This window comes from Aedes aegypti, chromosome 3 (assembly GCF_002204515.2).
Source record: "Aedes aegypti strain LVP_AGWG chromosome 3, AaegL5.0 Primary Assembly, whole genome shotgun sequence".
In the NCBI taxonomy this organism is placed as follows: domain Eukaryota; kingdom Metazoa; phylum Arthropoda; class Insecta; order Diptera; family Culicidae; genus Aedes; species Aedes aegypti.
Window position 1 is genome coordinate 224,094,879 of NC_035109.1, and position 72,089 is coordinate 224,166,967.

Below are 72,089 nucleotides of genomic sequence, written 5' to 3' on the forward strand. Positions count from 1 at the left end.
AGATCGAAAAATAAACGACAAGAAAAGAAGACCGTGGATAAGTCCATTGGATGAACTATCCAGCTTTTCAAAAGCGGTAATGGCCGCCAAAAGTTAGCTCACTTTCTGGTAGGGATCCAACACAATGACGTTTGGTTTTGGTTCGGTCAATTATTGACTTGTCCACCGGGTTGATGAATTCACTCGGTCCAAGAATTTTGACACTTTAGCGGGTCACGCTTCTCAATAGTTGTGTACATACATGTTACATGTCACCAACACTACCTAATAATTGCTGGTGGAAAATATAAATAAAGATCAGCTGTTCCCAGCAAAATCAAACAGTAGTATTTTCCACCAGCAAATTTGCGCATTTGTTCGTGACACCGCTCGGCAAGAGTTCAATGCTCCCCACGTGTTTCGGTCAAGTGTCGAAATTAACGGACTGAGTAAATTTGGTGCACCGGTGGATAAGTCCATACCAAGTGACCCATTGTCAAACGTCAGATCACTGGATCCCTTTTTTTATAAAAATGGGCTAATTTTTGGTGATATTAGCGCTCGTATAAAGCTGAATAGTTCATCCAATAAGCTTATCTGATCGAAACTTAGATATCTGGGGGTGAGAATGGGAAAAAAGTGTTCAAATCCGCAAAAGAAAATGTACTGCGAGTCAAAAGCTGGATATAATCTCAGATTGATTTCAAGCTTATCCAGCTATTTAAAAGCGCTAATGGCTGCCGCAAATAAGCTCGCTTTCTAGTAGGAATCGGTCGACTTGACGTTTGGCTTGAGTCGTTTTATATTGAGCGGACCCAAGCCAAAACTCAAATCGACCAATCCCTTCCAGAAAGCAAGCCTGTTGGCGGCAGCCATTAGCGCTCGTAAAAAGCTGGATAGCTACAGTAAATTATCCATAAATTAATAATCCTCGTAAATATTTAAGGGATGATTCAAATATTACGTAACAAAGAAATGTGCCAATTTAAATTCTTCTTCCTCCCTGGAGTAACAGATTTTGTATGGAAGATTTCAGTTTATTGTATAGACTGTTACACTACAAAAGACCCCTCCCTCGTCCTGCTGTGTTTGAACGATCCCTAACAAACTAGCCTTGGTTTGAATTACCAAGTGGTCAAAAAATAATTTCGTAATCAAAGGATCGGTTATTATAAGCACCTTTACAGCATGCGGACCCAGTGTTGCTCAGACTCATTTCCCCGAAAATAACATTTTCCGAACTACGAAGCCACGAACTACTACAACCATGCTCTATCCTCCTAAGATAGAAAAGCAGATGGTTAAGCTTGAGTACTGCACATAAAATCGATCAATTTTGATCCCAGAGAGCCACAATTCAAGTTTCGGTGAAATGAAATGAGAGAGTGAGTGAGTGCGAATCATTTCACCGAAACTTGAATTGCGGCCCACCGAGATCGAAACTGTCGGATCCCATGTGCAACACTCAAACCCAACCACCTCTCCCTCCATCTCAGGAATACAACGCTCAGTTATAACAGTTCATGGCTTCACAATTCGATTTTCGGGGAAATGAGTCTGGTCAACACTGTGCGGACCACATCACACCACTATCCAAAACTCGCTCGTGGGCCATACAAAATCTTCCCGATGGCCGTACAAATCCTTTCAGAGAATCGTAATTTGGTGATCACTCGTTTATAATGATATTACAAATGCCAAACAAAAATTGTAAATCTTTTTTTATGTCCATCAGCATAATTCTAGTTTACGTCCTATTTTGAGCACACTCCATGATTTCATTGAGTTTGACAGTACCACGGACCAAAATTTTTCGGTACACTGACGTTGTACTGCAGCTGTCATGATGCTCCCGGGTTGTTTAAAACAGTTACCAAACTTTTTGGACAGGTATGTGGGATTCAGTCAGTGAACGACATGAACCTTTGATGTCCTGTCCTTCGATTGAGGTGCAAATCAAGGAATTTTGTTAATCCAGCAAAAAGTTATAAGCGTTTGAAATATTTCATGCCAACGTAACGCTCTTGGTTTCTAAATTCCAATTTCACTCCTGTATAGAGAAGAAAGACGTAGTTTTACGTCAAAAATGAAGCGTCATTCCTCATGTTACAAGAAAGCCATAAAATAAATCTTTCAGTTTGCATCAGTCTACCGTTTCATTCAGAGAAATGTTGCACGTATTCAACAATATCTTTGGCACCAGGAACTTCCTAGTTGATAAGAATATGATCTGCACGAGGGTGTGTATATTAAACAACTCAATCGAAAGATACTTAATCTGCGACATTGATATTCGCGTTCTTAGTCGAACCAGATAGGCCCATATCTCCATGGGCCTTAAGATAAGATACTGGATTAAAGCTATAAAAGACGTATTAAAATTCAGCTGCAGGTAGTCAAATTTTGTTACATTGAATCAAGTCGTGGTCCCCAGAGTTGCGTGCGAAAATTGAACGGCAATGAAAAGTTTGATATTATTGTTGGCAAGTGCGGTGGCATTGATAAATGCATCCAATCCTATTTGGACTCCAGAACGATGTCCGGTGAATGAAAATCCGAATTTCCCAACCCATTTTGCACATGAACAGGATTGTTGTTTGTTCTACAAATGCAGTGCGGGTTGGGCATTTTTGATGTCATGTCCGACGAACCAGCACTTCTACCCTCCGCTGCAGCGATGTGAATTTCCTGGAACAGCTAAGTGTACGTTACCTCTGTCGTCTTGTACTGCGGGTGCTGCAACGACTACGACTACGATTGCACCAACTCCAGCACCTGTTACAGTAACTCCGGCACCTGCTACAACAACCACTCCGGCACCCGTTATTACAACACCATCTACGACTACATCTGCACCAACTCCTACGCCTGTTGCGGTTACAAGTACAACTATTATCCCATCGGCACCCACCCCTAGCCCAACAGTACCATCAGCACCAACTCCATCGGCAACTCAAGCACCAACAACTGTGACCCCGGCAATTACCACAACCCCAACCACAACCACTATTGCTCCTACAACTACTGTAACCGTAACCACAGCAGCTCCACCAATTACGACTGTTCCAACTGCTCCAGTTGAGACGACAACAGTTTCCATCCCAGAGGCACCAACTCCAGCACCGGTTGCACCGACTCCAGCACCGGTTGCGCCGACTCCAGGTACAACTGGAACTGTTGCAGACACAACCGTCGCAGGACCCGAAGTGCCGACCGCTGAAACTGTAGGACCACCAACGGCTGAAACAGTAATGGAATCATTCACGAAAAGCATTGATCCAGACTTCTAGGCCGATGCCACGTTTCAACCAATCATCCAATGCCTAATATGAACAGTATTTACAGCAAAAAAAAAATAAATCGCAATTGACGTTTTTGAAGACCGAAAAATATATTCATTAGCGTCAATAATCCGCATTGACATTGAAGCTCAATTAAACTCAATGATATATCTAGTATGGACTGTACAATAAAACCCATGGAGCTCTATTGGGATTACCAATTAAACCGATAAGATAAAGTATAAGGTGTCCACTTAATTTATAGCCCCCCAAATTCTGTTTAAGTCGTAAAATTGCCATAGCTTGTGTACATATGGAATAAAACAATACGTTTGTATCAATGTAGTTCGATCATTCCATCTTCGAATTGTTTTCAATATTCAAATGGTTATCTCTATGGTACATATTTCTTTTGGTTTGAAAATGGTAACAGATTACATATTTTCCAAATGCGAAACTCTAAGATGCCGGTAGTCTACGTACCGTTTAAGTTCATATTATGGGCAGGGAACTTACTTTCTGGTGTTGCGTCTCAACTGGAACAGCGCCTGCTCCTCAGCTTGGAGTTCAACGAGCACATGTACTGCACAGATGATTAGGGAGCCCAATTAACATATTTTCATTGCAATAAAGCGTCGAGAATGAATCTCTGCTGCTTAAGGGTCCATTACCAGCCATGAAAGCCGCCTAGGATAGGATTGAGGATCGATTTGCACTACTGTTCAATCTTTACAATATCTTAGGTTCTTGAATTCAACGTTGCATGTTTTGATTTGAAAATTAAAAGAAAAGTCAAAATAAACGTTTCCGCCCGCCCCATATTTGAACCTCCATCTTTGGAGTGCAAGTCGTACATCTTACCTTGACACTGACCGACATCTGCAAGAGGGGACGAATTGATGTTACGGTCAACTCTCCCTAACTCGATATTGAAGGAACCATCGAATTAGGGATGTATCGAGTTTAAGAACACAAAACCTCGCGAAGACGGTCTTCTTTTTCTGTGATTGCTGAGTTTTTTTCTTATTATTTTGTGTTTATACCAATTATGCGCAAGCCGTTCAAACTCTCACATGAACCTCTCAGCAAAAAATGATTGAGTTTGCATCACATCGAATCATAAATAGCCGTTTGAGTGAAATTTCATGCCAGCAAACGTAGCAGACATTAGAAATAATTAATCTTCTGCTTAGATTTATCAGCAACTTTGGAAAAAAACTGCTCCGCTGACTGAGGTTTTTAATAACAGTTCACTTTGAACACAATACTTTTCACTTTTTCAGCCACGAAAACGGTGGGCTGCATTTGACGTTTCGTGAGAGGGGAATCTGGGCTGCATATGACGTTGATATTTTTCCTCTTCGCGAGTCTCTCTCAGCACAAAACCAGTGCAACTGCTTTCCAAGGGACCATCGAGTTAGCCATGAAACCCAACTTTTACTGTGATCCTTTAACTCGATATCGAGATAAGGAATATTGAGTAAGAGAGAGTTAACTGTAATATGTTTCTACAACCAGCTGTCAATGCTTTTTGTATACAAGAGATCTGCTGTTCCAAATCAACGACTTCTCATTTTAAAGGTTATTGCTAAAGACAATAGAGCTAATCCAAAGTAAGAACTCTTCAATTCATAATGATTGATGTTTTGAATTAATTCAAGAGTTCAACCGAACCGATTTTGTATAGTGCTCACGAGAAATTTGTAAAAGTACCGTAATTTCGGGTGAAATTGATCATTTTTCGCAGTTCTTCTATTCTGTTTTCTATAATGTTAACAATGCCAAACAACTAAATGCAGGAAAACAAGTACGAAGGTGAGCCTCATCGACTTATGTACTGAAATTTTCTAACAAATGTCATTTTAGTGTTATCAAATACCTCTAAAATAAAAAATCAGAGGAACTCATTTCGGGGTGAAATTGATCACTTGTCAATACCATTATTGTTAGTTTCCAAAGTAACTCTATATGATAAATTTGAGCTCCCTGAATCCGAATATGCTTGTGAAATTCTTAACAATGTAATATTTATATAAATAACGAATAGTTAAATTTCAAGAATAACGCGGAAAACGCCTAAATGTATGCAATTTCCTAAGGAATTCAATGATATCTAACAGAAATCCAATTATTTCAACCATATGAGCAAATTGGTACGAGTTTTGGTGATGAAATCTGGTTTGGGGATATATCTCAAGCATCCTCACAAACTTTCAGGTTTATACCATGTTCAAATCCTTGCCTATTAATAGAAGTTCATAGGTGTTTGTCAATACTGCACCGTGCATGATTTTGGAATTTTACGTTATTTTCATAGTAATAAACATTGTTTAACACAAAAAACTTCACAACACACAATTCGACAATATTAACGACAAGCAACGTTCATTTACTGCAACTTACATCGATATTTGTGCTCCATTACGAATAAATAGAATCGTGTGATACGATGATCAATTTCACCCTACTGATCAATTACACCCGATTTTACGGTAACAGAGATGTAAACGGAATAGAATTCAGCATGAGTTATCAGTTGTCTACAAAGCTGACTAGAGCCGGTCATAATCGATTTTATCATTCAACTTACTAGGATGTATTCTTGTCATCATTCAGAATCGCAATTAATAGTGCAACGTTACGCGTGGTTTCAGTACACTTTATTCGCCAGCGTTCCTTCCCAATTCTCACAATCCGACGGTGACTGTTGAAAAAACTGTTGGTGCTGTAGGAACCGATTGAGTTGTGCCATCCGTTGGTGCCGTTGGAACGACGATGCACAGCTTGAGATTATTGTTCCATTGTTGGCCTTCGTCCTTATTGCAGACAAGTCTCATCAGAAGCCCGTGCAAGTGTTCGACTTGAGGCTTGTCACCCTGCTCTATATCGTAAGTTTTGAGCTCTTGATCTGGCTCAATTTTGTTTTCAGCTCCAACAAAAAACAAAACCACTGGAAAAACCAAGATCGTCGATAACCTCACCATTCTTCACCTGTTGTTGTCACTACTGGTTGTTGGAAATGGAATGAAAAATTGTGCGTGAACTTGGTCGATTAGGCTTTTGGAAGTAGAGCGGACAGATAACTGATCATAAATTTATAAAGTTTTATTATCACGCATAAAAATTCCAAATTGTATGATCTCCTCGATGGAAAAAAACGCTACAATGTTTTTGGGACGACGCGGAAAAGTCTTATCGAGATAAGTAAATTAATTGTTTTACGACCAGATTAAATGAAAATCTATCTGGAAGTGCAGGAAATAATAAGATTGAGGTTGTTGCAGGAAATAATAAGATTGAGGTGTTCTCTTTTCAATAGTTTATTACGTAATAGTCATTGTCAGTCATTAGTCTAAGTCGATGCCTACTTCAATTTAGATTTATTCACCAAAGCCTACTACAGTAAGCTACATTGTTTAAAAATAACTTTCAAGCACAATAAGGAACACCGATAACTGTAGAAAACCTTATCGAGATATAACAGCGGGTATTGTCTTCTAATATTAGTAACGGACTTATCGTTTGAGGTCAGAATACATCAAATCATATTTTCTATTATCTACTTGAATATTTGAAAAATAAATGCAACATTTTTCTATGGAGTGTTCATTGAAAACAGTATTCTTCTTCTTGCCATTACATCCTCACTGGGACAAAGCCTGCTTCTTATAGCTTAGTGTTCAGTGAGCACTTCTACACGGGTAGAAATTATAATCCAAAATCATGATTATGCACCCGGATATCATGATTCCAGTGTGTTTTAATCTTATGAAAATACACAATGATTTGGACTCACGATATCATGAGTCAGATTGTCGTAATGCGACACAAGGTGCAGCTGAGTGCTCGAAATCATGCATCGAATGCTCGAAAATCATGATTCGCGCATCCATTTCGGATCTATTTATATTTCTGTCAGTCAACCTGATAAAATGAAAACAAAAAAAAAACAAAATTTTGAAAGAGCAAGATTTGTACCAAAAATCCTACTGATTGAGAGCCACGCAGTTTACCACAGTACCAATCTATCATGATGGTTGATGGGTGATCGATGCGAGTGACTTGAAGCAAAGTGTACCGCTTTGTGTTGTCGCTCTGGATGTTGCGTTTATGAAGAATCATGATTATGACTCCAGGAACCATGATTTGTCGTCCTGATATCATGGCCCAACCAATTTATGAATTTCATGACTTGTAAATCATGGTGTGGGAATCAGATTTTTTTCCGTGTATAGTTGTTAACAGAGAGCTTCCTTTGCCAAAGCTGCCATTTTTCGCATTCGTATATCGTGTGGCAAAGTACGATGATACTCAATGCCCAGGGGAGTCGAGGATATTTCTATTACGAAAAGATCCTGGACCGACCGGGAATTGAACCTAGACACCTTCAGCATGGCTTTGCTTTGCAGCCGCGGACTCTAACCACTAGACTAAGGAAGTCCGAAAGGTGCCCGGAGTGTAGCAAACAATGCAATTTTTAATGTTTTATTTTTAACTACTACCCGGAATGCAATTTACCGGAAGACCATTTACCGGAATGAACCATTTACTGGAAAAACATTACCCAAAAGGACCATTTACCGGACATTTATTTTTCTGCAATGTCGACTGAACTTACCAAGTAACCACTAAGCCGTATGAATCGGCACTAGACTGACCTAGCTCAGTATGGGAGAAACATAAAGTTGTATAATTCTACGGAGCACCCTTCAGGATTATTCCTTAGGGTTATTGGAAGACTTCCTGAAAATTTCAGCTCATTTGGTCGTTCCATGAGCTGGCGCAATTGAATTGAAGTTAATATCCAACATTATGGGAATCGGCAGGAAAATTATTGTTCGCGTTCAGAACAAAGTTGGTGTTATAAGTATCTGAAGTAGATTTGCAATACTGCACGGGGAAAAATGCGGCACTCTAAACAAGGTAAAAGAGTCATGATTTCGGGAGGAACGTGAATTTTTATGTTATGAAAATACACCATGACTTAAAGTCATGAAATCATGAATCATTTTACTGTAACGCCAGCAGTATGTTACTTTTTTAAATTTGTAGCGAAGAAAAGTGTCAATTTTAATCATGAAATCATGTTGGAACCATGAATAAAATTCATGAAAACATAAGCATAATTTATGGATCTTGTTACCTGCCATTTATGATTCTTATTTTTGATCTAAAATCATGAATATAGGTCATGGAAACATAAGCACTATTCATGAATTTAGATACCTGTCATTTACTTACTTACTTACTTACTTATTTGGCTCTACATCAATTATCTTGATACAGCCTCGCCAACAATATTTCGCCAATTAACTCGATTCATGACCACTTCTCTCCATCCTCGACTGTGACCCACGCTCTCCATGTCCTGGTGCACCTGGTCAATCCACCCAACTCGCTGTGCCCCACGCCTTCTTGTTCCGACCGGATTCGTAGCGAACACCATCTTTACAGGGTTATTGTCCGGCATTTTTGCAACATGCCCTGCCCAGCGTATCCTTCCAGCTTTAGCTACCTTCACGATAGTGGGTTCGCCGTATAGCTGAGCGAGCTCGTGGTTCATCCTTCGCCGTCACACGCCGTTCTCCTGCACGCCGCCGAAGATCGTCCTTAACACTCGGCGTTCGAAAATCCCAAGAGCTTGCAAGTCCTCCTCGAGCATAGTTCACGCCTCATGCCCATAGAGGACTACCGGTCTTATGAGCGTTTTGTACATCGTGCATTTGGTGCGGGGGTGAATCTTTTTTGACCGCAGTTTCTTCTGGAGTCCATAGTAAGCACGACTTCCGCTAATAATGTGTCTTCGTATTTCCCGACTAACATTGTTGTCAGCCGTCAACAAGGATCCGAGGTAGACGAACTCGTCCACCACCTCGAAGGTATCCCCGTCTATCATAACACTGCTTCCTAAGCGGGCCCTATCGCGCTCAGTTCCGCCAACCAGCATGTATTTTGTTTTCGACGCATTCACCATTACCCGACCAGATGGAAGAACCAAGATTAACCCTGATATGATTTTTTTTATAACACCAGTTGTTATAAAACATGCACCGTTAGTAGTTAAAATAACAAAAATTCTAACAAAATTTGCACCAAATTAAACTTAAATATAGCAAACCCTGTTATAATTATAACAACATTATTACAGAATGTGTTGCAAGGATGTTACAAAATAACAAAATTATTGCTAACTATGTTACTGTTTATGACACCGGATTTTATTTACAACAAATTTATAAAGGCGATGTCAAAAATATAACAAATGTTGTTATAAATGTGTTACTAAAAATATAACAAGTTGAGAACAAAGCCATCTTGATAACAAAATTAGGGGGAGATCCCCCAGTACCGGACACTTAAGCCCTTTAAATTCATAATTCGTAAAATATTGGTTTTATGTGCTCGTGTTACTCATTTATGATAAATATTATCTTTTTTATAGTGTACAAAAATAAATTTGAAAATATAAATATGAATTTTGACATTGCATTTTGATTATGTATTTTAGTACCAAATTGATCGATCTTGAAAGGTGGCACCCAATACCGGACACGATCTGGAAATGCCTCGAATTCTGTAAATTTGAACATCATTGAATGTGTTTACTATATGAATAGTATATAATTGCCAATTCAATGCATTTGCAACATTTACAAGAACAATTTGAGTATTTCTTAGTTAGCAAGATGTACATAAAAAACCTCTTTCTTATATGATGAAAAATAGCACATTTTACGATGTTGAATGTTCATTTTCCTAATTTTTATTGCATCTTTGATACCATGATCGACGGAATCTATGAAAAATGAATGTATTTTGAGACACTGGTGCAATAATTACAAAGATATCATATAACAAATCAGGCTGTCCGAAACTGGGGGACAGGAGGTGCTTAACCAAAATTGTAATTTGTCCATATTTAGTCCAATTATGGTACAAAATACAGTCATACTATCAAAATAGGATTATGTTCGAATATGCTTGCGTGATCCAAAGTATTTTTTCATATTCAAAATAATTACTAAATAGGCTCAAAATTAAGGCAACACGTAAATTTTTTTGAAATTTTCAAACTTATTTCAAGGATGTGTTGTTCTACGCAAACATTAGTCTCCATAATAGCTTCCTTTACTACTAATACACCATCTTGATTGGACCATGATTTCTCAATGTTTCGACTTTGTCCGGTATTGGGTGCTATCCGGTACTGGGGGATCTGCCCCTATATCAATTTCTGTTATTTATAACTGCTGCTGTTAGGAATGTGTTATAACCTTGTTATGTGGTTCTGGTCGGGTAACCCGACTCTTGTTGCTTCACGTTTTAGGCGGGTGAACAAATTTGCCACCGTTTCAAATTTTCTCCCAATAATTCTGGTATTCACGACATTTTTGGAGGATTTGCCGTACAGTAAAGATCTGGTTCGTTGTCGATCGGCCACCAACAAAGCCGGCTTGGTAACTTCCCACGAACTCGTTTACTACAGGTGACATACGACGGAAGATGATATGGGATAATACTTTGTAGGCCCGAAAGTTCTCACAATCTAACTTGTCGCCTTTCTTGTAGATGGGGCATATTACCCCTTCCTTCCGTTTCAGGACAATTATCCACATATTAGTGAGTACCGTAAAACGGGGTAACTTTGATAATGCGGGTAACTTTGATAGTGCGTAACCCACCGCATACTAAATGAAATATCATAATTTATGTTAATCAGTTAAGCATAACGAATGCAAAACTAAAGAATATTAGTATGACACGTCATGTAAGAGCGGTTTTCATTTGAATCAAGAACATTTTAGGCTTTTTATACGAATTTAAAAAAAAATCAACATTTTAGCATTTTAAAAACGCTTACAAACAATCTGTTCTACGATCACTATTTGATGTAGTTTTGAATAGTTGGCCACTTATCTTTGATAGCCTAGTTATCATAGAACTTGAATACGGTCTCAAATCTCTTAGCGAAAAGCAAATTCACAAACTGGGACCATTTTTGTAATCTAAGTCAGAAATTTCCATATAACGTTATACGCCTAGAGGTATGCAATGCCCTACAAATGTTCGTTATTCATTCAATTTTGTTCGAATCATACTCCATTATCAAAGTTACCCCAAAACAGAAAACCAACTTTCGATTATATGAAAAATTATATATCCATTCAAAATGAATCTTTTGCCAATTTATTGACTGTAATCGATAGCTAGGATGCCAGTACTTGTTTTAAAAATAAAAATTGTAAATCTTTGAAACAGCATGCAAAAATATTCCAGTTTTCTTCGAAAAAACTATCAAAGTTACCCCGTTTTACGGTATTCGTATCGAACAAAAACGTCATATCAAAACCCGCACAACCTTCGTCTCGTTAAATATCGTTAGCGCAATCAAAAAGATTGTCAAAACATTCGGCGTATGCTGCCGTATTCAAACATATTGGTGGTATTTTTTTGAATCCCGCGTACGCTTTTAATCCTGCACTCACCGATGAACTAAGAGTTTGGGTAGCTAAACTGACATTTATTTCCGCATAGGGAGCTAATCCAACATGTTTTACAGTTAGTCTTGGAACTAATCTGAAAAAGCATTTGATGTCCTCATTGAATATCAATAATGTGTTGGAAGCAACATATTCTTCCTTCAAAACGGCGATGTGCTTCAATGAGTTATTTCGAGCCATGGGGGTGGTCACTCTACACAGTGTGCCTCACGCACATTGGGCACACATCAGTACGCTTAGCGGCACAATTTTATCGTAATGCCACCTGCTATAAAACTGAACTGAAAATTTCAAGAACAGCTGGTCATGGTTTTCAGGTGTTTTGTTTACTGTCACCTTGATATTTTTTCGCATGGAACTGGTAAACATTTTTCAACTCAATTAATATTTGTTTATTTGACATTTCAGGTTAACAAAGCTAAGTTGTTCAAGGAAAAACATGATAACTCTATTGGCTCCCTTTCTTATTTGTTCAATAAAGCAAAAACTAAACTCCACGACAAAAGTTAGGATGGGTTCGGAAATTCATTTGGGTCCTTGATTCCATGAATGATTTAAAAAGATGACGTTTTCTTCTCACGCGAATTAATCACTAGTTGGAGAACAAAAATGAAATGCCTTTTTCATTACAGAAGGTTAGAAGTGGCATCCGACGCTGTTACCGTAGAATGGCGGTGGTGGTTGTGTAGTTCAGCGTTAACAAAAAGAAACCTATCTTAGCCGATTGGTGGCGATCGTGGTACTAATCCAAGGCAAAAGCTTTATATGTTTTTTCGTGCAAAAGAAAAGATATTCTAAATTATAATTGTATAGCAATACGCAAACTTCATAACTGCGACATAATTGTATAATGAGCCTTTACATGCTATAAAACGTTTGACTTTTATTGTGCGCGCTGTTTTCAAGTTGCCCGCGAGAGAGGGCGAGACAGCACCAACACACCTGTGTGCAAAAAAAAAAAAAAAACAAAAGAATTTATGGCCAGCATTGCCAACCTTCCAGATTTGTCTGGAATATTCCAGATTTTTGAGGCCGCATTTTAAAAAAATCTGGAAGATCCAGATAAAATTAAAAATGAATTTGTAAGGTTTTGTAAATAATTTGTAGGGTTCCCAATATACGACAAAAGCGATCCAGACTTTTCCAGACAAATTTTCAAAATCTTCCAGATTTTTGAAAAATTGACTTGGCATCCCTGTTTATGGCACGCACAGAGGCTCATATCGCTAGCTCAGTTAGAAGCTGGATAAAACCAAATATGTAATCATGCAAAGCAAGAACCAACTTGAAAATGGTGCATGTGATTTTTACTGATTTTCCTAATTAATCAAATTACGGACCAGCCTAGGGATACAAATTCGAAACTATAACGTTTGGAAAACTACTTATAATGATTGGTAATACATTTAAAGGGCATTGCACAGTAATAAGGTTGACTTATTTGTAAAATTAAATTCCAGAAGAAAATTTGTTGAACGAGTGGCATGAGCCTCTGTACGTGCCATAAATTCTTTTGTTCTTTTGACTTTTACTGTGTGCCGTGTGTTGGTGCTGTCTAGCTCTCTTTCGCGGGCAACTTGAAAACAGCGCGCACAGTAAACGTCAAACGTTATATAGCATGCATAGGCTCATACTAGAAGAAAATTTAGATGTCACTGTTTGCCAAAATCGTTGTTCCGTAATTTCAGTTCATTGGTTTTTATAGCATTATAGGAATTATAGCAAGCTTGGAACGCTTGGCACACCTTGGCACTCTGAAGGCACAGCCAAAAAAATTGTGCTAGCCGAAGTGTGTAGAGTGGCCACCCCCTTTTAATCTGTTTCGAGCAAATTTTGCTAAATGAGGCTAACATTTCTTCTTTTGGAACATAAACCATGGGCGTACTCCGTAAAATTTTAAATGAGAACGGTTCGTAGAATTTTGATCACATACTAATAACTTGGGATACAGTTCAGCTTCGACAACTAATTTCAATCCTTTCTCCACAATATTACGAAGACGATCAGTATTAAGCGAGCTGGTATTGAAAAAGTAACCAATGGCTCACTTAAACCCCGATTTGATGGACCTCACCAGAGGTCACCACTGTGTCCGTCCTTTGGTTCAAGTTCGTTGATTCACTTTCAACTTTTGTGGAGAATTCCATAAAATAATCGGGTTGGGTCTTGGAAATGTACGTCAACCGTTGAGATACACTCATTTCGTCTATGAATACGGTGACGAACTTCTCGTCTTCTGGGAGATCAGCAACCTTGAATTTCAGTAACTTTAAGATAGTCTCAGAATACCCTTCCTTGATCTCCAGTTTGGACAACCACCGATCGATTGTGCCAACGGAGGGCAAAGTAAAAAACTGCCGCATCTGTCGATATGCTTTACTGGAACAATAATGTAGTATGATTGTCATATTACGCATTTTGGCCGAGTATCTTGTCCCTCGCTGCTTACGGGTACTATTGTTTTGTAGTTCTAACAATATAAGATCTACCAAATTCGATGAGTGGGATTTCAATGCGGCTTTCAATTCATCTCGTTTTTTCGTGAAAGTACGTACTGCGACCTTCAGCACAGCTATTTTCTTTTGTTTCATTCGCATTTTCCTTTTTAAGTTCACAGTTTTCTTTCTCTACTAGCACAAGCCGTTCCATACACAGAGTGATCTTCTCAATATCTGCGGAATAGTCATGGTCATGCTTAACGGTAGCACTCATGCTTGTTCCAGATTGCAGGGTTCCCAGTGCTCTGGAAATATGTGGGAGCGGGATGTCTATTGAGCTCGCCCCAATTTCCACTTCGCCAGCAAACTTAATTTCGTTAACATCCATTGGAAGAATCTCGTCAGTTGCATTCGAGGGTACGGGAATAATTTCCCGCGTAACTTCTGGAACACAAGGAAATAGCGATGGTCGAGCATTAAGATACAATCTGAGATTGAGAAAATGAAAATTATACAATTCCACAGATGAATTACCATTTGCTTACCCTTGCAACTTGTTACGTGGATTGAAAAAGCCTCACTCCTTGAAGTGCAGCGAACAAACAACACAAGCACCGAAAGTTATATAATTTCGACTAATTTCAAGGCACCGATATCCAATACACATGTTTTTGTTTATCACCAGTTTGTTTACTCTTGTGGACTTCAGTATTTCTAGACCAGGGCTGCCCAACGTACGGCCATACTTTGTGCGGCCCGCGAAGGGTTCGAAGATTCTTCTCGTATTTGGCCCGTTGTTTATCCTACCAACCCGAGGTTAGAACATACCAAAACTATTGAATTTCCAATTTAGTTTCAACCTAATATTTTATTAAAATTGTTTTGTTTCCATGAAATTTTCTTAGCTACTTAATTTTATGAATGATTCAAACTCTTCATCTGAAATTCTGTGTGTTTCAACATCATCATTTCCTTCGGCATTCCAAAATTGCAATCTGAACAAAACTTATGGACAAAAGACTAAGTTTTCGTACATAATTTCACTAAATAATAGGCTAATATTATCAAAGAAACCTGGAAATAAATTTTACCAGAGTTTTTTTTATAAAACTTGGGCATTATTCGCACAGAACCCAAAATTTTTGGGATTGATTCTTCAAAATATTATAGAGTTTATGAAGAAACTCTCACAATATCCAGCATAATGATAAGTAATTATCTTTTTTTCGATTTCTTCAAATGAAATTTGCTTCATTCACTGATTTTTGTCAGATTTGGTGAAATTCATTTATTTACTTTTGTCAGACTTTATGCGAATAGGTATTTGTTTTTTTTTTTTTTTTAATGTGGCCCGCAACACGAAATTGTTTCTGTGATTTGGCCCGCGGTCCAAAAAGGTTGGACAGGCCTGTTCTACACCAAGAGTTGAAGAGGACCGTTTTACAAAAATCACCAAATACAAAAAACCTTGCGAGTTTTGATGACCCAAAGTTGAACACTATTTATTGCATTCGATCGCTAAAAATAATTTTACTAGTACTAGTTAAGATATCACTAAAAACGCGCGAAAAAACTGTTTTCAAAAAAAAATCAGAAGAGAACATCATGTTCCCTAATACCCCCTTGCCACACCCGCTTCTTCCACTATTTGAACTGCAAACATTGTCGAAAAAAATGGAATAATTTCACGGCCTTATACGTGAAATTATTCTATTTGGATTTTTTATTTCGATTAATTTAATCATTCTCACGAGTAATAGCAAAAACCGGTTCGGTTACAAAATGGGTCTTCCGCCTATTTCACATGGTAGTCCAGATTTGTCGGTAGGAGGTGAGGTTAGCACGCCACAAAATTTACAGTGTAATAGTATACTTTTATGCCACCGTGGCGCTAGTGTGATGTCTTCGAGGAAACAGAGAAGTGGGGTGTATTGAGATTAATAGTATTAAAAGCAGGTGAAATCAACTCACCTGTAAAAAATCTGAACTGCTGTTAACCAAATGTTAATAAATGCTTAATTTTGTTTTACTAAATTAGGATGATAGTGTGATTGTTTAACACAGAACACTTAGATTCAACGGGGCCCAGATAGCCGTAGCGGTAAACGCGCAGCTATTCAGCATGACCATGCTGAGGGTCGTGGATTCGAATCCCGCTGGTCGAGGATCTTTTCGTAAAGGAAATTTTCTCGATTCCCAGGGCATAGAGTATCTTCGTACCTGCCACACGATATACACATGCAAAAATGGTCAATCGGCAAAGAAAGCTCTCAGTTAATAACTGTGGAAGTGCTCATGAGAACACTAATCTGAGAAGCAGGCTTTGTCCCAGTGGGGACGTAACGCCAGAAAGAAGAAGAAGAAGACCTAAATTCAAGAAATGAATGTAATGTTTGGAATGATACTAATAAAAAAATAAAAAATACCTAATTTAAATCCTTAAGTATTCGCTGAGCGATGAGTGGTTTAGTTTTTTTCTTTCACTTATAAGCGGTTTCTTCACCACCGCTTAGGTCTTAAACCTGGTTTAATCGTATGGGTAAACGTGGTTTACGGCTTAAGCGAAGGTGAAGAAATCGGCCCTTAGACCTATACGGGTTAAAACATAACCATAGATCCGAGAAAAATCCGAAAACTGAGATATTCGAAAAAAAAAAATTATTGTGGCTGATATTACATCCGTGACACCAGAACATGCTAGGCCTTCCTGCGCCTCCTCCAGAAATAATCCTAGCTACGCCAATGCACAAAAATGTGTAAAATAGACAAATTGAAGTTGAAATTGCGAGAAGAAACTATATGCTCTGGTGGGGATCGAATCTGATACTTGGTAAAGCGTGGTGGGAACCCCTGCTTCAAGGGAAATCAATGCAACAGGGGTTATCAACACACTTTTTCAAGGTCGTTCACTATAATTTTCTCCCGGACAATCTTCCCTATTATATTTGGTGACAAAGCGGACAATACAATCACAAAATGGCGGAAACAAGACTTTCTTTGAAAAGAGTAAACTATGAACAAAAATTAGGGTTTAGCAGGCCTTACATTTTATTAAAAGAAATTAAATGTTAAATTTTTCGTGCACTATTTTTTCATAATTTTTATTTTCGGAACTTTTACAGATTTATGAGCTCACCGTTGCGGCCGTTTGATGCGTTGGTCGACATGCTGGAATCCAAAGGGGGGGGGGGTGAATCTTCTCGCACTAGCTGGATCGTCTGCTTCACTCTTCTTTTTCTTCTTCTTCTACTTCATCTTCTCATTCTTTTCCCACTCTTAACAAGGGAATCACTTCACAGACGGTTTGGCCAGTGTAGCGAAGGCCACAGTTCCGAGTCCGGGGAGTGGTACCGATCGCGCGCGCACTCTACGCCGTGGTCTTCATCAAGCGAGCTTGCACCATTTTGAGCAGGACAGTATCAGTCTTTTCGTAATACCACTTAACAATATTCCTGTCCGCTCGACCACTATTGTTCACTGCAGTTTATGTCCATTGTCAATGTCTTTCACCACTTGCTCGCTTGATTTTCTGTCGTACGTTTTTTTTATCACTGTGATTCTAACGCGATTGGGATTTACTTTTCTAATTATAGGTGCACATTCCTCAACCGTTCGTGGTGATTTTCACTAATGATCCGTACTAATAAGCTTCTAAGGTGTTTTAATTTTAATGGTATTTTAGCTGATTTTAATTTCACCTTTTAGTCCGTAAGTTTTACTATAGATTTAGGATTTAGTTTTAGATTTTATCCACTGACTTTCACTTACGCGGAACTACTACGGTTAGTTTAAATGACGAACTGAACCGTGAACCGTCTCTATCTTCACTCCTTCGGACTTTGTTCAATATAAGAGAGCGCACCCTATTTCGAGTACGCTATTTATAGTCCATGACGATCTTGCATTTCATGGTCAAGGTCTAGACGATCATGATGACGATGACATACGTGGACACGAAGAAGGACGAACGATGACAGTTGATCGGCAAAAGCTTACACTCTAAATGGGGCTTGGTTGATATCCTATACTAAAATACACACTTACTCCGACAAAAGTGGCTGCATGCTTTGCCTTAACAAAATTCAAATTCCCTGCTACTTGCTTCCGCATAATTCAATAATCAACTATATTTTGGGTTTGAAAAGATGAATGTAAATAAATATTCTGAATTAATAAATAAATATGTTCGTGTAAATAAACAATCTGAGTAAATAAATAATCTGTGTAAATAAATAATCTATGTAAATAATAATGTAAATTTATAATCTAAATAATGTAAATAATCTAATTCATGAATGAATAAATAAATAAATAAATAAATAAATAAAAAGGTAAATAAATAAATAAATAAGTAAATAAATAAATAAATAAATAAATCTGAACTACGATCGGAGTAAGGTAACAAACAAAACAAATATTTTTCTGAAAGACATCAACCAAGAGACTACTAAATACAAAATAAACGTCACTCAAACACTAATTGAAGCGGAGACAGACATTTATTTCACATTTAGACATTTAATTTTTTTAAGACAGCACAAAACATATATTACATCATATTGTTGCTAAACCTCTAACTTGCCTTCTCACCAAGTATTTTATTGTGACCCGAAATCAACGGTCACAATCTTCCCGGAGTCGGGGTAAAAAAAAAACAAAGTGTTTTTTTTTCTCAACCTGGGCTGCCAACCTTCGATGCGACTACTGCTCCATTAGTTCCTGTTACAATTCGTTGAATGATTTTTCATGGAAACCAGAGGAGCTCTTTCCAACTAATTGTAAGAATCTAATGGAGTGAGCCTGTCCATCAGATGCGACTACTGCTCCACCAGTTTCAGTTACAATTCGTTGGATGATTTTTCGTAGTAACCAGAGGAGCTCTTTCCAACGAATTGTAAGAATCTAGTGAAGTGAGCCTGTCCACCTTCTGTTTCGAGCAGTTTCCAGGGAACGGTCAAAGTCGGTGGGATAGTGGATTGCCAAATTTTTCATTGCTAGGATCGTGGAGTTTGTTCATGATGCGTCAGAATAAACTACATGTATAGGCCATCATTTCAGTTGTTGAGTTCAATTACAGGTTAGAAATTCTCCCCTCAACCGTTTTTGGGGTTGATTTTAAATTATCATCTTAGAGACCAAACTTTCTGCACCGTCTCTTTCAACTACAACTGTCACAAAATTCGCCTTGGACAACAGAACACTCATTATACTACCACATTCAACCTTTTTCAATCATTCTAACTCATTCATAAACCCCCAAATCATTCACACTCACATTCATTCACTCCATTTTACACAAACATTCTTCTTATCAATGCTAGATTTACGAGCTAAAGTTCATTAATGGTAGGGCGCCCTATAACTAATTTTGTCATATTATCACTCTCCTAGGATAGAGTGACTATGACTTTTAGTTAAAATTGATTGAATAACATCCACTCATTTCGTTATTTCATTGAACTCGCTTGCTTTTGCAAGAGAAAAATTAGAAATCCCGTTGAATGGTGCTATTCTAATTTCCGTGTATCCATTCGGAACTCCGACATGGATGTGGCTGCGTGCTTTAATTTTGCACACCCCTTAGGCAGTTGTTTTGGTTTTTTTTTATAACTGTCAATGAACTCAACGACTACGATGACGGCTCAAAATAAACAAGAAGCTGATAACGAGACAGTGATTCTGCTTGGTTTGCAACTATTTTGGGTAAGTATATTACTAATAATTTTGTTGTTTCATTATAATTTCAGGTGTTCTAGGTGGAAATACGAAGGACAATTCACAGGCTAGCGGATTTTGGATGATTTGCTGGACGACAGACGGGAGACAGACATACAAATGGGAATTGTTTATGTACTGGAAATGCCGATTACAAAGTGATAAATAAAGCGACTAAACATGAATGAAGCGATTTTACTAGCGAAGCACCGAAAGATTCTATTGGTGGTGAAACTGTGAATGGCTATGGTTGTTTACCCTGGCTTAAGATGTGCAGCTGGCCAAACACCGAGGTTCTTCCCACTCATATCCTCCAGCTCATATGACGACGAACCAATTTTCGCTTTGACACGACAAGGAAGAAACTGTGGGCCGTATTTTGCGTTGTAGTTTTCGGCTGCATTGGAAAGCTTCATGTTTTTTCGATATACGAGTTGACCCTCAACAAATGATTTTGAGAATCGGCGATGACGCAAGTTGTAGTGTTCGCGTGATGTTTGATGAGCCTTTTCAAGGTTCTGGCTAACTATTTCGTATATTCGAGTGAACATTTTCTTTCTTCGCTCCTTTTGCTCTTCGGCTGTTAAATTTTCTTCGTGACGTGCTAGTTTGTGATCCGCTCCTGATTCTGATAGCTCATGCCCATGAGTTATAAAATATGGTGTGAAACCGGTTGAGGCATGCAGGCTTGTATTGAGAAGCACTTCTATCTCTGCAGTTCGAGTGTCCCAGAGCCTTTGGTCCTCCTTTACGTACGTTCGAATGGCAGCATTAATCGTACGGTTGACCCTTTCCACAGGATTGGCCTGGGAATGGTATCTAGAATTGAGCCAATGTGTTTTCTGAAACTTGTTCAGCATTTCCTTAAATTCTTTGGATGTGAAACAGCTACCATTATCGGTAATGATCACTTCGGGTGCTGAGTTTCGGAGGAACCATTGCTCTTTCAGGATGGAACAGAGACTCGAACTGCTAATGCTGCGTACTGGTTGAAGTAAACCCCACTTGGAGAAGTAGTCAGCTACAACCAGTAGGAATTGGTTTCCTCTGCGACTACGCGGGAGTGGTCCAACGTAGTTGGCAGAAATAATTTGCCATGGACGAGTAGCGATTCTCATATTGCCCATTTCAGGAACTACTGGTCGCGAGGCCGGCTTGACTTCCTTACACGTAGTACATTGCTGAACGTAGTGTCGGATTTCTCCAGCCATTTTCGGCCAGTAGTACCGCTGTCGAATTCGCGAAAGTGTCCTCTCGTAGCCAGGATGAAGGCAGGAATCATGGCATTCATGGAGAATATCGGCGATCTCCGATTTTTGAGGGACAGCTTTCCACTCATAACGCGAGTCCACTGGGGAATCAGAGGCGGAAATGAACTTGAAAAGACGATCATTTTCCACCCTGAAGTCTACGTACTCATCTGGCTGACTCAATACCTTGCTGACCATAGTGGAATACCAGGAATCTGATGAGTCTACGGCTGCTACCACACTCCTGGATAGAGCGTCGGCGACAACATTATCTTTGCCCTTTCGATGAATCACGGTCATATCGAATTGTTGCAAATTTAATGACCATCGACTGCATCTAGATCCTACTTTCCACTTGGTCTTCAAGATATGAGTCAGCGCAGAAGAGTCAGTAACCAGGGTGAAATGGTAACCTTCTATATACCCCCGCTCTCCTTCCTCATGCTGCTGCGTCAAGATTCCCGCTACAGCCACGTCACTTGCATCGGTTTGAATTTGAAATTCCCTCGTAAAGTCAGGGCTTCCCAGTATGGGAGAAGAGATTAAAAGCTCTTTGATCCTGCAGAAGGATTCTTCTGCAGAATCATTCCAGTGAATCATCTTGGATTGGGTTTTTAGGAGATCGCTCAACGGAGCAGTCACTCCGCTAAAGTCTGCTATGAATCTCCGGTAATAGTTCACCATTCCTAGGAATCTCCGGAGTTTCGTTATTGTTGTTGGCCGCTCGTATTCTACGATTGGGCGTATTTTATCGGGATTTTAATTTCACCTTTTAGTCCGTAAGTTTTACTATAGATTTAGGATTTAGTTTTAGATTTTATCCACTGACTTTCACTTACGCGGAACTACTACGGTTAGTTTAAATGACGAACTAAACCGTGAACCGTCTCTATCTTCACTCCTCCGGACTTTGTTCAATATAAGAGAGCGCACCCTATTTCGAGTACGCTATTTATAGTCCATGACGATCTTGCATTTCATGGTCAAGGTCTAGACAATCATGATGACGATGCACTCTAAATGGGGCTTGGTTGATATCCTATACTAAATTACACACTTACTCCGACAAAAGTGGCTGCATGCTTTGCCTTAACAAAATTCAAATTCCCTGCTACTTGTTTCCGCATAATTCAATAATCAACTATATTTTGGGTTTGAAAAGATGAATGTAAATAAATATTCTGAATTAATAAATAAATATGTTCGTGTAAATAAACAATCTGAGTAAATAAATAATCTGTGTAAATAAATAATCTGTGTAAATAATAATGTAAATTTATAATCTAAATAATGTAAATAATCTAATTCATGAATGAATAAATAAATAAACAAATAAATAAATAGGTAAATAAATAAATAAATAAGTAAATAAATAAGTAAATAAATAAATAAACAAATAAATCTGAACTACGATCGGAGTAAGGTAACAAACAAAACAAATATTTTTCTGAAAGACATCAACCAAGAGACTACTAAATACAAAATAAACGTCACTCAAACACTAATTGAAGCGGAGACAGACATTTATTTCACATTTAGACATTTAATTTTTTTAAGACAGCACAAAACATATATTACATCATATTGTTGCTAACCCTCTAACTTGCCTTCTCACCAAGTATTTTATTGTGACCCGAAATCAACGGTCACAAATCCACGACTATTCGCTAGACGAGCATTTTCGCAGCACCGCAGCTTGTAGGTTGAACCGGTCATCTAGCGAATAGGGAGTTGTGGGATCGATGCTCGCCAGATCAAGTGGTTTCTTTTCGCAACTTTAACTTGTACATTTCACACATGTTCTGTGTGTACATCTTCTTCTTCTTCTTGGCATTAACGTCCTTACTGGGACAGAGCCTGCTTCTCAGCTTAGTGTTATTATGAGCACTTCCACAGTTATTAACTGAGAGCTTTCTTTGCCAAAGTTGCCATTTTTGCATTAGCATATCGTGTGGCTGGTACGATTATACTCTATGCCCAGGGAAGTGAAGGAAATTTCCATTACGAAAAGATCCTGGACCGACCGGGAATTGAACCCAGACACCTTCAGCATGACTTTTCTTTGTAGCCGCGGACTCTAACCACTCGGCTAAGGAAGGCCTCTGTGTGTACATGTAAACGTCAAAACATTAGAACATTTTATTTTAATACTTTGATTTTAGACATATATTTTACCGAGCAATCGGTTCAAATTCGACCGAGCAACAATGCATTGCAATGCAATATTTTGCAAGGAGGTATTTTTTGCGTAAGTCTCACTTTTGCCATATGTGAGATTTCTCATTCAAACGGTTTAGCAGTGACGTAAAATCAAACGGCGGTGATATCGAACGATGCATTGACAGTTTACATTTCAATTACAACCATCTTTTATCGGGACATACCTGCCCTGTCGCGATTAATTTTCTATAAAAGCGATTGGCCTTCAATGGTGGCGGTAAGTAGCAAATCAGACAGCCAATTGAATAAGTGATATAAAAGATATTAGATCGACTGGAACCTGTGATACGCGATCGGATAGAGAGGCAGCGGAAGAAGACATGGTTTTACGTAAAGTGTGGAGTGCGGTTGCCTTCATAATATGTTTCCAAAGTGCAATTGATGCAGCTGGGATATGTGGAAATGCCACAATTCGGAAGCATTGGTCCGATTGTAATAAGTTTGTAGAATGCGGCGAATCCAGTACAGTGATTTTTGAGTGTCCTGAACGCAGTTTCTTCAACTCGGAAACGTTGGTGTGCGACTTTGCTATGTATGCAGAATGTGTCGTGGACCTAGAGGCTGAAGTGCAGTTTTTTGGACAGCAGAGAATGTTGGAATCCGCACCAGGAGTTTTAGTTACTATCGATACATGTAACCAGAATCCTTTGGGAGCAAAACTACCGCATCCAGACTTTTGCAATATGTTCTATCACTGTTCTCCTTCCGGTCCAATTCTGTTCGAGTGCCCAGCAAACCTCTTGTTCTGCCCGAAGCGAAATGTTTGCAATTGGCCCCAGTTTGTTGAATGTGGCATCACAGAAGGGGAAGTGAATGGGGAATGTCCGGAAAATTGCTTCCCAGATAAACGCTGCCCGCTGAATTGCTATCCTGATTTGAATACAACTGTGCTGCCACATCCGAGCATGTGCACTGCATATCTGCGTTGCATAGATGGTTGTGCTTGTTTCCAAAACTGCGCGGCTGGCCTCTACTGGAGTACGAATCTGGGGCGCTGTGTAGAACGCGTTCGATCTGAGTGTGTGGAAATCGAGAGACCAAGCTGTCCAGAATGCATAATGCACGAAAACTGCCCTCCGGTAGATGATCCCAACAATCCCATTCGCTTCCCGTATCCTGGAAGATGTGATGCTTACATGAAGTGTCACCAAGGTCAAGCTTGCAAAGTGGAATGCCCGGAAGGCCTTGAGTTTGATCCGGAAACGGAAGTTTGCGATATCCCGTGGGGGTGCGTTCCAGGCACAACTGCTGTAACCACTGATGTAAGTTCTTGTTTAATTAACCCTCTAATACCCAAATTTTTATTTTCGATCTAAATATCATTTTTCGTTATCTAAAATCGTTCTTAACACGTTTTGGGCAATATGATTTATTTTTATTCACGAATTTGTGAATTTTGGTTTTTGATTTTAATAATTTTTATTTTTGAACATCAATGAAAAAGGATTTTTTCTGGTTACTGATTTTTGGCAATAATAAAAATTTAAGTTTTCAGGGTACTTTTAAAAATATGAAATTTTTAATTTTTTTCTATGATATTTTTTTATTTTCCGTGTAATTAACGGAAAAACAGGTTTAAAATTATTTTAATACCACCAAGCTCTTCTTCTGTAATAGGTTGATCGTAGAAAAATATAAAAGGTTTGCATTTTTATATTAGAGCAATTCCACCGAACATGACGATTTTTTTTTTTAAATTTAATTTTTGTATTTTTTGAATCGCCTGAAAATTAGCATACAGATTCTTTATGACCAAAAATGCCATTTTGCACCTTCAGACCGCCATTTTGAACCTCGCCTTATTTTTGAGAAGGGCGTATCGGAAAATGCATAGCAAATCTTTAAAAAACTATAACTCGAAAACGGTTTGTCCGATCGATTTGAGATCTTCTACAAAGTTGTAGGTATTGCTTAGGACTATATGGAGAAAAATATGCAAGGTAAAAAAAAGTTACAGATTATTTTTTATTTCAAAAACAAAATTTTAAAATCGATTTTCTCCAGAAACGCAGTTTCGATTTTTTTTATTTTTGGATTTGTTTTAGGGGACAACTTATGTGATTTATTGCACAACGTTTCAAAATGGAAGAATTATGGACAAAAAAGTTATGATTTTTTAAAAAATTACAGATTTTGAAAAAAAAATCGAAATAGAGGAAAGCAATAATTTTTAATGTGATTATTTGAAAGTACAGAAAAATTGCAATCGAAAAGTACTTAAGTAAATTTTTTCTAGGATGCATCAATTTCGAGATATACTCATATTTACATAAAATTTCCAAATAAAAAAGTAAATTAGGCCCTTTTCAAACATATTTCGTGTTTCTCCATTCCAGAAATAATTTATTTTGATTGAATGAGTCGTAGCTGAATTGTTTATTGTTTGATCAAAACCTATATACTAAAGTATTTAAAAAAGTATGCACGATAAAAAAAATATAAACGAAATTTTCAAATGAAAATTTGAAGTTCATTGTTCTTAAAAACCGCAAAATTGATGTTTTTAATTTTTGGATATGTTTTGCAGCATATTGTTTGTAATTTCTTGCACAATGCCTCAAAACGGAAAATATTTGGATAAAAAATAAATTATTTAAAAAAATAAATAAAACGAATTTATGTAAAACGATATTTTTGGTGCGTTTTTTTGAGTATAGAATATTAACTGAATATTTTTAAATATGAAAAATTTCTATCGAAAAATACTCAAGTAAAATTTAGCTGAGATGCATCACTTCCGAGATATACACGGTAAATCTAAACGTGACATTAAAAATGTGATTCTATCACAACGGTGTACCTTTGGTCCCCAGGGCTAAGCCCGGCTAACGGGTAAAGCCCTCTCATCGCGGCAAGATCGTACAACCATGGAGAAGGAGTTTTTTTTTTTTGTGCTGCAATTTTATTTCTGAATTATATCAACTACTTCCTTGTTATCGTCACAGCTCGAAAATTGTCTAACTTCAATTTGTGTTTCAGAGATAGGGATAAACGAGTGATATTTCTGAGTGCCTTGAACTGTTTTTGCACTTGAAAATAGTTGGTTAAGTTCTTGTGCAATGATATCATATTCTTCAGTAGTTGAATAACAAAAGAAGATTTGTGTGAGCTGCTCTTCTTTCCGATTTTGAACCCAATCATATAGTTCCTTAGCATTTTTTATCGGATGTTCACGTTCTTTGGCAAGACTGGCTCTGGTAGCCATACGTTTTAGTGTCCCTCCTATGGCATCGCATGGCCCTTTTCCATGTGATGTTGCAAAAAAATACCATTCAACTTCTATATCATATTTGATTTTAAATTGCCAAAGAGTTGAAAAGTTCTTCCTATTTTTATACTGTGATGCAGCTCCGTCAGACATAAAATATATCTTGTTGGCAGTTAATTTGTGATCCAATCGCAAAAAATCTATCATTTTAGATATGGATAAGTTGACAGATACAGAATCGTGGCGCAAATCTTCTGAAATTACAACAAAACTTAAATGATTAACTTTGCCATCTTGACGATAATATATTACAAACGGATGCAAAATAGCTTGCTGAGCATTCCAATGATGGCTTTGAACTTCATCTTGAAGAATAAATGTGTAGTTTTCCGAAAAATCACAAATTACCACAAATTTACCTTCTATCAAATTGTTTTTTGTGTTATTTAAAAATGTAGCTTGCTCTTTTTTGATGAAATCATGAGGTATTAGTTGCTCCAATTTACGAGCAAAATATGATACAAATTCATCAGGCTGCTTTAAAAAAGTTTCAATATCACACCTGTCGGTTGTGAGCCACTGTTCAAATTGTGATTCGTCAATGCCATTCTCTTCGATTTCTGATAACAAGCTTCGTTAAAATGTAGTAGAATCAAAACATTTTTCACAACAACGTAAGGTGCACTGTTTTTGTTTCACATAATAAACTATCAGTAAAAAAAATTAAATCATACAGTAAATTATATTTCTTTAAACTATGGATTATCAAATTTACATTTTCGTGAATAGTACATAGGCACACATTATGTGTTACAGAGCTAGTTAACAATTTACAATTCTTCGGTCTCAATTTTGCAAAAGATGAAAATCCTATTTGAACACCACTATGTAATTCAGTAAATCGATTAAACGACTCTCTTAATGTAGTCATCATTAACCTTTTTTGAATTGCTAGTCGCTTTCCGTCTCTCATCACAGAAACATAATCACGTTGGCCAGGCATCACTCGGCTAGTTTCATCATCTTCGTAAAAGTTTTCTACAATTTCTTTTGCTACATTACTTAGCCCGAAAGATGTACGAGATTTACTTGTTCCTTCTAATGACTGTTTAGCTTGTGTTGCCAAATACCTGGATGTATTAAATGTATCCATTATTACATCCAACACATAAAAAAATATTGTTTTCCTTTATTTCGATTTTTTTTCAAAGTTTGTAATATTTTATAAAATTATAACTTATTTTTGTCCATGATTCTTCCATTATGAAACATTGTGCAATAAATCACATAAGTTGTCCCTTAAAACATGTCCAAAAATAATAAAAATCACAGATGCATTTTCATATAAAATCGATTTTAATATTTTTTATTAAAAAAATCTGTCATTATTTTTTACCTTGCATATTTTTTTCCAAAAAGTCCTAAACAATACCTACAACAACCGCAAAATATATCCAAAAATTAAAAACATCAATGTGGCGGTTTTTAAGAACTATTAGCTTCAAATTTTTATTTGAAAATATCGTTTATATTTGTTACCGTGCACTCTTTTTTCAATACTTTAGCATAAATGTTTTGATCAAACGATAAACGATTTTGCTACGATTCGCTCAATCAAAATATTTTTTTCTGGAATGGAGAAACACGAAATATGCTTGAAAAGGGCCTATTTTACTTTTTTTATTTGAAAATTTTATATAAATATGAGTATATCTCGAAATTGATGCAACCTAGAAAAAATTTACTTAAGTACTTTTCGATTGCAATTTTTCTGTACTTTCAAATAATCACATAAAAAAATATTGTTCTCCTCTATTTCGATTTTTTTTCAAAATCTGTCTTTTTTGTCCATAATTCTTCCATTTTGAAACATTGTGCAATAAATCACATAAGTTGTCCCCTAAAACATATCCAAAAATAAAAAAAAAAACTGCGTTTCTGGAGAAAATCGATTTTAAAATTTTGTTTTTGAAATAAAAAATAATCTGTAACTTTTTTTTACCTTGCATATTTTTCTCCATATAGTCCTAAGCAATACCTACAACTTTGTAGAAGATCTCAAATCGATCGGACAAACCGTTTTCGAGTTACAGTTTTTTAAAGATTTGCCGTGCATTTTCCGATACGCCCTTCTCAAAAATAAGGCGAGGTTCAAAATGGCGGTCTGAAAGTGCATAATGGCATTTTTGGTCATAAAGAATCTGTATGCAAATTTTCAGGCGATTCAAAAAATACAAAAATAATCGGGTTTGCGAAACGGCGTGGAACCGCTCATTAGGGATGGTACACAAATTATGTCACGCTAAATTTCAACTTTTTCGACCCCCCCCCCCCCCCCCCTTTGTCACACTTTTTGTATGAGTCCTCTGAAAATTTTGTAAGGCTTGTCACGCTTGGCTCGACCCCCTCCCCCCTTAGAGCGTGACGTAATTTGTGCATGACCCCTTACACGTTAAATGAACCCCAGGCATTTGAAGGTTATATAGAAATACAATTTTTCAAACAATTTTCAATAGAAAAAAGTTTCAAAAGTCATAAAAAACTTTTCTTATATGCATGTTATGAGTCAAGGTTAAAGCCACAAATAAAATCATTTTGATTTCTGAGCTACGAAAAATACACAAAATTCCAAAGTGTACCCCGTCTAAAGACGGGGTTGGGTATTAGAGGGTTAATTAATTATTTAATTAATTAACAACTATCGAAAAACTTAACATTACATATATTTTGCAATTGGAATAAATGGACAAATTGATGTGAAATTTGTGAAAAAGTTTCACGTCTTCTCGGTGAGAATCGAACTCACGACTCCCAGTTCACTAGAAACGATGCGTTACCCCTACACGCTCGTTCAAATCTACTCAAAAGAGAGAGCCTTTTACTCACTTTTGAACTTTCATTCTAGCTGTCAAAAGTGAGTAGCTTTATTTTATCAATTGTTACTCAATCATGAAAGAAAACGATCTTACTCACTTTTGAGTAAACACTACACTAAAGATAAAGTTAGAGGATTTTTGCGATCGGGGTATGCACATACACAGTATGTGCAAAACCAATGAACTATCACCAGTGCAGGGGCGCGGGAAGTGGGTAGGACTGATAGGACATATACTACGCACGAAAAACACTGGGTAGGACAGTCAAAGGATTGCCCTAACTACGATTCAACAAAAAAAATATCAGCAGAAAGCAACTCGATCAACGTTGTGTTTATTCTTATGGAAGACACGATAAGGTTTTTCATGGTATTCTCATGACTAGTAAAGCGTGACATGGTTTGTGCATGACCCCAAAAGTTCTGGTTCATGGAAGAACGATTGAGAATAACTATAGTTAAAATGCAGGGAAATTAGCTGTAATAATTGCTACAAGAAACTTGGGACTAATTGCCGTGAGCATTCCTGAAAATAATTCTTGACAAGTTTCTGGAACATCCATAGGTAATTATCAGAAGATTATTGAAGAATCTCCGGATGAAGTAATGTATTAATCTAGTGCCAATCGCATCGTGTTATACACAGCACAAATGTGAGGTGCTAGCGATTACTGATTGTGCGTTTACTCTTTATATAATCTATCCAAGTATTAATAAACCTCTTGTCGATTTTCAGAGCAATTCCTATAGAACTGCACAGCAAGAGAGTGAGCAGATTATGACGATTGTTTGCTGGATTGTTGAAGAAATTACAGTGAAATATTTTATGGAGTTTCAAGCATTTTCAGTTTCTCCTGAAAATTTTTGCGATTAGCTGAGTCTAATACACAAATTCACAAAATTTTTGCTGTTCATCCTCACTGGTTGTAAGGGTAAGTTTGGTTTATTTTCGTCATTTTTTTTTATAAAATTGATTCAAAAAGAATGTAATTAGGGGAATTGGGTATAAAATGCACCGTTGGGATAAAACGCGCCACGCTCGATTTGAACGCTGTTTTCACCACAGATAATAGAAAATGTATTCAAATGCTTCTCTACTTATTTTTTTTAAGTGTTTTCCTGGCAAAAATCGTAAAAAAACTCGAATAAACATATTTTCATTGCAATTTATTTTTATTTCGTAGGTCATTTTTCAGGTCGATAATTAACAAAACTTTTGAAACTATCACTGAGAATCATCTTCTGCTCTCCCATAGTTTATTTTCCATAAGAAAAAAGTGTTGAGTTTATCTTTAAAAATCGTATTAAAGGACTTAAACTTTAATCAACTCGTGGGGCAAAACGACCACTTCTATTTCATAACACCAAAACAGCCGTATGAATTCAAATTATTGCAAACGTAATGCCACGCTATAGTTACGTACCAATTTGAACCTTACAAATGCACATTTTTCGAATCAGCATATATACTATCATTGAACAATAACATCTGATCAAACGCCCTCATGTATGCAACGTATATGCAAGCATGATTGCGCATGCGCACGCGCGTACGGTTAACGCCGAGCTCAAGTGGCGCGTTTTACCCCGCAAAAAAATAAAATGCAGATAAGCAAGCATTTTATAAAAATTTATTTAATAACTCCAGAACAGTGTCGTAAAAATTCAGCCGAATGATACCCGATCAGTGCGAAAACGAACAAAAACAAACTCCGCTAGCAAGAAGCCAATCTGACTTCGAGTGCGAATGCGACGAGAAAGAGAGTGGGTGCAACACACGCACACATTCAGTTTCACCCACTGTTGGTGTCATTTCAAAATTCAGTTTCACCTAGAGGCACTGAAATTGAAAATTGAGTATAAAAAATTACAAATGAATTTTATATTACTGGTGTAAGAAAACGACAATGTGATGCCTCCAGTTGATGAATCATGATTGTCTTTTAATAAAAAAATACAACTTTTGCAATTTGCGGATGTTTTGTGGGGTATTCTGACGGAAATGATTTTTTCACTAGTGAAATTGAATTTGAATGTCAGTAGTGGATGAGAATAAGTGTAGCAAAAGTAATTGAAAAATTGAATGCACGTTCTACCAGATTCGTGCATGTATTGTCAAACAAACATTCACACAAAAAAGAATTTAACGATGGCGGAGCCTACTGAGGATCGGCGTTGTTGACTGTATATTGAAATATGCTGACACTGCTCCAGAAAAACGAAAATGGATGCCTGTTTCTACTTATTGATAGACAACATGTTTGTCTACGAGATAATGATTAAACAAAGCTCCTTCCTTAGAAGGCTTGTTGTGCCCACAGTTACCCTACATCATTTAATTCGGAATTTCACCGCTAGGTGCTAGTGCTAGTGGGCATGCTTTTGTTTTACAAATAACTCAGGAGCTCCAATTAGAAAGACGGCGTCTCTGCCAAAGTTGTTCAGGAAGTCAATAGCAGGGATTGAATCCTGAGAAAATTGAGAGAATCTCTCACTTATCGCTCTCTGTAACAATCATGACTTTCACCACATCATGAGAGCCTGTTTATCCAGCTTTTTACGCTAGCATGCCATAAAATTTGAATCAACCCCCGTGTGACATTTCTTGCCAACACTTTAATTGTTTTATGGCAAAATCAAAGTAAGCTTACTGGTGTTGAAAGTATGTTACGCTGATATCAAAACGTCAACAGGATTCATTCCTGATTTTATTTACAAATTAGAAAACACTTCTTCATTTAAATTTAATATTTTTTATATTTTAGGTCAATGGAAAACGTTGAATAATAATAACAATTTGCACGGCATACAAGTTTAACAATAATTAATCATGTACACCATGAGCCAGGTGGAGAATAAATTTCTGTTTACTATGAAGAATTAACATGTATATGCGAATTAGACTAAAAGTTGCTGAAATGATTTTTTAACATTTTTAAAGTTCTGTTTCTTTAGTTCAGAGTTTAGAGGACAAAGGTTTAAAGAGTGTTTGATTTTTCGCCTGAACATGGAACATGAACGCTTATGTCGCAGTCATGTCGATTGCTGGTCAAGTTGCTTTTGTTCGACGATGGTACTCCGTTGCCTTTTTTAACTAAGCTTTACTGCGGGGAACACCTACACAATTCCCTCCCTCTCTTTCACATAATAATCCTATAATCAATCTTATAATTTTCATAGACTTCTCGCTTCCAAGGGGGTGGTCACTCTTCGCACTTCATTCGGCACAGCTGTGCCTTCAATGCGCCAAGGTGTGCCAAGCGCACCAAACGTGCTATAATGCTACATGCCATAAAAATTCATTGAACTGATATCTCGGAAAATCGTTCTTAGCAAGCATTGACATTTTCTTCGTGTTTGTCATTATGACGGGAATGAAAAATTATGTAGGTGTTATATGTAAGACTTCAATTCGTCTCACACAAATTCCAAAGACAACACGGGAATTGCGATTCAAAAATAAATGGTTATGTACAGGAGCGTGGTATCGAGCTTAAAGGGAAGCAAGAAAGGTCATTCCGAGCATTTGAGCATTCGCTGTAGTATGGGTATTTGAACACGATGCAGGAGAACATTCTTGGCAGGGCAGGCAATCGTCAGATTCGTCACAGTGCGATGACGAAATAAAAAAAGACATCGTCATCCAGTACAATAACTCTGGCAGGTCGACGTCTCTTCATCGACGAAAGAATGCACGACTAACTTCAATCCCAAATCGTCAACGAGCAAATTTTTCTTCATCCCGCTTGCTACCCTTACTCACAAGAAGAAGGCGTTTACTGTATATTCGCTTGCTTCGCACCAACCAACGAATGCCATCACATAATTGCTTGTATTGGCAAATGAACCCGCTTTCCTCATGATTCTATAACAGCTCTGTTGGTAAGCGCGTGGTGTTGACGATTCAGAGATCGTTTGTTCGATTCCAGTCGTGTTTTGTTATTTTGTTTTTGTTTTATTTTTTCAAAAAATGCTCTCAATCTGTCGAAGACACGATTCATATTTTTAGTCGGCTCAGTGCTCCCGAACGAAGATTCACCCGTAACGAAGGAATCGTATTTGTTCGTCATGACGCCGAGCCTCTGCGCCGGATCTCTGCGGCAAATCGTCATCCGAAGCTGGTTGAGCGACGATGACGATGCTTCTTTTAGTTTCGTCGCCGACTTTTTCCATTTGAAGGTGACGATTGTCTAGCCTGATTCTTGGGTCTAGTGAATAGAAAGTTTTCTGAACCAGAGACTATCTATATTTAATGGAGGGAGAGTATGGACATTCCACGGTCAGTGTGTTCGGGCCCTTAATATATATATGAGGAGCTGCACAACCTTAAGAAAATATTCTTTGTTTAGCAGAATAAGTAAGTAGAAGCTCGGTTCTTATATTTTTCCCCAGATTCTCAAGCATTTTTGCATTCATTTCTTCGGCTTTGAAATTTACTATGAGCGGATAATTTCTTGTATCTTTCAATATGAATTGAGTATAAGCAAAAAGCCTATTCCATCGCCAGTTCGGTTTGATGGGTTCTGCTGGTTTGGTGCCACTTTGTTCTAAAATAAAAATAAATTATAAACAGTGAATCAATTGTCACCCAACACGCAGCAACAAAGACATTGTCATCTCCTACTCTTGTTGCAACAATTTCGTTCCGCAACATCAGTTTATCATCACTTGAACAGAATATGACAATGATCGATTACCAAGTGCGCAGCGATTTTCTGGGCTTCGCATTGCAATTTTCGAGAACTTTCTCCGTGATGGTAAACATTGACACATTATCGAACAGCATCCATAAAACAAATTGAGTTTTGTGTGTAAAATAATTGATTAATCGCGAGTTGAAAAGGTTGCAACAATGTTGCGCCCTGTGATTGTAACGACAATTTTGCTTTTGATTGTATCCTTATCCGCAACAGTTGGGACAAACGGTTGTGAGCGAGATTGCTTTTTGCTTTTTTGTCTGTTTTGATGACAATTTGATTCACTGATTATAAATGTAAATTTAACAAACTAAAACTTTGTCCGAAGACGAAGCCAACGTGAACAATTTTGAAAATCCGTGTTTGACGGAGAGCAATCAACTCGAAAAACTCAATGATTGCTGAAACGGAAATTTCAGTTCACTGCGATTTTTATAGCAACCCACTATGAAACAAACTGTGCCAGTCAGTGCGCCGAAATGTGCCATTGCTGCGCAAGGCGCACTGCGTAGAGTGACCACCCCTTGCTCGCTTCTAAATAATGGAGTATATGTTTGAATTGGTTTCCAATAATGTTCTGATTGGGCATAAATTTAAGCTTCGTCATAGAATAACCAATCATGTATTGGCTTATAAAGTACGTTAATCACGACGCTTATACGTCTGTGTACGTTTCCAAACGCATTTTCATAGTATTTGTTAAATAATGGATAATTTGTGTTTGAAAAGATTTTTGCTGGCTCCTATTATTCGCAGAGTCCATAAATCGGCTACCTCAAATAAAAGACGAGCAGAATTGTGGACGGAACCGTATTCGTTGCACACCATTTAGTGTAGACCTCGGTGTAGACGCTTCAACTAAAATGAACAATTCCAAACTTTTAACATTGCTCCACATTGCTCTCCTCGGGTTCCCAAAAAGAAGTGCAATAATTATTGTTTGAAGAAAATGTTTAAAATCAGATATTGAAGCTCCGTAACTACACGAAACAAATGTAAATAGTGAAAATTCTTGACAGTTCAATCAACAATTTTAAGCCACAGCCTACTAAGATCGAACTATAAAACTTGTATGCAATATCAAATTCAATTCACCCCCTGTACTTTTATGGCTAGCGTAAAAAGCTGGATAGTATACTGCTACAAGCTCAAAACCTGGAGGGCACTATTATTATCGGATTGTTTATCATGCCAGTAAAACAATACACCTACCCCACCCCTAATGGTAAAAAAACGATTAAAATGGATTTTATTTTTGGGACTCTCGTTCGCTGCTCTTATTTACCAAACTTGTTACAACTTGCGATACATCGCCTATCATGGACTGCTACAGATAGAATGTTTTCCTACGCTCGCTTTGATCGCACCTCAAAATCATATGAGTTCGAATTCTGCAATGCCTGGTCAAGTTGACTTGCGGAAATTGATTCGCAATAATTTTTTATTTTTTTTTATCATTGATGATTTCAATGCCAAACATGGATCATGGAATAATTCGCAAAGCAATTCCAACGACAGAATTTTATTTGATGAGTTCTCTTCAGGATATTTCTAAATTACCCTGATAGTTCTACTTATTCTTCCAGAAACCCTTCTACGATTGATTTGGTCTTGACCGACTCCAGTCATCATTGTAGCCAATTAGTTACTCATGCTGATTTTGATTCTGATCATCTTCTTCTTCTTCTTGGCATTAACGTTCTTACTGGGACAGAGCCTGCTTCCCAGCTTAGTGTTCTTGTGAGCACTTCCACAGTTATTAACTGAGAGCTTTCTTTGCCAAATTTGCCATTTTCGTATTCGTATATCGTGTGGCAGGTACGATTATACTCTATGCCCAGGGAAGTCAAGGAAATTTCCATTACGAAAAGATCCTGGACCGACCGGGAATTGAACCCAGACACCTCCAGCATGGCTTTGCTTAATAGCCGCAGACGCTAACCACTCGGCTAAGGAAGGCCCCTAAAATTCTGATCATGTCCCTGTTAAATTTCAGATAACACATGAAGCGATAGTCAATTTTATTAGCTCTCCTTTTCAATTATTAACGAGCCGACTGGAATACACATGAATCACACATCGATAGTAATCTTGATGTGAACATTTCGTTGCAAACAACATTTCGTTGCAACTTAGTGAGGAGAAGGCAGTATGGCAGTATCTAAAAAACGAAATTCAAACCCGTTTTCCACAATAGGGTCCTAGAATGTTTAATGAAATGTTGTTTTTATTTAATAACATGAAAAAGCATGTTACTGCATCTAATTTAGCAATTTTTCCCGCTAAAATAACGGCTATATTAAATTTAAACTTTAATATAAAAAATTGGGTCCATAAATGAACCTTGACACTTCTTATCATGTTTGACGTTCGCTTAGTCGACAAAAACACCACAGGGGTTTTATTTTTAACACTGCGGTTATTCCTATCTGACATTTCGAAAGGGACACGGAAAACAAAATACACCAAAATTTGAGCTTAAGCCAAGGGGTGTGACAAAATCCAACAAAAACACAAAAAAATGTTTTTTGGGCTCAAACAAACGAAAAACATTAAAAATGGAGTAAACGTGTGTTTTTAGCCTTCACTTAGGGGTTTGGCACTAAAATTGGGACAGAGCTTTACTGCCCATAACTGCATAACAGTCACATTCGACATTTTTGACAAATTGGAGTTAATGCCATGGAGAGTCATCAAATGATAAATACTTTCTATCAACTTACTAAAATCTGTGAGATTGTTCTAGAAAATTCGAAAAAAATACCAAGCTGTTTTGTCACATTGGCAATTGTAACCGCATAACAGTCACATTGAGATTATAAATGAGCCTCGTAATGTACTAGCAATGACATTTCTATCAGAATTATTTTCTGACTATTCACCCAATATGCGATATGAGTTGTACAAAATTTCAGCCTCAAATAAGCTCTTTTGAATTTTTAATGATTTTTTGAAAATTTTAGTTTCCTCCCATACTGCAGTAGAATGCAAACTTGGTATCCCATTTACTCAATGCCTACTTTTGTCGAATGTTACAAATATGCAGTTATGGGCAGTTTAGGCTCTATTAAGAAACAACAATTAACAAAAATCAATTGGGCCCTGGTTCTAAGCCCTTGTGGAAATTATCTAAAATTTTGAAGGTTAAACCTCAAAAGCCAATTTCGGCATTGAAAGAGGAAACAAATTATTACTTACTAAATTGCGAAAAAGTTTAAAAACTTGCCATGCAATTTGAAGGCGTGCAGAGTTCTATTTGCAAATCAGATTACCGTAATCCGGGGGCAAAATGATCATTATTTCACAACACTTTGTCATGTTTTCCTTTGGAATTCAAAAATTGTCAAATTTATTTCAGTAAAATCAGTACTTCATTGATCTCTATCAGTTTATGCAATCGATTTCTTATTAAATAAAATTAAACATTTCAAAAAATTAGTTTTAATATCAAAAATTGAAAATGACACATTTGGGCGAAAATGATCACTATATAATAAAGCATATTTTAGAATGTAAAATTTTGCTATCTACTAAATTTGGGTTTCCTGAATCTGAAAATGATGTCAAAATTCTTACAACTCGTGTATATCATCATTTTATTTCAAAATTTTACCTTGTAAATATGCATAATACGCCTAAATGTATGCAACTTCCATTGAAATAAGCACGTTATTCAACAATAAACGGTTTTATGAGCAAAAAAACTATTCTTAAAATGCTGTACAATTTCAAAAATGAGTTCAGCAGTTCACATTGAAGCTTACACAGTATTTTTAACACTCAAAGTTTACATGCAGGCTTAGCATCAGCGGATTGTTTAGTACCGACATACTAGAAAACATGGAATATCTGTGATGGCAACGAAGTACTAAACATCCTTGGAAGGAAATGCTATTTAGTACTGACCTGATCAAATTCACCTCAGTGATCAATTTGCCCCCGAATTACGGTACTCAGGATTTTTAAAGCATTCCCAATCAAGAGAACGTTTCCGAAAATACCTGGGGGATTGATTTGGAAAAAGTAAAGACTTCAAATGCATGATTTTTTTACATTCTCGTCAAGAAACTTCCAGAGAATAGCTTATCATTCTTGGTTGATATATTTAACAAATGTTTGCAGTTGGTACATTTTCTTGACAAATGAAGAAAAAAATCCAAGATTGTACCAGTTTTAAACCAGACAAAAATCCTGCTGAAGCTTCTAGCTATCGTCCAATCAGCTGGCTCTCTCTTAATCAGTAAACTATTTGAAAAGGCATTTTGAACAACAAATTTAACTCGTCCCAACAAATCTGAAGGCTATTCCACTGGTCTTGCTCTTCTAGACAAAGAAAAGCATTCGACAATGTTTGAAATGAAGGCACGATTGTAAAATTAAACAATAATTTCTCATTGTAGGGGGACTAGAGGCATAATGAACACCCGGGGCGACATGGACACGCCTCAATCTCTGAGAAAATGCATACTTCATCAAAAGTTCATACACTGCATGAAATCTGTATTGCATTTGAAATGTTTGACAGTAAAAAAGTTTATGTTTTGCTTCAATTGTCCTTTGAAATTTGACTTAAAGTTTTTCTCTGCTCTAAATTGGTGTATAAGCAAGAGGGTGGGAGAATCTAATTTTTGAGCAAAATAACGAACCCGGAAAGATTCTTTTTAGCTCGGAATTAGCTTTTACAATCGGAACGACTGACAGACATTAAATATTTTGGAATCATTAAATTTTATGCAAGTGTTCATTTTACCCCGATACCTTTTTGATAGCCTTGTTTTGAACCTAATTTTCATTCTCACTTATGTGGCATATGATATGATTTTTATTACCATGAATGAATGTAACACGTCGTACTAACATAACACTTGAAAACTAGCTGGTAGTAATTTGAAGAATTAAAAAGTCATTGTATGGTATGAAAACAAGCATTTGCTTGATGTGTCCATTATGCCTCGAATTCCCCTACATTGTTGGAAACATCCTAAATAATATGTCAAATAGTTTATTATCACACAACTAACTTACCCAACTTGGCTAGCCACGTTCCAAAGAAATTTGGAATTTTGTACAACAGTGTTGTTACTGTACAGTCGCCCCACAGGGGAAATATCTTATCAAATAGAGCTGCAATCACGTAGAACACATTTTACCTACGGGAACAATAATGCTATACAGCATCGCAATCAGTTATAATATGCTAAATCACATTTTTTCGTCCGTAGGAAATAAAACGTCAACCATATGCCTAGTAGCTTTGATTCATAACTGTGGGGGATTCAAAACCATACCACAGTTATGAGTCAAAGATAAGACGATTCCGAAAGAAACGCCAAAACGTATGCCTTCACTAACACACCATTCGTTTACCTCGCAGATAAATTGCTGTTATAGTGCTTTGATCCATAATATGAGTCGGTTTGATCCATAATACAGACCTTCCTCTCCAAGTGATCCACATCTGTGGGATAGACAACGTTTGAAATTTCTATAAAAAATTTCACTTTTTCGTAAATAATTGCGAATTTTGAGATGTATTCCCGGAAACAATTATGTTGTTCAGTGCCCGGGAAGGAATTTTGATTGTACGGCGCCACCATGATTTTTAATCATATTTTATTCATGTCCATATTGTTCAAAATACCAATACTCAAGATTTCGAATCTTAGGATATTAGACGGCAGGTGACTAAGCGATATAGGTATTTTGCTACGTTCAAATATATCATATGATATTCCGATATATCTATCTTCTGAATCAATACATCGGTGATATCGATACTTTGATTCGATAATCGTATCGAATCAAATATCGATACTTCACAGTATCGGAACGTCCCTAACTGTGGTGGACGACTGACATCGACAAACGCATGGTACTGTTGGCAAACTCGCCTAAATTTTGGCTCAAGCCATACTCCATTCTGCACGTTGCCTCAATGTTGTTGTAATCCCATATAATTACAACTTCAAATGCAGAAATATTACATTCTGCTGTTAGTAGGAAGAATGTTACTGAAAATTGTCGAATATTCTGTTGAAGAGCTGTTGAAAGGTTCGAAAATCTATCCTATAGCATCGTACTTCTCAACCACGTCTTAACTCTCCTCATGGCTGAGAAGCTTCTTTTGCATCCTGCCGAACTAATTGCGATCGCAATTGCTACTTGTACCATTTTATATAAATTTGGTGTTATTTCAAGTTTTAGTTCTGTATGCATGTTTTACAAATTGGGAATCAAGTTTATACTGCTTCTGCGTCGTGATCTATGAACTTTATTGCACTGTCCAAATCTAGACAAAGTAATGCGTCTGCTTGCTAAAATATTCTTGCATTTGTCCAAGCGCGTTGTCGATTACCTGTAAGAAAATAAAAAGCCATTAAGTAAAAAGGTGACATTCAATTTATAAGGATTTTTTTTATCTTTTTGTACGTATACAAAAAACAATTGCAGTCAATATTGAAAACTAACAGAACTAGTCAAATCGAAATTGGAGTTAAGTATTTTGCATCTTTTAGTTTTGCTTTTATTGATTATATGTTAATTGATAAGTGTATATCGTCGACCATTTGCAATCTCCATACTTGCATCCTTCATTCACATCTATACATCCACAGATAATGCAAATAAGTGATACTGAGAGAGAGTCTTCTTCCTGAAAGACTGCATGTTGCAGTAAAATACGCATTTCATTCAATATATACAAAAAAAGGGCAGAATTAGGAAGTATAGAATACACCAAAATCTTCTTTTTATTCTTTTTGTTAAAAATTCCACTTCTTACGCCTTATCGCATTACGCAGTGCTACCAGAACATCCGGTTTGAACATACGGAAACCATTTAACTGAACTAGTATAATTCCACAGACATACAGCGGTAACAGCTAGAACAACTATCAATGGGTTACATGCATGCCCTGATTCGCTACTCGTCACATAGTAACGCACATGCGCTAGTGTTTATGTACGAAAAATCGCTAAAGAGGTAACGCGAAAAATATTTGTATGACGAAATGCGTCTAACGAATTATTTCTCAAATTTGGGAACTATTTTCGTAAAAATATTTGGTACCGGTTGTACGCAAGGAGGATGGCTATCACGCCTACCAAATATTTTTTTGATCAAAGTTTTCATTCACGAGAAATTTTAAGTAAGATGCCTTTCCTCATACAAAATAAAACGAGAAAACTTCTGCTGATCAATTGTGGACATGAGCGAAGCAGGTAATCCATTGAAAAGACTTCTTCTTATTATTATTCTTGGCATTAACGTCCTTACTGGGACAGCGCCTGCTACTCAGCTTAGTGTTCTTGTGAGCACTTCCACAGTTATTAACTGAGAGCTTTCTTTGCCTTAGTTGCCATTTTCGCCTTCGTATATCGTGTGGCAGGTACGATGATACTCTATGCCCAGTGAAGCCAAGGAACTTTCCATTACGAAAATATCCTGGACCGACCGGGAATTAACCTAGACATCTTCAGCATGGCTTTGCTTTGTAGCCTCGGACTCCACAAAGGAAGGTTCCCATTGGCAATTGTCAATTATTGGTAATAATAATCAGATATTGTATGGTGCTACGAGATGAATTAAGAGATTATAGCAAGTATGTGGTAAATACATTAGGAAATATTACACAAATAACTCTTTAGGGGCGGTCCATTAATTACGTAAGACAATTTTCGAGGTTTTTCGACCCCCCTCCCCCCATGGTAAGATTTTTTGTATGAAAATTAAAAATATATTGTATGACGCGTAATAAATCTCCAAAACCCCACCCCTCCCCCAATAAACCCTTACGTAATTAATGGACAGCCCCTTAGTAGACATTTGTTGGCCCTGAAAAGAGACGATTGAAATGTTGAATTCGAGTAACACGGACACATTTTGACGACGCACTGTTTGAAAACCTCCTCGCCCGATGAGGTTTTTGGTGGCGGCTTTTTCGGGGTCTTCTTCATCGCGGCGGTCTTCGAAACTTTGTGGAGTTTTGCTTAGGAGCTGCTTTCTTTTTCTACTCCTCCTTGTCGGATGCAAGGCACACAGTTTCCCGGGATTTCACTTCACTCTTTCCAATCTTGCAATCTTGCCGACATCGCAGTTGTAGTTCCGCTGATGTATTTCTCGATCACCTACAGGGAGGACCCGTTCCGTTCGTTTAGGGCTGCGATGGCGGCCACAACTATCTCATTCTCCTGTGGACTGCTTTCTCTTCTTCTTCTTCTTCTCCTTCTTCTTGGCGGTGGCAGCGGTTACCCCTATTTATAGATTTGCTTGAAATCAACGTTGTCTTTTAAAACAGTTGTTAAACTATTTGGACAGGTATGTGGGATTCAATAAGTAAACGACATGAACCTTTGATGTCTTTCTTGAGGTGCTAACCAAGGAATTTCGTTAAGGTACACACTTAAATTATTTTACGGATTCCTGTAAAATTCTCAACAGCTGAACAGTTCGGTGAAATAAATTAACGGAGTACGGTAAATTTTTACAGTATCCCGTTAAAAATCACCGGAATCCGTAAAATTTCGACGGAATTACGGTGTTTTATTTCACCGAACTGTTCAGCTGTTGAGATTACGGTGAAATTCACCGTAAGAGCTTAGTGTGTAACGTCCATTTATTACGTAACGCTAAAATTGGAAATTTTTGACCCCTTCCCCCCATCGGTAACGCTTCTTGTACGAAAAATTTAAAATTTGTGTATGAGCCGTCACGTTTGAGCCTACTCCCCCCTCCTAGAGCGTTACGTAATTTATGGATGCCGTCTAAGCCAGCAAAAAGTTATAAACGTTTAAAATATTTCATGCCAACGTTTGAAATTCCAATTTCAGTTTCACTCCTGTATAAAAAAGAAAGAGGTAGTTGTACGTCAAAACGAGAGATAATAGCACCTGTAACAGGAAACTTTGATGATCCACAACGCACAACAGACAGCTCAACAATTGACACTTCGGTCGCAACGAAAATAAAAGATAATGAAAGTATTAGTATCACTTGTTGGAATGTAAGGGGCTGCTGCAGAATTGAGAAGCAAAATTCGATAGACGAAACTCTCGCAGAAATGGACTCTCAAATAGCACTCTTGCAAGAAGTTAATACAGATTGTGAAACGATTATCCCTAAAAACTACATGTGGCAGATATTCAAAAATCCAGGAGACAGGCAGCGTGAACTGGCGGTTCTGGTGAGGAAATCATCGAGTATCATTATAAGCAATGTCTTCAGAAAACAGAGTGGATGGAAACATTTCACGATTTTCAACGTCATGCTCCAAATCAAGGAATTGGTAAGTTTTTAGGGGACTTGAAAGCAGCATTCATCAGTACTAATTGTAAGGACAGAATGATCATGTGCGGAAATTTAATTTCCCAACTAGGCAAAGACATTGCTGAAAACGAGAAGAAACTGATCGGAAAGTACGTCGGGCACGAGTTAGCGAACGAGAATGGAGGACAAGTAACGCGCGCGGAGCGCAGATGCTCTCGAAGGACGATCTATTCGTGCCGGCGATCAACTACAATACCCCTCGTATTCTACTGTCGTTGATGGCGTTGTAGATACTGTCTGAAAGGGGGGGGGGGAGTGGTGTTGATAAAGTATTCAGAAATACACTACTCTGCCTCGTATATTGTTTGATACGACTGGCTAGACGTAGCTGTATTGTTCTAGCAATGCTGTCTGGTTCTGCAAACTTGGCGAGTGATGTTGTGTTACGAACCAGTGTGGAATTCATCGAGAATGAGAAAGTTTTGTTTCCCAAATCTGTGCATTTGGATTGCGGTCTACTTCTGTAGCACGCAGTGGACGTCTTTATACACAGTGGGCTCAACTGATTGATCGTCATAAAATAGGTAACTTTTCACACATAGTTCACATTGGCGTGAACAGCCGAATATGATTGTTTTCGAGAATTCATATAAAAAATCGCGAATATTAACGAAAAAGTGTCGATTTCGATAGAAATTTCAAACGTTGTCCATCCCACAGATGTGGATCAGTGGAACAGGAGGGTCCCTAATATGGATCAAATCGACTCGTATTATGGATCAGAACACTACAAAAGCATTTTATCTGTGAACTAAACGAATGGTGTGTTAGTGAAAGTATAAATTTCGGCGTTTCTTTCGGAATCGTCTTATCGTTGATTCATAACTGTGGTACGGGTTTCAATGCCCCACAGTTATGAATCAACGATTCTATAAATACGGAAAACATTTTATTTCATACGGACGAATAAAATATGCTCGAAGATATTATGATATTGATTGCAATGCTGTACAGATTTATGGTTCACGTAGATAAAATGTGCTCTGCGTAATTGCAACTCTATTTGATGAGATATTCACCATTTAAGCCAACTTTGATCCACATCTGTGTGCTTTCCATAACTGTGGGGTGACTGTACTCCCCACATGGTTTACCAAGGATAAATCATCGCAGATTGACCATTTTCTGAACGCATGTGGCTCCAGTTCGTGATAGAATATCGAATGCAAGCACAACAAAAGGAAGAAGCACAGAACAGAGAGTTGAGGCATCTTTGGAATGGGATGTGAAACTTCTTCAGGAGGAGAGTTTCATGGAGAAACTATCAGAGACAGCAATCGACGCAGAAAATCCATCACTTACCACTTCAAAGCGTCGGAGTTACTAGCAGAAAAGATGCACTCCACTGCAAGGTCAACGATAAACATGTTCTCAAAAATTTCAGCAGCACCCAATCTAAGGCATGCCTTGGCTAATCTAAAGAAAACCCTGTTCCTCTCAGCAGTCGTCGTTTGAAAGATTTAATTAAAGCACAAAATCAATACAGAAAAGTATGTCACGAGAGGGGAGAAAAAGATGAGCTCGAATTCTTCAAAAATCTACAACTTTACAAACCCGGAGAAAGAATCAGGCGGACATACAAGCACTTAAAACAAAATAAAAAGAGACGAGCCTTCAAGAACACTGTGGATATCTTTCTGGCACAATTCCAAGAACCGGATGGTGAGGATCAGCTACCAGTACTGATTGAGGAATCGCCGACTAATAATATAAATAATGAGCCAGAACCGGACAAGAAGACGCGGTGCAGATTGAACTACTGAAATATGCTGATAACTCGACAATCGAAGAATTTAAAAAGCTTTTTAAAAGGGTATGGAAAGAGAACGACATTCCAGATAGCTGGCATAATACTCTGTGCGTACCAATACCAAAAAAGAAAGGTGCGACATCAGCAAAAGATTATAGAAAAATAACGCTCGCTAGCGCGGCATCAAGGTGTACGCCAGTTTGATATCTCATCGAAAATAAAACACCGATAGGAAACCATCAAGCTGGATTCTTGAACGAGCGTTCGACTGTGCCACATGCATGCCGCATCATGGAAGAAAAATGGAATGCTGGCGATTACCATTCTGGCGATGTCATTAGACTGTCTTCAATCTTTACGTTTTGTAAAAATCTTTTTTACTTTTCCGTCCAATATTTGACCTATCCATTTCCATCTATTTGATAACTCGTGGAATTTATCAAGTCAACTGTTGAGCAGTCGTGTCTTTTGTCACCATCAGCAGAACCAGGTGCTACGGCAAGCATGTTGCAATGTTGCATGTTCCTTAATTCAAACAATATTACCAATCTTAGTATAAGCAGCGACCATCAATCGATATTACTCAGTACCTTCAATGCAATGGGTTACATGCATGGCCTGATTCGCTACTCTCCGCACAGTAACGCACATGCGCTAGTGTCTATGCACGAAAAATTGCTAAAAGGTAACGCAAAAAACATTTGTATGGCGAAATGCATCTAACGAATTATTTCTCAAAATTGGGACCTTATTTCGAAAAAATATTTAGTACCGGTTGTACGTAATGATGATGGCTATCACGCCTACCAAATTTTTTTTTCGATAAATGCTTTCATTTACGAGAAATTTGAAGTTAGATGGCTTTCCCCAAAATAAAACGAGAAAACTTCTGCTGATCAACTGTGGATAAGAGCAAAGCATGGCTCTTGTTTGCCCAAAAGATGCATCGTATACTGTGACCCAATTTCATATTCATACAGGATACTGTTTTCACATCAAGTTAGTAAAAAACTATTAAATGATGTATTGAGTTTAAAATACTAGGTAATAGGTGTCATCTATTATTTGCCAATCACAAAATGTTTCCATTTACATTCAGCTTTGGATTAAAGGAAAAGTATTGAATTTATGACTAAAATTCACCCAATTCCTTATTCGTACACCTACCAAAATTCAAACGTACAACATTCAAAACTAAATTTAAAAGCTCTATTTGATTGCTTTAGTGCTTAATTATGATGTTCAGATGTAGTGAAGCACATTTGGACAATTTATTAGCGGACATATATGAAATTTAAGTAAAATTATGAGAAATGCCAGTTTTTCAAAGATGTTTGCTATAGAATCCAGTAATTCGAACAATAACGTTCATTTTTGTCATTGGATCCAATCTATTAATTATATTCGTGAGCTCTGATAAAAGTTTAGTTGAAATGTATACAGTTTTCAGAAATCATCTTCTTCTTCTTTCTGGCGTTACGTCCCCACTGGGACAGAGCCTGCTTCTCAGCTTAGTGTTCTTAGGAGCACTTCCACAGTTATTAACTGATAGCTTACTTTGCCAATGACCATTTTTGCATGTGTATATCGTGTGGCAGGTACGAAGATACTCTATGCCCTGGGATGTCGAGAAAATTTCCAGCCCATAAAGATCCTCGATCGGTGGTATTCGAACCCACGACCCTCAGCTTGGTCTTGCTGGATAGCTGCGCGTTTACCGCTACGGCTATCTGGGCGCCATAGAAATCATAAACATGATGATAATAAATCTTCGAGCTGTTTAGTAGAATACCGTAATTTCGGGTGAAATTGATCACTTCTCGCGGTTTTTCTTGTCTGATTTCTATAATGTTGACAATGCCAAACAACTGAATGCAGGAAAACAAGTACATAGGTAAGCCTCATTGACTCAAGAACCAAAATTTTCTAACAAATGTAATTTTAGTGCTAAAAAATATCTCTAAAATAAAAAATCGGGAGATCTCATTTCGGGGTGAAATTGATCACTTATCAATGCGAATTTTGTTTGTTTTCAAAACAACTCCACATGATAAATTTGAGCTCCCTGAATCCGAATTTGCTTGCCACATTCTTAACATTACAATATTTATAGAAATAATGAATATTTAAATTTCAAGAAAAACACAGAAAACGCCTGAATGTATGCAATTTCTTAAGGAAATTTATGATATCTAACAGAAATTCGATTATTTAAACCAAATCAGCAAATTGGTAAGAGTTTTGGTTATAAAATATAGTTTGGGGATATATTTTAAGTATCCTCACAAACTTTCAGGATTTTACCATGTCCAAATCCTTGTCTAGAACTAGAAGTTTATTGTTGTTTGTCAATACTGCACCGTACATGATTTTGAAATTTTACATTATTTTCATAGAAATGAACATTTTTGAACGCAAAAAACTTCACAACACACAATTTGGACATACTTACGACAAACAACGTTCATTCACTGCAGGTTACATTGATATTTGTGCTCCATCAGGAAGGATAAAATCGAGTGACACAGTGATCAATTTCACCCTACTGATCAATTTCACCCGAATTTACGGTACCGTAATTTCGGGTGAAATTGATCACTTTTCACTGTTTTCCATGTCTGTTTTGTATGATGGTGCCAATTCCAAACAACTTAATGCAGGAAAACAAGTATGACGGTGAGCCTCATAGGTTTATATACTCAATTTTTCATACAGTTGTGATTTTAGTGCTGAAAATCGTCTCTAAAATAAAAAATCAAGGAATTCTATTGCGGGGTGAAATTGATCACCTTTCAAAACAATTATTGTTAGTTTTGAAAACAACGTTACTAATTTAATTTGGGCCCCCGGAGTCCAAATATGCTTGCCAAATTCTTAACAATGCAAAATTTATGGAAATAATAAACAATTAATTTTCAACAATACCGCAGAAAACGCCTAAATGTAGGCAATTTCCGAAGGAATCTTCTGATATCTATAAAAAAATCAATTATTACAACATAATGAACAAATTGGTACGAATTTTGATGATAAGATTCGTTTTGGGGATATATTTCAAGCGTCCTTACAAATTTTCAGGTGTACACCATGTCCAAATCCTTGTATAAAACTATAAGTTTACTGATGTCTGCCAATACCACACGGAACACGATTATGGAATTTTCTATTATTTTCATTGAAATAAACATTCCTTAACACAAAAAGCTTCACAACATGCAATTCGACAATAGTTAAGACAAACAACGTTCATTTACATAGGTTGCATTGATTTCTGTGCTCTGTTAGAGGGAAATAAGATGGTGTGACACAGTGATCAATTTCACCCTACTGATCAATTTCACCCGAATTTAAGGTACCTATAAGTAGATGAAAAAACCGAATTTAGTACTATACCATTCAATTCCACTAGAGTTTGTATCCTTTGACAAATACGCGTAATTCGATCTCAACTGTAAGGCCGTCTTCAGTGTCGTGTACTAGACTCGACTTAAGTCAGTTTTTATCCCTTTTGAGTTCAGAAAATGATTGTGCCATAACTTCAAAACTCTTCTAAAATTATATTTTTATCAATGTAAACCAAATTTTCATTCTAAACAACAGGTATAGGTTAATTTTGAACTTGTCCGTAAAAAGAATTTGAACTACAAACTTCGTTTTACAATAAATATATATGGCTTTTATCGAACACAATACTATTACTCTAGTGAAAATCAAAGGATATATAGATAGGTAGATACACATATGGGACAATTTATCTTGAATTTCGTTCAAAAGTTCATTGGAATACCAGTTTAGAGATGACTTCTTCAAAACACTTCGTCAACATGCAATTTGTTTCAGAAATACATTTGAAAAATATAAATTCATGAAAAGTTTCACAAATATAAGCATTTTTTAACATATTTTCATCAAATTTTCATACCACAACAACAAAAAAGCCCCACGTGGCCCCACTTTTCTTTCTTCGCGACAATGAAACTTATGTTCTTGGCTAGTCGTATACGAGAAATTAGCTGCCGCAATCTGCCGCTTCATGAATTATCCTGGATTTTGTAAAACACTATTTTTAGACTGTTTTTACCAAAAATATAATTAAACCTGAAAATTTTGCTACTGAATGATGTAAATTTACTTTATTATAGTTAAGCTTCTAATACTTGATGACAAAAAAATGTTTAAATATTTTGTTTATGAAAAAATGGTCAAAATCGATTTTTTGACTGTTTTTACTAAATTGTCATATATCGTAATCCATGTCAGTGATAGAGTGTAAGTGTCTTCCGAAGAAATGTCATAAATGCCTCAATGAACAACTTTGCAGAAGAAAGTTTTTTGCTAGGACGCTCCTATCAAAAGATAAAACTGATCTAGATCAGTTTTAACTTATCTAGATCAAATCTGAATGTGTCAAAATATAGTACAAGTTATTCCAAAACACTTTGTCGAAGACACCAAACCTCTAGGGTGCATATGTAGAGTACTAGAGGTTTTGGCCGTCGAAAACAGCGATCTGCCCCAGTGTGCCCCTGTTGAGAAACGTTGTGCTAGACTATATGACACAAAAATCCCACAAAATCCTCATTATAATGTTCAGCATAAAGTACTAAAGTACCTTTTTTTCATTTCTTTCAAAAAGATGTTTTTTTATTGACTGGCATTTGATTGACTTTACGAGAGTCGATTTTATCGTGCACTTCGAAAAAATTGGCTCTTCGCCAAATGCTGTTTCTGCGATTAGGCCCGCAATTCAAAAAGGTTAGGCAGGGCTGATTTATAGCATTCAGTGTTACCTCACTTATCGATTTTACTTCATTTCACAGTAATTTGAATCAACTCGAAACAAAAATCGAAAACACCCCTCCCTGAGCGATTTTTTGGGTATGCCACTGAGTGATGTACCTATGTAAATATTATGAAATATTTCATATCCACCATTGACATCGTCGTGGAAACTTAGTGATAATAGAGCCTTCACTTTGTTGCTATTAGTGTTAGGTACTATTAGGAATGATCGTGAAATTCTTTACACAAAAAACAAAACAGGACTTGGAAGTTTGTTCTCTGTGGTAAAAGGTTGAAAACACGCTCTAACAAATGACCAATAATTTGTACCATTGGCGCCCAACTTTTGAATGTATAAAACTGTATGTGACTTTAATACATCACGACGCTTTTAAACCACAGATAATTAAGGCAAAAATTTACTTATTTTTATTTTTCAGGGCACTGATGATCCAGACGAAACACCAATAACGACGCCAATAACGACACCAGAACCACCAGTAACATCGCCAATAACGACGCCAGATCCACCAGTAACAACTCCCGTAACGACGCCAGAACCACCAGTAACAACGCCAATAACGACGCCAGATCCACCAGTAACAACGCCAATAACGACGCCAGATCCACCAGTAACAACACCAATTACGACGCCAGAACCACCAGTAACAACGCCAGATCCACCAGTAACAACTCCCGTCACGACGCCAGAACCGCCAATAACAACGCCAGATCCACCAGTAACAACGCCAATAACGACGCCAGATCCACCAGTAACAACACCAATAACGACGCCAGATCCACCAGTAACAACACCAATAACGACGCCAGAACCACCAGTAACAACTCCCGATACAACGCCTATAACGACTCCAGTAACGACGCCAGTGGTTACGACAGAACCCCCTCTATGTCCGGTATGCCCTCCTGGGGTCTGCCATCCAGATGACAGGTGCCCGGTTGATCCATGCCAAGAGTGCGATCCCCTTCTACTACCACATCCGGATGATTGTGCAATGTTCTACAAATGCACTCACGGATATGCCTGTGAAATGCGCTGCCCCTCCGGACTGCACTGGAGCAGTGCAATGAATCGCTGTGAGTGGCCAAAACTTGGCGACTGTGCTTTGGGGGAACAGTAGATCCAGATCGCCGAAGATGCAGTGCGTGAGTAATGGGATTGTTTGTGCGTGAGTAATGGGACATAACTATCTCACCTGATTTGCTTGCTTGACGAGTTACAGAGCCGTAAAGATCCAGAAGTTTCCATGCGAACTCCAGCGCAAATGTATATGGTACAATAAATATTAAACTAAATAAATATTAAATTATATATTCGATCAAGAGAAAGCGGTCATTCGACTTACGCCCTTATTCCAGCACACGCTTGAAATGTCCTCAAAAATTGTGTAAGGATTTAAAATAAAGTAGGTACCGTAAAACGGGTTTTTCCTTGGGGTTTTCTTACTAATAGAGGTCTACAATCAAATTGCCACGAATATGTAACACTCCCAAGACTCCCTTAGGAACCCTCGAAAAGCTACAGTGGCTTTCAACCGGGAGTAGTAAATAAGATCAGTAACAGAAGATCCCTGAACTGTGTCGCAGGGTTGGCATGTTACTGGGTAATCGGAGGGGCTTCGTGAACAAAGTTTGGAAACACTAAGAAACATCCTTAAACTTTTTTGAGCCCTTTCTGTGGCGAGTGGGTGTCGGTTGAACATTCTGTGTGGCGTGTAAGCGAGACTTGGGAAATGTATCGTACTCACAACTGCTGCTTGGTGACATCTCCTCTATAGCGTTGGCCCTCACGGCTGCTCTTGCACTGCTGTGTGGCCGGAAACTCGCAGCGAGGCTGCTCGGGGTTGATGTTGAGGTTATGGCGGATCTCCAGCAGCCGCAACTGGTGATTTTTCGGCGGACAGGCGTTTTCCTTCCTTGACGAGATCGGCACGGCACAGGACGAGACCGGAATGACCGTGCCGAAAATGGAACCTCCTTTTTTTTTTCTTTGCTGTTTTTAGAGCTCGGACCTATGGAACCTCCTTTACGATTAAGGCCGAAGGCCTGAGGGATCCGTCGGATGACGAACGAGGACGAATCCTTTGCTGTTAAGCTCAGAAGGGGGTAATAGCTAATTGCACTGCACTTAACTACTTAACGAACTAAACACACGGATGCCTGGTATTACTCACAACAATGTCCCTATTTTAGCGAATGGCAGCGCCCAGCGATTTCTGTTCCATTTCGGCTATAGCTTTAGCACCATTTTAGTGCGAGTTTACATAATTCCCTTCAGCAACGTTCTTGTTTTTATTTACAGTGGTACAGGTTCTTCGCTTCAGTGTAGTCTTCCGGTCAACCATCCTATGAACTACTTTATATATCTTTATCGAATCTATATAAATAAAAATGGAATGGTGTTCGTATGTCACGAAATGGCATGAGAACGGGTGGACGGATTTGCATAATTCTTTCACTGTTGTATTCGAGGATGCGACGTGTTCGTGCGAGGAGATAGGAAAGTTTTCGGGATAGTCAGAAAAACGGGAGAAAACTAATCTGTCATTTTGTATTGGAGATTTCATGACATTTTTCAAAAGCCTACTTGATGGCAAAACGAAGTTTGCCGGGACAACTAGTAATAAATATTTCTGTCGCTTGTTGTTCACTGTTGATTTCGTTACGGATATTCAAGTATCTTCATCAATCTATTAAACCTTATGAGTAACCTTTGTTGTTAAGCATGCAACATAAATCTTCAAAAGAAATGTTACTAAATTTCAAAGTAAAGTTATATATTAACAAAGAAAAATGAAACTTTGTATCGAGGCACCTTTATCATTCTTTTCCGTATCGATTGTTGTTTCGGTCTCGATGTATTGATTCTCTAAGGATTGGAATATTTGAGACCGAATATGATTCTGTAACGCTCAGCTTACAACCAACGGACAGAGCGTTGCATTGCTCAGTCCCCAAAATACCGGAACGAAAAGTTTCTTTGAAAACTGCGAACGATTTACCGTAAAACGGGGTAACTTTGATAATGCGGGTAACTTTTATAGTGCGTAACCCACCGCATACTAAATGAAATATCATAATTTATGTTAATCAGTTAAGCATAACGAATGCAAAACTAAAGAATATTAGTATGACACTTCATGTAAGAGCGGTTTTCATTTGAATCAAGAACATTTTAGGCTTTTTATACGAATTTAAAAAAAAAATGCACAATTTTAGCATTTTAAAAACGCTTACAAACAATCTGTTCTACGATCACTATTTGATGTAGTTTTGAATAGTTGGCCACTTATCTTTGATAGCCTAGTTATCATAGAACTTGAATGGGGACGGACCTGGTGTAGTGGTTAGAACACTCGCCTCTCACGCCGAGGACCTGGGATCGAATCCCATCCCCGACATAGTCACTTATGACGTAAAAAGTATAACTATAAGTGACGACTTCCTTCGGAAGGGAAGTAGTAAAGCCGTTGGTCCCGAGATGAACTAGCCCAGGGCTAAAAATCTCGTTAATAAAGTCAAATCAATCAATCAATCAATAGAACTTGAATACGGTCTCAAATCTCTTAGCGAAAAGCAAATTCACAAACTGGGACCATTTTTGTAATCTAAGTCAGAAATTTCCATATAACGTTATACGCCTAGAGGTATGCAATGCCCTACAAATGTTCGTTATTCATTCAATTTTGTTCGAATCATACTCCATTATCAAAGTTACCCCAAAACAGAAAACCAACTTTCGATTATATGAAAAATTATATATCCATTCAAAATGAATCTTTTGCCAATTTATCGACTGTAATCGATAGCTAGGATGCCAGTACTTGTTTTAAAAATATAAATTGTAAATCTTTGAAACAGCATGCAAAAATATTCCAGTTTTCTTTGAAAAAACTATCAAAGTTACCCCGTTTTACGGTACCTTTTTTATTTTTCCTCTTTCTCTAGTCAACACATCGGGTATACAATTCAAGCAGTTGGGATGGGAACATTGTTGAATGGTTCGAGTAGCTTAAGCCGTTTGCGGTGGTTGTATATTTAAAGGCGAGATTAATTTAATTATTTATTAGGGATGTACTGCTACCGTTACAATTCTGCGCGGCTTTTTCGGACCTTTTCATCCGAAACATTAATACTAATAATAAGGTAATAAGGTCATAAGCATTTTGGATTATCCCCTAACATAACCAGGAGAATGCTCTAATGTTGGTAGGTGTTATCGCAAATATGTATGCGCACTCTACAGAGTCTTCCTGTTTTTAGAATATACTGTGGTCGAATACCAATACTTAGGTACATGTAGAACAGTATAGCTGAGATCGGAAATAAATTACATTCGAACGTTCACTTTCTTTTGTACAGAGCTAGAAGATAGACGTATTCTCCTTTTTGCAGTTGACACCGAAAACCTCATACCAATCTACATTAATAACCCTTGCTTTACCCATAACGCGGGTAGATCACCTTTTCGTGGTGCGTGGTGCAGTGAACCCTAGTCCTGACTGCTTCAAACGAAGAGAACAGGATGTTATAGTAATCAAAGGAACACTTTTAGTCCTTGTTACATTTTAAACCTTGTTGAAAGTGACAAGTCTCGGTTTTCCCAGTTGCCGAGAATGATCTTGAGACAAGGAAAAAAATGAGTCGAATTCAACAATTTGTTTTCTAATCTTTTATTTATTTCGTTCTCTAGTTTGAAGAAGTAAGGACTAGGATTCTGATACATGGACAATATCGGTGTAATTTCTTGGCTTTATCGAGGGATCCGATTTTGCCTGATAGAGGGGCGCGCCTGTGGAGAGTGCATGCACCACACTCTTCGAAGGGTAGGAACCTTTCAGTTAGAATCCTTTCCTGTGATCAAGTTAGGAATTACAACTGTAAGAAAACCGAATGCTTTATCACTTCTCAATAGTGACAAAGTAAAACGACATGCACTACACAAAGGACACGGGATATACTACAATAGATCAAGTATTGGTCGCAGTGGTTTATGTTCCGAACAGAAAAAAAAACCCTTGCTTGCGTTGTAAGTGCCGGGCATAAAAGAATCATGCCATAGTTTATGAATGCATTTTGCCACCCTTTGGTAGGGTAACTGGGGGTAAAACGCGCCTTCTAAGGAAGGAAGCGTTCTTAGCTATGAAGAACATTATTATAAGTTTTTTTTTTTATTTATGATCTCATAGACAAACATGTTTTCTATAAAATAGAAGCCATCCATTTTCTTTTTTCTGGAGTTAATAAATCAATTTTTATAAAATGCTAGCTTATCTGAATTTTTATTTTTTGCGGGGTAAAACGCGCCACCTGATCTCGGCGTTAGTCGTTCGCGCGCACGCATGCGCAATCATGATTGCAAATACGTTGCATACATAAGGGCGTTTGATCAGATGTTATTGTTCGATTATAGTGTACATGCTGATTCGAAAAATGTGGATTTGTAAGGTTCAAATTGGCACGTAACTATAGCTGGGCATTACGTTTGCTGGAATTTGAATGGGTTACATGCATGCCCCGATTCGCTACTCGCCACACCGTAACGCACTTGCGCTAGTGTCTATGCACGAAAAATCGCTAAAAGGTAACGCGAAAAATATTTGTATGGCGAAATGCATCTAACGAATTATTACTCAAATTTGGGAACTATTTCCGAAAAAATATTTGGTACCGGTTGTGCGTAATGACGATGGCTATCATGCCTTCCAAATATTTTTTCGATTAAAGCTTCCATTCACAAGATATTTGAAGTTAGATGCCTTTCCCCATACAAAATAAAACGAGAAAACTTCTGCTGATCAACTGTGGACAAGAGCAAAGCAGGTAATCCATTCAAACGGCTGTTTTGGTGTTATGAAATAGGAGTGGCCGTTATGCCCCACGAGTTGATTAAAGTTTAAGTCGTTCAATACACCTTTTGAGGATAAATTCAACACTTTTTTCGCATGGAATACGAACTATGAGAGTGCACAAGTCGATTCTCGGTGATAGTTTAAAAAGTTTTGTTGTTTATCGGCCTGGAAAATGGCCTAGAAAATAACACAAAATTACAACGAAAACAGCGAAAAACGTTTTTTCAAGTTTTACCAGGAAAACACTTAATAATATATATAGAGAAGCATTTTAATACATTTTCCATCATCTCTGGTGAAAAACAGCGTCCCAAAGCCCGTCGTTCGTTTGAAACAAGGGTGGCGCGTTTTACCCCAACGGCGCATTTTACACCCACTTCCCCTATGTGACATAGAGTGGCATAGTTGATAAGTGTGCATCGGCTTGTTATTTATCTAACAATTAGTGTTCAATTCCCAATCAAAAAGGTATTGACAAAAAATCATAATAAAAATAAACACATGGACAATAAGGTGGTACGAATCTCATGGAACCAAACAAATGTTTTTGATTAATGATTATTATTTTGAGGGTCGATAAAGCAGAAGAAGCCCCCTATTTTGGTATCGGAATTTTGATAACATTTAATCGAATATTCTTTATGCACAGTTTTTTCTTATAAATCGATGACGATCGCTATCGATTTGTTTTATGAACGTATTTAAAACTCGATATGAAGAAATGTGAAGAAATTCAATGATATGGTTGACCGGGCCACTGTTAATATTGTTTTAAAAACTTGAATTTTCTCAACCACATAATATCAGCCGGAGCGCCATCGTGCCAGCTCTGTTAAACCGAACGTCTCAACTAACACTAGAACGATGGGGCTACCACCTTCGATTTAGCTGTACGCAATTCAGCATTTCTTGCTCAGCCGGTGGATACCAGGATAGACGCTGTTTGAGCCGCACCTCCTGGTGAACAGACGCTCGAGACGTACGTCCTCAATCTAGTTGATGTCAGAAGGACAACAGTGCCCCGACTGCACTACCAGCCAGGCTCGGGAACTGTGATCACAATTTGCCACAGTTCATCGATTCTGCCAGTCAACCAAAACACAACGCAGCAGCAGCATCAATACCATCAGGCGTTGCGCTGCCAACGGTTCACACACTGTTTGACTGTTTTTGTCTCTCCAATATGACTGTTTTCGGGCAGCCATCTCGAGGTGAATGATTGAAAAAAATGTTAATTGAATTCTTTTAGCGCTAATAGCAAGAGCACAATCATTCCGTTGCGATACATATAAACAAGTTCAATTTCATGCTGCCTTTATCGAGCAATAATGCAAAACCCCGAAAACCGGAAAAATCGTGTTACCGCTGTGCTCGAGTCATTTCGCATTCGGGTTTGAAAAAACGTTAGGAAGAAGAAGATTACAGTTTTGAAGAGCCGTGACATTTTTTTGTTTTGAACGGTCATGGTTTGCTTTGGATTTTGATGGTCGTGTAGAAAAATGTGAATGTCGAGGTGCTAAATGTTTGCGACAGTACATTTCCCATCACTGCTACCAGCTAAGTACGCAACCCTTTTTTTTTTTCCTTCTAAGCAATGGGGGGTATAATCTGCTCAAAAGACTCCGGACCGAGGTCCGGGAGTGTGGGGTTGGGGACCATTTACTACATGCAAGCAGTAAACAGGACTACACCCCCGACCCACTAAACCATTTCCATTGCCGCCAAACCCTTCGTCTCCCGGGACCACCAAGAAGGCATTGCTTCGGAGAGGGGCTATTGCACATCGCATCCTCCAGGTTAGCTGCGTAGCCATGCAGCAACGAACATCGATGACACGCTTAGGGGGGTCCACCAAGGTAGCATGCTGGCGCATTGCCAGCTTCCCGGGTGGTCCTCACCTCCCGTTGTCCGCTGAAAGCGGGCAGGGTCGACCACTAAGCCCGCGCCCAGCTGCACCGCAGGTATCAAGAACTGATACTGCGGGCTTCGCAATTTGACCTACTGAAGGCTCAGGCCCTATCAGCTAGCACCAGCTGGGATTGCTGACGAAGGGGCCTCCACCTGCCCCGAACAACCAGAGGCTCGTATCCAACCCAGTAGGCCGACGCCACGACAGCAGCGCTACCAGGATGTACTCCCCGCGGCCACTTAATCGCTGTAAGGGTCGATTTCGACCGTAGGGCACCGGTATGACCTACGTAGCCGACTGCGAACCCTTGGACCACCTGTTGTTTAGCGTCTGCTCTAGTCACTCCTCGAGTCCACACGCCACCTCCTTTGGAGTTCCGAGACAATGTGGGTGATAGCCGATGAAACGGCATTCCAGCCAAACTCGTCTTCGCACATCCTCTGGACCAAATTGTCCGGAGTCGGTCACGCATTGTGCGGAAACGCGGGCACACGAACAAAACGTGTTCCGCCGTTTCCTCTAAACCTGCACAAATTGGACATTCGGGAGAACCCGCATGACCGAAACGGTGTAGATACTGTCTAAAGCATCCATGGCCTGAAAGGACCTGTGTTAGGTGGAATGTTAATTCCCCATGGCGCCTATTGACCCAGATATCCAACCTCGGAATCAACCTGTGAGTCCACACTCCCTTGGTGGAACTGTCCCACACACGCTGCCATTTGACCATGGAGGCCAGTCTGGCAGTCCTGCGTATGCCTCTTGTGCCGCGCATTTCGAAGTACTCTATGTCTTCCATGATAAGGATACCAATAGGCATCATACTGGTGATGACACAGAGTGCATCGTGTGACACGGTACGGTACGCGCTCGCAACCCTCAGGCACATTGGCCTATAAGTACTCTCCAGCTTGCTACGGTAGCTATCGGTACTCAAAGCCGTGCCCCAAGCCGGGCCACCATACCTCAGTATGGACGAGGCGACACTGGCCAGAAGCTTACGCTTACTGCCGTACACCGCAGAGCTATTGTACGCAACCCTTAGTTGGCGGTATTTGTCATTGTTTGACCCACGTGAAAGCGTGAGGTAGGAACTTGTGAGGACCAGAGCTGTGTTGGACGCTCCTTCCTAGTTGTCGACTCACCGTTTTGCTGCCCAAATTAGAGTATATGCAACCGTTGAATTAAAGTCCAGGGATTGAAAATATGAATTAATTCTTTTCTTGTATCATTTCTCATAAATGACAATCTATAAAATAATAGTTTACCAACAATTCAAGATAACGATGAAACACAATTATTTAATTTCTAATTAATATCTATTTTATATCTCTATCAGATCCATCCAAGAATTCATATCTTCGATGTAAGACACAAAATGAAAAATATTTCTTCTGTTATATTTTCATTATAGTACTTAAGTGGCGTTTTCAGCTCCGTTTTATACCGTATAAATGCAGGTCTCTTAGTGTGCACCAAGAATTGGAGTCATCCCTCTCGATTCCGAAATCCGTTAACCCGAAAAAAATGCTGTCAGCTTGACTCTTTCCGCATAGTAAAAGGTGGTCACTTGTATGCAGGTCCACAAGAATCCTGCATTGCAAATAGAATAGAATAGTCTGACGAATAGTCGTTTTCACCGTATATTTTTGAAAGGACTTCCATAGGGTTTTTCAATGCTGCCATTTTTCCCGCTATTAAATAACAAATAAAGAACGTTGCTAAGGACAAATGATTGTTTGGTCAAAAACGATGATAGCAGAAAAAATATGAAATCTTCATCCAAGTAGCTATGAAAAAAGTAACTACAAAACGTTCTAAGTTTCACACCTGAAGATTGAGAATGGAATTCGGCGAGCTCAATTTTGAATAGATTATCGGCGGTTGGAGCGACGAAGAGTCGGTCGATTGCTACGACAGTTTGGATGAAAAAGAAGAGGCAAGCTTAACGAAAATGAAACAAAAGGACGATGATTCAAGAAACCATGAAGATGGAGAAATATTGCAAGATGAAAAACAAAAAGAACATGAAATTGTTACCTACCACAAAGGGAAACGAAAGCTACTTCTTGGTAGATATTCCTTCCATTTGAACAAAAAGGTATATGAACATAATTTTACAAAAGACACATATAAATATAAACATGTTTAAATAGATTGATGCCATCCATTACTGCAGCTGCGTCAATATAAGGAACGCTGAAAAATACCTGCGGTGCAAGGCGACGGTCAAATCAACATTAATCCTTGGTCATCACATTTTGCAAGGCACTACGAATCACTATCATGCACCCAATGTACTGGCCAACGATTGCGTTAAACATGGGATTCTTTGAAGCGCCGTTTTTAAGAAAATGGTGACGTTCCGATAATGGTCATTAGGGAATGTGCGAAAGACGTACCAACGGAGGCATCACTGGCATCACTGCTTATGTATGTGGGGATCCCATTAAAATTACTCCAGCCAAGCATCTTCTTGGATTATAGATTGCGAAAACACATATCAACTACTAGTTTGCGAAATGAAATCGTTCAACGACAACGAACCTAATGAGCTATGTATCGACGTTGTGTCGGAAAGTGGAAGCTAGGCAACAGGTTGACTCTATTTACGTAGACTTTGGCAAAGCATTCGACACGGTGCAGCATATTGTGGTAATCGAGAAGTTCAAGCGCTTGGGCTTTCCACGATGGCTCACCGAGTGGCTCTACTCATATCTAACGAACCGATACGCCTTTGTGATGGTCAACTCAACGCGTTCTCGTACGTTCAACATTACGTCCGGAGTTCTACAAGGAAGTGTTTTGGGGCCACTTATATTCAACGTCTTTATAAACGACTTGTATTCGTTGCTCTCTTCACGCAATCTGTCGTTCGCGGATGATCTGAAATTCTACCGCACCATATTTTCTCCTCAGGACTGCATCGCCCTCCAGGTGGACATCGACATCTGGTGTGACAACAACGGCATGCGTGTGAACAGCGGGAAATGTAAAATAATTTCGTTTACTTGCTGCAACACCTCTTACCAGCATCGGTACTTCATCGGGGCGGAGGAGCTAGTCCGCGTTCAATCAATTTGCGACCTTGGTGTTACGATAGATTTCAAGGTGAGATTTAACGAGCACATCGGGCTGACTGCCGCCAAAGCTTCCTCCGTTCTAGGAATGATTCGAAGGCACTCCAACTCTTTCACAGATGTTTACGCCTTAAAAAAGCTGTGCTGTTCATTGGTGCGGAGCATTTTTGAATATGCCTCTCCTGTCTGGTGTCCATCTCAGGTTACGCAGATACTTTCAATAGAACGAGTGCAGAAAAAATCCTGAGGTTTGCGCTGAGTAGGCTACCGTGGAACGATGCAAGGAATTTGCCGAGCTACCATGAACGATGTCAGCTGATAAGATTGGAATCTTTATCAACCAGACGTACCAATCAGCAACGTCTGTTCATATTCGACCTGATCAAAGGGGGGAATAGATTGCCCTGCACTGCTGGAGCTGCTGAGTTTCAAAGCTCCTTCTAGAAGATTTCGGAACGCTGTTCTTCTGTATATACCAAATCATCGGACTAACTATGATTATAACAGCTCCTTCAGTTCTTGCTTGCGAGCATTCAACGATGTTGGAGAAAAAAATAATTTTGACGTGACGAAAAACATATTTTAAAATAGACTAAGAAATCGATTTTACTTTTTTAAATATATTAAATTCAGTCTGAACGATATTTTGAAGACGGTGTTAATAAATAAATTGACTTGAATTATATACAGTGAAACCTCCATGAGTCGATATTGAAGGGACCATCGACTCATGGAAATATCGAGTCATGAAACAGAAATCCTTAGGAAAGCAGTTCCAAGGGACAATCATAGTAACCATGAAATTTGGTTTCTAGTATGGTTCCATGAGTCGATATCGAGTAATGCAACATCGACTCATGGAGGTATCACTGTAGTCATTTGCGTGCATTAATTGTTGCAATTTACTCAATTTATTTAATTTAACAAAAGGTTCAAACCATGTTTTCGAAATCCGCGCAGAAAAATAATTACATACGAAATCACAAAGAACCGGAAATTCACCCCAAGGCGTCAATATCCAGCGAGGATTTTGAATCGATTCAAGAAAACTATACAAAATCTTTTGGCGGAATTCCGTTCTTGTTGGGAAGAAAGATAACTGATTATGGAACATACTCATGTTTTCAACGGCAGGTAAATGTTTCTATTTAAATTACAATTTACATTCATTTAACTTAAACTCTAACAGATTTTCTTACTTGTGGCAAACAGGGATCTATTTTCTGTTTTAAAGTCATTTTTTATGGACATTGTTACCTTTATGCAATGATATTGACGTATAGATATTCTCAAATTAATGATTCAATTATTCTTTACAAATAAACTCATTATTTCTCATTTTTTAATGGATCATTGAATGTAGTTTTTGTCAGTGCTCACCGCATCAAAACAAAGGCGCCACTTTATATGGGATTTAACATTGTGACAGCATTGCTGTTCTGTCAAACACACAAGGCTACGGTGGCGCTATCTATGCTTTCCATAGCGGCCTTTTTGGTTATTTTAATGACCCATTATTCTGCTTGATATGATTGAGAGTGAACTAAATAAAATCTTTGAGAAAGCACTTTCTGCCGAATGCCAGAAAGTGTTCTCTTTTTAATAATGATTACTTGGACCGGGAAAATCCAAGTATATCATTTATTCCATTTTTCTTCACTTCATAGTCACTTGAGAAACCTTTCAAGACGACCTTGAACAAACGTTCAGTTTTGTCGTCATAAGTAGAAACACTATTCTTCTTTTCTTCTAGATGTTTGAGATGAAGTTCGCGATCTTTAAGAGTTTCCGTCAAAACGCGGATTCTTTGCAATGCCTAAATTCCGCAAATTCCAAACAACTTACCACGATAGGCGGCAGTCTTTGTTTCCATACTTGAATTAAAGAGCGTGGGTTACAGGTTGCTTCGATTTTATGTTCGGAAAATTTATCAAAAGCATCGAACTGATTGCTCATTTCGATGCAACTATCCACATTAACCAATTCTCAGAAGAAAGCGAGTATTCCGGAGAAAGTCCTTTCGTCCATTTTTTGCCAGGTTTAGTGACAGTTTCAAAACCTACTTTTTTAGAAAGAAGTTGTGAATTCAGTTTTTTTTTTTTTAATTTCTTTATTAGTATCATTCCAAACATTACATTCATTTCTTATATCTAGGTGTTCTGTGTTATTAGACAACACTATCATCCTAATTTGGTAAAACAAATTTAAGATTTAATTAACATTTTGTTAACAACATATTACATTTCAGTTGCCGTAGCAGTTCAGTTTTTTTTTACAGGTGAGTTGATTTCACCTGCTTATAAGAGAAAAAAAACGTTTTTAATATACTTAACCTAAATTAACCTAAACATATAACGCATTAATCGTGGCAATAGAAGATTGTAACAATTTTGCCTGAAATTATTTATTATTTTATTTGAAATTTGTTCCAATGTTTCAACATTGGATATTCTATGTAACTCATTGGTACTATACCAGGGAGGAAGTCTCAGAATCAAATTTTATTTTGAATTCTCTGCAGAGCTTTCTTCCTGGTATTACAACAGCTAGTCCATATTGGTACAGCATACAACATGGCTGGCCTGAAAATTTGTTTGAATATCAAAAGCTTGTCCTTAAGACAAAGTTTTGATTTTCTATTAATAAGGGGATAGAGACATTTTACATATTTATTACATTTCGCTTGAATGCCCTCAATGTGATTTTTGAAAGTTAAATTCTTATCTAGCATGAGCCCTAGATACTTAACTTCATCTGACCAATTTATTGGAACCCCTCTCATCGTGACAACATGTCTACTTGAAGGTTTCAAATAAAGAGCTTTTGGTTTATGTGGGAATATTATTAGTTGAGTTTTGGAAGCATTAGGAGAAATCTTCCATTTTTGCAAGTATGAAGAAAAAATATCCAAACTTTTTTGCAATCGACTACAGATGACACGCAGGCTTCGTCCTTTGGCGGAGAGGCCTGTGTCATCCGCAAATAAAGATTTTTGACATCCTTGAGGTAACTCAGGTAAGTCAGATGCGAAAATATTGTATAATATTGGTCCCAAAATGCTGCCTTGAGGAACACCAGCTCTTACAGGAAGTCTTTCAGATCTGGAGTTCTGATAATTAACCTGAAGTGTACGATTTGACAGATAACTTTGAATTATTCTAACAATGTATGTTGGAAAATTAAAGTTTTTTAATTTTACAATCAAACCTTCATGCCAAACACTGTCGAATGCTTTTTCTATGTCTAGAAGAGCAAGACCAGTAGAATAGCCTTCAGATTTGTTGGAACGGATCAAATTTGTTACACGTAAAAGTTGATGAGTGGTCGAATGTCCATGGCGGAATCCGAACTGTTCATTGGCAAAAATTGAATTTTCGTTGATGTGGGCCATCATTCTGTTCAAAATAACCTTTTCAAAAAGTTTACTGATGGAGGAAAGCAAACTGATTGGACGATAGCTAGAAGCTTCTGCAGGATTTTTGTCTGGTTTTAAAATTGGAACAACTTTAGCATTTTTCCATTTGTCAGGAAAATATGCTAATTGAAAACATTTGTTAAATATATCAACTAAAAATGATAAGCTACTTTCTGGAAGTTTCTTGATGAGGATGTAGAAAATTCCATCATCGCCAGGAGCTTTCATGTTTTTGAATTTTTTAATAATAGTTCTCACTTCTTCCAAATCAGTCTCCCAGGCATTTTCGAAAACGTTCTCTTGATTGAGAATATTTTCGAACTCCTGAGTAACTTCATTTTCAATTGGACTAGTAAGTCCTAAATTAAAATTGTGCGCACTTTCAAACTGCATAGCAAGTTTTTGAGCTTTTTCGCAATTAGTTAGTAATAATTTGTTTTCCTCTTTCAATGCCGGTATTGGCTTCTGAGGTTTTTTCAAGATTTTAGATAATTTCCAAAAGGGCTTAGAGCCAGGGTCCAATTGAGAAATTTTATTTTCAAAATTTTTGTTTCTTAATTGAGCAAAACGTTTCTTAATTTCTTTCTGCAAATCCTGCCATATAATTTTCATAGCAGGATCGCGAGTGCGTTGAAATTGCCTTCTCCTCACGTTTTTAAGACGGATCAAGAGTTTAAGATCATCGTCTATAATCACGGATTCAAATTTTACTTCACATTTTGGAATTGCAATGCTCCGGGCTTCAACAATTGAATTTGTTAAAGTTTCAAGAGCATTGTCAATATCAAGTTTAGTTTCTAAAGAAATGTTAACATCAAGATTAGAGTCAACATACGTTTCATATATATTCCAGTCGGCTCGTAAATAATTGAAAGTGGAGCTGATAGGATTGAGAATCGCTTCTTGGGATATTTGAAATGTAACAGGGACATGATCAGAATCAAAATCAGCATGAGTAATCAGTTGGCTACAAAGATGACTAGAGTCGGTTAAGACCAAATCAATCGTAGATGGATTTCTAGAAGAGGAAAAACATGTGGGGCTATCAGGGTATTGAATTGAGAAATATCCTGAAGAGCACTCATCAAATAAAATTCTGCCGTTGGAATTACTTTGAGAATTATTCCATGACCGATGTTTGGCATTAAAGTCACCAATGACAAAAAATTTTGACTTATTGCGAGTCAATTTACGCAAGTCAGTTTGGAGCAAATTAACTTGCTGTCCAGAGCATTGAAAAGGCAAATAGACAGCTATGAAAGTATATTTACCAAACTGTGTTTCAACAGAAACACCTAAAGTTTCAAAAACTTTAGTTTCAAATGATGAAAACAGTTGATGTTTTATACGCCTATGAATGATTATTGCAACTCTCCCACATGCCCCATCAAGTCGATCGTTACGATAAACAAAAAAGTTAGGATCTCTTTTGAGTTTAGATCCAGGTTTTAAATACGTTTCGGTAATAACTGCTATATGCACGTTATTAACCGTAAGAAAATTAAACAGCTCGTCCTCTTTACCATTCAGAGAACGAGCATTCCAATTTAAAATATTTAAATTATTATTTGGATCCATTAGAAAAACGTAATCCAATAACAATTTGATTTGTAAATTTTTCACCTACTTGGACTGCTTCAGTCATAGTGGTGGCTTTGAACATTGCATCAATCATTTGATTCAATTGTTCAGTTAGAAAATTAAAATCAGAGGCAGACATGTCATATGATTTCCCATTAGAATTTCCGGTAGACGAAGAAGCGGAATTACCTGTGGCGGTAGGGTTTTTTCCATTTGATTTGAAACAAGTAGAATGGGTATCCATTGATCGAACAGGGGAGGAGTTCGAATTTCCTGCTACGATATCGGCAAAGGATTTACCGTGGGTAGATACATTCGAAATTGAAAGATTCGAACGGCTACCCGACGGATTAAAATTAGTTTGTGAATGAGCATGATTATGATCTTCCTGATGGGTATGATTCATGATCAAGCGATCGTTAACTGAAAAATGAGCATTGTTCGATACTCTACCAGGCAAATTCCGGAAACGACCGTTATCGTAACGGATATTATCTTTCATCTGCCTGGCACGAGCCTCAATGACCCTTTTGCGTGAAGGACAATTCCAAAAATTGGACTTATGGTTAGCCCCACAATTACAGCATATGAATTTGGTGGTATCTTCCTTCACTGGACAGACGTCCTTAGCGTGAGAAGAACCTCCGCAAATCATGCATTTAGCATCCATGCGACAATTTTTTGTACCATGACCCCACTTTTGGCACCGACGGCACTGAGTGGGGTTCTGGTAATTTCCTCCAGGTTTCTGGAAATGTTCCCATGTCACACGGACATCAAACAAAAGTTTTGCTTTTTTTTTTTTTTAACTAAATAAAATTCTTGAGAAAGCCCTTTCCGAACAATGCCAGATTGGGTTCTCTTTTTCATAATGATTACTTGGACTGGGGAAAATCCAAGTATATCATTTATTCCATTTTTGATCTCTTCAGGTGATTTATAGTCACTTGAGAGACCTTTCAAGACAACTTTGAACAAACGTTCAGTTTTGTCGTCATAAGTAAAAAATTTGTGCTTCTTCTCTTCAAGATGTTTGAGAAGAAGTTCACGATCTTTAAGAGTTTCCGGCAAAACGCGACAGTCTCCTTTCTTTGCGATTTGGAAGGAAACCTTGATTTCCCTAATGGAGTTCAAGATCTCCTGCCTAAATCCCGCAAATTCGGAACAACTGACCACGATAGGCGGCACTCTTTGCTTCCTCACTTGAATCAAAGAGCCTGGGCTAGAGGCTGCTTCGATTTGGTGTTCGGAAAATTTGTCTAGAGCATCGAACTGATTGCTCATTTCGATACAATTATTCATTTCACCCTTGGAAGAAAGTTCGCATTCCGGGGAAACGTCCTTTCTTCCATTCTTGCCACGTGTAGTGACAGTTTTAAAACCCACTTTTTTGGAAGGAAGTAGTGGATTCAGAGATTCACCCTTCCTTTTGTTTGTTGTTGATACCATGTTTAGTTAATAAACGAAAGAAGACGTGACCTTCGAGAGGTTTTTTCCCAAGACGGTGTCCAAGAAGGATTACCACCGCTAGCTTTCGCCAACGGGTCCAACGAAAAATCGAAGGCACGGGTCCAAACAAGGATCGTAAAGGGATCAACAGTAGAAAAAATAGTACTGAAAAGTACTGTTTTGGTAGCACTGAAAAGTACCGTTTTTAATTTTAGCACTGAAAAGTACTGTTTTTGTAGCACTGAAAAGTACTGTTTTATTGCTTTAGGTAGTTTTTAAGAAAACTTCCAAGAGCAGAGAGAATTCGTGTACGCACAGCACGAAGGTACGATGCGCACTGTGTTGTGAATTCAGTGATTCACTCTTCCTTTTGTTTGTAGATGCAACCATGTTCTGTAAATAAACGAAAAAAGAAGTGACATTATAAAAGCAAAAAACCTTTTAGAAGACAGTGTCCAAGAAGGATTACCACCGCTAGCATTCACTAACGGGTACAACGAAAAATCGAAGGCACTGTTCCAAACAAGGATCGTAAAGGGATCAATAGTTGAAAGAATAGTACTGAAAAGTACTGTCATTTTAGCACTGAGAAGTATTGTTTAATTGATTTAGGTAGTTTTAAAAAACTTCCAAGAGTAGAAGGAATTTGTGCACACACAGCACGAGAGTACGATGCGCACTGAACGTCAAACAGTGAACTCATGCATTGCTTTATAGATTTCAAACCGTATGATTTGTAATCATACGCTGAATACTGTACAGCCGATTCTCCACATCTCGATATCGAAGGGACCATCGAAATAGGGAGAGATCTAGACAAAGAACAAATTTTCAATGCATACTAGATTGTAAATCACTCCGTGATCAGGACATTTAAAAACAAGCAGATGTCATTTCTTACCATCCTGGTACGTTTACTCTATAATCCCAATCCAGAGCTAGTGCGCAATAAGGTAGGATAGAAGAGAGTTTGAAAGTGTTCTTGACGTAGGCACGTCGCACACCGGCTAGCTTACCTCTTTCTAATAAATCTCAGGGTCGGCCACCGACCTCGGGATGACTCGCGACACCAGACACTTTCCAATGAACAACACGGACTGACTAAAAGGGTTTCGGAACAAGCCACATCCACCGACTCTTTCGAGATTATTAAATACTGGGAGAGATGAGAGTTTAATTTTATACTATCTTTTATTCGGTATTCGAGTGAGACGGGAATCGTTGCAGCGCTGTTCGGTGACGTTGAGGCCCTTTGGGTGATGATGGGGGAGAGAGGCTGGTACAAGTACTTGTAGCAACCCTGTGGCGGGTTCTATGATGTCCACGTGGTGTTCGGGTGGTGTGTTTTACCGAACGGGGGGTGATGCGACCTGGGCAGAGATGTGAGCCGTTTGTGGTCTGCATACAGTGGAGTCAGTTGAAGTCCGAAAGTTCTAATATCGTAGCGGGAACCTCACTTGGTCTGGAGTATAGCGTCCTTGGTCTATTGTAGCGGTCCAAGACTCGTCCTTCAGGCCCGATTCACTAATTATTCGGAACAACTACTTCCATGTGACACTGGCTTCTTTCACTTTAATAACCGCACTACACGACCGCATAACTTTAGGACCTCGGCCAAAATTAAGTGTTCTTCGGATCGTGGTCTAGACTTTAATAATCCTCCTTATCCATTCCAAAATCACCAAAATCTCTTCCCATTCTCCTTACTCCCGGATCCAATATTGCTGTGTTATCCAACCATCCCATTTTGATAGCCTAATTAACCGTCTATCCTTTTAGTACTGACGATGTTTCTCTCCTCGATTTTTATTCAACAACTCAGGCATATCGAAATTCAGTATATTACCCGTAGATAGTTTTTTTTTATGGAGGATATGATAATTCAGTTAATTAATAGTATTATTATCTTATATTTATGTACAAAGGAGTAAACTGACAATCAAATGGATGCTTATTGTTGCGATTTAAAGAACGGTAACAAGCTATACCACAGGAAGTCAGGTATGGAAAATACTCGAACGCCATAAGTCAGACTCAGCCCTAAGTCTTCCCATTCGTGCCACAATAGGACCCATTGTAGCTTCCTAACTTGAGCCCAGCAGTAAGCCCTCTACGGGTCCACCTGTAAGCATCTGTAAGCCATCTTGTTTGGAGACACAATGCCACCCTGTCATCCTCGAGAGCCCACCCATCCGCATCGCCCTAGTACCCTGTATGCTGGCCAGCAACCCACACTCGCCACATCAAAACAAAGGCACCACCGTATATGGGATTTAACATTGTGACACATGCCTACGGTGGCGCTATCTATGCAATTTGGTTATTTTAATGATCCATTGTTTTAAATCCCTAAAAACTAGTCTAGTAACCATTGATAATTGATATATCGACAAACGGAGAGAAAATCAGGTATGAAAATCATATCGAGATAGGGAGATATCGAGATAAGAATGATATCTAGATATGGAAAGCAAAAATGTATGCAGAATGAAGGGACCGAAAAAGTGATCGACTCAGGGAGAGATATCAAGATGTAAAGCATCGTGAACTGGAGAGTCGATTGTACTTAGAATGCTGAAATTATCAATGGTGGCCTACGTTGACCTTGCGAGAATGAAAAGTTACAAGCAAATTACAGCAAAGTTTTATAAAGGTGGATCAAGTCTCCCCAGTCTCTTTGTCCTCGTTTCCCTCTATTTGTATTTTTTTCCCACATTACCCTAAATTGAAAACTGTTGTTTGTAGCTGGTTTTAACCCGATAATTTCAACCTTGCGATCTATCTACCACAACACAACATGCTAAGCTCAAAACAATTATCTATAGCATTGTTCGTTCATTTGACATTACGATAAAGCATACTCTGGAAGGTTGCACATGATTTCCATTAAGATACATCCACAAGAAGCGTAGTAATGTTAAAAGCTGATAAAGCTATTTGAAGGCATTTGGCGTTGATAACGAACATTCTTGGTATATAAACTATCCAACGTTAATAGAATTTCATCAGTTTTAACCATCGAAGAGGTTATTGCACGTGCTCCAAAAATGATTCTGTTCCTACTCCCGATTCTGGGCTTGGCATCGGCCACAAACGTATTCAAAGATCCACGATGCATTCAATACAGCGCGGGAGCACAGGCAATGACCTTGCCCCATAGGACAGATTGCACAAAGTTTTACATCTGTGACGCAGAAGGAAATGCACTGGAGATGCGATGTCCAGGTAAACTGTATTACAGCGCCGAAGAAGGAGTTTGCTCGTTCGATTCATCAGCTTGTACCGGCGGAGAGATCAATATTAATGAAGAACCTAAGGAAGTTCCCTCCGATAACGAACAGCCCATCATTATTGACAATGGATTCAAAAATGAACAGGAATTCCTTCAAATGGTACATTTTGTTGCATTCTATCTCTCCAACCAAATGTAAAGCTTCAATATTTTTCAGGCTTGTTTGGATCAACCATCTGGAGTGACTTTTCCATTAGCAGATGACTGTTTCTCGTACGTAGTATGCTTACAAAGGAAACCAATCATTTTGACCTGTCCAGATGGTTTGGCTTACGATAATCGAAACAGCAAGTGTGAATTCAAAGAAGTTGCTAATTGCAAGTCTCATCACGTCCCGATGCCGCTGAAACCAGTCGATGTCTCAGAAACATTCCCAGAACGTACACCAATTGAAGGCCTAGATAACGGTCAGTCAGCATGGAACGTGCCGGATCTACCGCTTCATAAACCAGCTCCAGAAGCACCAATCATCTCGATTCCAATGGAACCAGAACGACCAGCAGAACCAATTTTACCCATGCCACAGCTCCCCATCGTTCCACTCCCAGAGGAACCGATTCCAGTCCCACAAAACCCAATTCCAGATCCAGTAATACCACGAGAGCAGGAATTCATGCCATACGGCCCGGTCACTTACGGAGATTCGAGATGTCCGCAACGATTCGACCCCAACCATCCAGTCCTTCTTCCTCATAGCCGGGATTGCACCAAATACTACGTATGTGTTGGAACCAATGCAGTGGAAAAGCAATGCCCCAACGGACAGCACTGGAGTCTCCAGAACAGCTGGTGCGATTTCCCTCAACGGGCCAAATGCATTGCCATGTGAGTGGCCACAACATATTAACCTTGTATGCATGTAAAGTTGAGGAAAATATATCCAATTAAATAAACGATTATTAATAATAAATGCAAGCAATACACTTCAATACAACAATAACGAGTATTCTAACAAAGTTCTAACAGCAGATGAAAAAAATATAATGAATTTTATTATAACTGAAGAGCTTAAAAGCGAAGGGACAAAAAACTAGTTTTGTGAAAATCGATTTTGAAGTTTTCATCCATTTATTCCATACATAATGTATGGGAGCCAGAAAAACAAGCCAATCTTCTATGCATGATGTTATTTTTTGTTATTATTTCTGATGGATGAAAAAATCATGTGCCTTTGGATAGCTTGGAATCTTACCTTCGTTCTGTGCAAACACAAATCCTATCTGCTATTGAAAGTTTTTAAAATTACCTAAAGCATTAAACAGTACTTCTCAGTGCCATTTTGACGTAGAAGTACGTCTTTCTTCTCTATACAGGAGTGAAATTGGAATTTCAAAACCAAGAGCGTTACGCTGGCATGAAATATTTTAAACGTTTATAACTTTTCGCTGGCTTAACGAAATTTCTTGATTAGCACCTCAATCGAAAGATAAGACATCAAAGCTTCATGTCGTTTACAAACTGAATCCCAC

General features: G+C 38.1%; 3 protein-coding genes across 4 annotated transcripts; all 3 read left to right on the forward strand.

Moving 5' to 3' along the window:
• The first annotated feature begins 2,361 nt into the window (after nt 1-2,361).
• LOC110678667 (mucin-2-like) lies at nt 2,362-3,601 on the forward strand. Its single transcript, XM_021851847.1, has one exon. It carries the CDS (start codon nt 2,439-2,441, stop codon nt 3,267-3,269), a length of 831 nt encoding a protein of 276 aa, XP_021707539.1. The 5' UTR covers nt 2,362-2,438; the 3' UTR covers nt 3,270-3,601.
• A 20,002-nt stretch (nt 3,602-23,603) lies between these two features.
• On the forward strand, nt 23,604-51,371 carry LOC5572126 (pollen-specific leucine-rich repeat extensin-like protein 2). Of its 2 annotated transcripts, XM_021851002.1 has the most exons (3): nt 23,604-24,646; nt 50,462-50,612; nt 50,754-51,371. In XM_021851002.1, exons 1-3 carry the CDS (start codon nt 23,705-23,707, stop codon nt 51,161-51,163), a joined length of 1,503 nt encoding a protein of 500 aa, XP_021706694.1. In that variant the 5' UTR covers nt 23,604-23,704; the 3' UTR covers nt 51,164-51,371. The 2 variants fall into 2 exon arrangements, with proteins under 2 accessions (XP_021706694.1, XP_021706693.1); XM_021851001.1 differs by having other exon boundaries at nt 50,462-51,371.
• An 18,944-nt stretch (nt 51,372-70,315) lies between these two features.
• Nucleotides 70,316-71,557, forward strand: LOC110678739. Its single transcript, XM_021852016.1, has 2 exons — nt 70,316-70,720; nt 70,778-71,557. Exons 1-2 carry the CDS (start codon nt 70,376-70,378, stop codon nt 71,447-71,449), a joined length of 1,017 nt encoding a protein of 338 aa, XP_021707708.1. The 5' UTR covers nt 70,316-70,375; the 3' UTR covers nt 71,450-71,557.
• The last annotated feature ends 532 nt before the right edge of the window (nt 71,558-72,089 follow it).

Excerpts from the sequence above, each read along its gene's own strand:
- LOC110678667 (XM_021851847.1), top strand. The coding sequence starts at position 2,439 with ATGAAAAGTTTGATATTATTGTTGGCAAGTGCGGTGGCATTGATAAAT.
- LOC110678739 (XM_021852016.1), top strand. The coding sequence starts at position 70,376 with ATGATTCTGTTCCTACTCCCGATTCTGGGCTTGGCATCGGCCACAAAC. Across the intron at positions 70,721-70,777 it reads AACAGGAATTCCTTCAAATG|GCTTGTTTGGATCAACCATC; the intron begins GTACATTTTGTT and ends AATATTTTTCAG.
- LOC5572126 (XM_021851001.1), top strand. The coding sequence starts at position 23,705 with ATGGTTTTACGTAAAGTGTGGAGTGCGGTTGCCTTCATAATATGTTTC. Across the intron at positions 24,647-50,461 it reads CAACTGCTGTAACCACTGAT|GGCACTGATGATCCAGACGA; the intron begins GTAAGTTCTTGT and ends TTTATTTTTCAG.